Source organism: Furipterus horrens, unplaced genomic scaffold, assembly GCF_987537825.1.
Source record: "Furipterus horrens unplaced genomic scaffold, mFurHor1.1.pri manual_scaffold_3, whole genome shotgun sequence".
NCBI lineage: Eukaryota > Metazoa > Chordata > Mammalia > Chiroptera > Furipteridae > Furipterus > Furipterus horrens.
In genome coordinates, this window is record NW_028327173.1 from 106,606,983 (window position 1) to 106,679,071 (window position 72,089).

The 72,089-nt window shown below is 44.3% G+C and overlaps 1 protein-coding gene and 1 pseudogene across 2 annotated transcripts in view; both read right to left on the minus strand.

Moving 5' to 3' along the window:
• The window catches only part of TBC1D21 (TBC1 domain family member 21), a 13,980-nt gene extending 12,051 nt beyond the window's left edge, over positions 1 to 1,929 (minus strand). For both annotated transcript variants that reach the window (XM_090271805.1, XM_090271804.1), the window contains exon 1: positions 1,870 to 1,929. In XM_090271805.1, coding sequence (XP_090127931.1) covers positions 1,870 to 1,929 — 60 coding nt within the window. The remainder of the gene's footprint in view (positions 1 to 1,869) is intronic.
• A 17,793-nt stretch (positions 1,930 to 19,722) lies between these two features.
• LOC150015689 (acyl-protein thioesterase 1-like) lies at positions 19,723 to 20,292 on the minus strand (annotated as a pseudogene).
• Between the last annotated feature and the right edge of the window lie 51,797 nt (positions 20,293 to 72,089).

A 72,089-nucleotide genomic window follows, 5' to 3' on the forward strand; every position in this document is an offset into this window, starting at 1 on the left:
TAACACCTGTCTGTGCCAGAAATCATAGAATCTGTATCTGGGGTCCTTCAAAATGATGGTCAGCTCCATGGCCTCTCAAATCCACCTTTATTCTCCCACATGCCCCCATTCCTTGTTCCACCAGCCTGTGAACACCCTGCACACATATGGATACAATGGCCTGGTAAGCAGGGAGGGGGAACTATATAGCACACAAGGGATTGGATCTTCTTCAGGAATGTGGTGGCTGCTTTCCTGTCTTCTGGGAAGAGCACCGCTAGGTAGAGCAATTGTGAAAATCTCCCACCCTGATGGTGTGCCTAAGCAGGTTAATACCTCTCCACCAGCAAACTTAGGGAAGCCTTGGCTGTGCTTCACCTGAGAAAGGGGCCTACAGTAGGAACCCGAACTGGTTCAGTTGCTCTCATAGCTTCCCGCTGCCGGGGGCCTTGGCTGCAGGTGTACATCTCCCCACCCTCCTTCTCCTTCTGCATCACTGGGTTAAGGATTTCCACTGATATTTTTAGTAAAATAGGAAATCCACTGGAGGATAAGAAAAACGTCCCATTAAAGCTTTTGATGGCACGTTGCTCTGAATACTCACAGCTATAGAGCCCCCAAGCTATAGTGCTCCAGTTTACACGAGGGACAAGACACATTCCCAACAGTAACTGTGACCCACCATATCAGTGATTCTCACCCAGGAGAAAAGGGGGCCCAAGGACAGCAGCGCATTAAAACTGGGAGCATGGCCATAAGTCACTTGAAAGTTACTTGGGTGATTAGCAACAACCCAGGTGTGGAGGGTGTATCATCAGTATAGCATACTGATTAAAAGAACGGTTTAAAACAGCAGTTCTCAAAGTTAGCTGCACATCAGAATCACCCAGAGGGTTTGTTAAAACACAGGTCCCTAGGCGCTAACCACAGATTTCCTAATTCAGAAGATCTGGGACCCAAGTATCTGCATTTGGTACAGTTTCCCAATTGATGCTGATATTGCTGGTTTGGGCACCATGCTTTGAGAAGCACTGAATTAGAAGGTGGACTCCACTCCATAGCCCACCTGTCTGGGTCTAAATACCAGCTCTGCCACTTAGTAGGTGTGTGACTGCAGGCAAGTTACTTAATCTCTGTGCCTCAACATTTTCATTTATAAAATGAAGATAATAGCTTCATCCATCTTAGAGAATTATGATAAGAATAAGTGACTATAAATAAAAGCTTTAGAATAGTCATTGTACATAAAAACTGCTATATGACAGTTTGTTGTTTTATTATCATATTTCTCTAAATTCAGATAAATGAAGAGATCCAAATCAAGGCCAGGTGATAATCTGTAATAAGGCAATAACATTTAAAATTCAGGGAGAGAGGTGCCTATTTTGGGTTTCTGCTTTTTTATGTATCACTGTCTTAATCACTATGATTAATGAGACTTGAAATTATAATTAGTTACTATAATTTTTAAAAATATACTGTGTGGAAAATTTTTATGACCGAGGCTGATTTAATGAATAAATCTCTTACTAACTAGGCTTGGAACCACCACTAACAAATGCATTACTGCCACCTGGCAGCAGCATACCAAAATTGTTGGCCAAAGCACCAAGGAAAATTAATCAGCATCTTCAAAGACTGAACTTGCAGACCTAAAGCTCATTAGTGAGAATGCCACATATGGGGAAAAGGTAACACTGGCTTAGGGAGAAGGGTGAGAGGGGGCCTGTCTTTCTCAGCCCTATTGTGGGCGCTGATGTTGAGACCTGCCTTGCTCCCCATTCTGGGCCAGCTCACGGTTCCCGTCTTTCTGACCCAGCAGGGGAAAATGGCCTAATACAAACCAGAGGTTGGGGAGGGAGGGACTTGGAGCTGGGGAGGAACACGCACCAGGATGAAGGAGGCCGACAGCCTGGCAGAGAGGCTGTTTTCGGGAGAGAGGGTGGTCATGGTCCCTGCTGGTTGTCTTCAAACCAGCCTCCAGCCGGAGCTTACTTGGAGCTCTCAATGATGCTTAGTTAGCAGGGAAAATGATCTTCCTTTGGGGGATGAGTTGCATTTGCAGGGGAACTTGGCCTCTCCTGACCTCCCACACTTGAGCAGAGCTAGCAGCTGTGTGTCACAAGGCCATTGGAACCCTCATCACAATAGCCTTGGAACAGGGGAGCACTCAGCTTCAAAGATAAGATACAACCAGGAGCCAAGGGGACTAAACCTACCAGTCACTTAGGAAAACTGCAGTAAATACAGGATATTGGGATCAGGACATGCATAACAGTGTGCTGGAGTGGCATGGAGGGCTTCCTGGCAGAGGTGGGCCAGGAAGCCTTTCTCCCTATCTCTGGCTCTCCCTCCTCTGGGCTTGCTTCACTTGTTATCCTGCAAGATCCAGATGTGAACCTTGAGAACACCTAATATTGGAGCTTCAGCTTTCTTTGGTGCCACTTCCAGACATTCAGAATCAGTACATCTGGGCTGGGAACCTATATTTTGAAAATCTCCCTGGGTGATTCCAATTCAGTATTTAAATGGCAACTTTGGGGGTGGGGGTAGAGACCAGTTTCATTTATCTTTATATCAGAGATCTTAAGGGAGTGCCCGAGTGACTGAATAAATGACTTAACTGAATGGAAAAATAAATGAAGTTATCAGATCTCATCTCACTTTTCTCTTTGTATTACAGAGATTTCTATACCTGCCCACCTCTCCTCCTACCCTGAGTTCCTTCAGACCAGGGTCAATGTCTGATTCTTTTGTACTTTCCCCTCCTGGTGCCAACCTGGCCACCTGGCACTTGGTAGGTGCTCGATATTTGTTGAATGAAGCTGTGGAGTTGGCACCTCTTGGCTCCAACATCACCAGTCCTCCATCTTAAGCATCATGTGCATTTCTACTCAGACCCCAGGCGTGAAAGCCATCTGGCTCTAAAGCTGCCTTTGTCATTAGGAGATGATAGTAATTAGACCAACCAAATTGGAATCAGGAACTTGGAGTTGGAATTTGGACTCTGACCTCAAATATGGATGTTTCCCCCTCCTGAGCTATGAGTCTCCCAGCCATGAAACCAGACTCTGGTCAACGTCTGGCCTTCACATTCTTATTAACATAACGAATCAGCGTCCGTATGGAAGTCTCCTTTACTGTTACTATCCTTCTCATGGCACTGCAGGAGGCCTTTTAAACCAAAACGCTGTGTTCTCCTCCTCCATCCATACTCCATCCCAACCCAGCAAAGCATTACAGCCCCTTCCCCTTAATCTGCTGCCCCCAGGTCTTCATGAAGCAGGAGGGGGTGGCTTTGCATAGGGAGGAGGTGTAGTAAGGACAGGACCACCTGCCACAGGGTGCCTTCCTTCTAAGGTCCAAAAGAAGCTTTCAAAATAAATGTCCAGCACAGGAGGTGTAGAGTGGGCATTATTCACCATTTGGGATTATCTATACCTCTGTTTCTTCACATGAACCATGCTGACAACTGAGAATTAACTGCAATTTTTTCCCTAAGAAGCTGAGCATTCGGCAGGGAGCTGGAAAACCATAGTGCCAAATTTGAAAAATGAACATGGTGGACACAGATCATCTACTGAATTTCCTTTCACCTCTGGCTTCTTCTCTGCAAATTTTATTTTTAAAAAGATTTTATTTATTTATTTTTAGAGAGAGGGGAGGGAGAGAAAAAGAGGGAGAGAGAAAATTGATGTGCAAGAGATACACTGGTACATGCCCTCAACTGGGGCCTGGCCTGCAACCCAGGCATGTGCCCTGACTGGGAATCAAACTGGCAACCCTTTAGTTCGCAGGCTGGCACTCAATCCGCTGAGCCACACCAGCCAGGGCTCTCTGAAAATTTTAGATAATAACCCTGCCCCAAGTTAGTGCAGTTTGGTCATGTTACAAAAGCCTCATAGCAACTATGTGGAGGCTTAATATTCAAACAAGACTGCAGACACTGCACTGAAGCAAGAAGGTTTTTAATCCCTTTTCTCCCTTTTCTGATTCTTACAAGGGGTTTACACGTGTCATTCTCATTTTCTCCAGTGTTGAAGTGTCCTTAATGGGTCCTTTTATTTATAAAATTACCCCAATTCTTCAGATTCCCCTGTATTACTTTCCTTTTATACATTTCCCCCTCCCTGGTGGGAGGCCAGAATTCTGCTTTAAATTTCTGTACATGGGAGTTTTTCAGGGCACAAGAATCCCAGTCCAGGTTTAAAAACATTACTCTTGGTATTAGAGTGTGGGCCAAGGTTGGAGAGATCTAGAATTTGCATTGAAGAAGTCTTGGGACGGAGCCAGTCCCCCAGCCTGCCTTTGCTCTGAGGACTCTGGCTGTGCACTGGCAGACAAGTGTGATGGTGAGGCCAGAGGACTGACCTAGAAGGCGCCTGGAGGAGGAGACCCTCTCTTCCTCAGAAGTTCAGTGTTCATGCAGTGAGAAAGCTTGTGGGCTTTGCATGACTGGGTCAGGTTAAAATCCTGATCCTGTCACCCAACAACCATGTGAACTGTGTCTCTCCCGTTGGGAAGAGCATGCATTCTAGATTTATCACCTCATGTGGGAAGGCCTTTCCCTGTTGCAGATTCAATGTGTGCTCCTTTATTTTGCTTAAATATGTGTGCCATATGCCAATGCCACTGTTGTGTCTGCTCTCGGTGGGGGCGAGATGGGGGGAGGCATCCTTTACCTGTAGCATGAGCAGGGTGTGTGCAGACTACCGCCCTGTGTCTGCTGCTGAATGAGACCTCTGGCCGTGCCAGACCGATATCCACTGTTGAAGCTGATTCTGCTCTGTTTCTTGTCTGTGTAGTAAAACGTTGTGCCTGGGTGAGTAGTGTCTTGGTGACAACCTGCAAACCATGCAATGGGTTGATGTTCTGGGACACTGCCCCTGGTGGCAGGCATTGCTATGCCATTTGCTCTCTACCATGCAGTGGGGCTCCTGCCTAGAGGGGTGGTAACTAGTGTCATTTGCTTGATGCCACCTTTTATCTTTCTGAGTCTCAGAATCCTCCTATGTGCACTATTGGGGTTGATAAGGCTTCATGGAACAGAAGGGGGAGTGAGGCAGTGTGCGGACAGAGCCCGGCAGAGGCCTGGAGGACAAGGAGCACCCAATGTGTGGGAGAAACTGTGAACCTCAGCACCACCATGGGTTTACCAGTGCTCAGGCCGTATCCATAAAACTCTCCACGAACTAGACGTGAGTCAAGATTCTGCTGCCTCCATGAGGCTTGTAGTAACGTCAGTGCAAAAGCTCCAAGCTCTGTGAGCCAGTCAGCTTCTGTTTCTCTGCATTTGTCCAGGAACCCAGGACCAGGATCACTACCAAAGCAGGATGAGGCCAGTACTAGAACCCAAGTTCATAGCAGTCCTCTTCATGTGGATGCCACATGTCTCAACTCTGTGTCTCTATAACAGTTATCAGTCAGCCCCGTTCAAAGGACACCTACCCATGGCTGTCTAAGTCCAGGGCACTGTAGTTCTAGGTATAAATCCCATGCGTTGTGATTTTATTTCACTGCCAAGTGCCAACGATCTTCCGTGCTGAAGGGGTACTTTCCTCTTTGGCTCTCATTGTGGGGAGCCAGAACAAGGTTAGATTCAGCGGTAGGTTTTCTGCCTTCACTCCCACAGAGCATGGTATTTCTGACAGTGCTGGAGAAGTCTTCGCATCATGTGTCACCAGCATGAGAAGAGCAGAGACATGGGGCTGAAGATAGCTTTCTTCTGAGCACAAGGTCATTGGAGTTCCCCAGAGCAGTAGCCAGCCCAGCAACACTGGAGTCCCTGGAGCTTGTTGGAGTACCATGGGGTTAGATGCTGCATTTTGGACCATCTCCTATGTCTCAGGGAGCTCTCACTTGCTCCACACTTCCCCTCAGTCAACTAAAGATGACACCGCTTTCACTTCCTGTCTAGCCATGGACACCAGAAAAAACCCAGAGGAGCAATCCTGGGCAGAAGCCTCCAGAGTCAGCAAAAGGGTGGTGCTCAGCCCTCGGCAGCTGAGGCTGAGCCTCCTAGAGCTCTCTCCTACTCTGAAGGGGGCTTGCTCCTGAGGGCTTCTCATCATGGCTCTCCCGACCCCTGCCTCTCAGCCCCGGCTATGTCTTCACTGCTGCCATGCCTACTGCTTACTTGGTCCCCAGAAGCACCTCTTGTCCCCTGACATCCCAGCCACAGCTACTTCTGTAGGGCACTTGCTATATACCTCAGGTGAAGTGCTTTACATATGTCCATGCCAACCTTGCCCCTTGAAGGGGAACAGAAGGTAACAGAAGTTACATTACTTGCTTGGGGTCACCCAGCCAGTAAGTGAAGGAGCCAGGAGCCTCCTATCTCTACTGAGCTTTGCCACCAGCCAGGCCATCTCTGTGTCATGGAGCTGCCTCCGGAGTCCTGCTGGCAGAAATGGGCATCTTTAAAGCCCTCGCTGGCTCTGGGGACTGTGACCTTGCAACCCAGCAGGGGAGGAAGTTGGCTCTAACTCTTTCTCCAGATTTTAAAATAGCTGTTTAGTCCCCAAACAGAACATGTGGTGATGGTCAGAAGAGGGAGAGGGCAAGTGTTACAACCTAGCTGATAAAGACGGGGAAAGAGTGAAATGGAGAGGAGAAAGGACAAGAAATTCCAGCAAACTCCAGGGACTGCTAAGGGAGAGAAATAACATGTTTAATTACATCTCAGAAGGCTATCTGATCCAAAATGAATTTTTAATGAAAAAAGAATGCATTCTCCCTGTTACTTACATCAGGGAAGGAAGGACTGTGTAGCTCTCTCAGCACAGCAAGGGCAGCCCTGAGTGTCCAGGGCCGCCTGTGACCGGTCACCTCAGTTGCTTCCCCTCATCCTCCTCTCCAGGGCATCCACAGAGCAGGTCTCCTATGGAAGCAGCAGAGCAAGCAGTGGGAGCCTTGCATGCCTGGGGCTCCAAGAACATGTCCCCTGGGGAGGACATCATCATTTCCCTCTGCCCAGCTCCTCCTTGCTCCTCACAGGGAGCACTGGATCTTAAATCCAGAGAGTCAGGCTCCTTCTGTGAAATGAAGGCTCGTTTCCAACAAGCCAAACAGATCTTTTCATAAGCGTGGGTTTGGGGGGAAATGAGGCCCATTCTTTCCTCTTTCCAGGATGATCTGTATAAGACATGGGTTCAGATCCCAGTCTTGTTGTGTGAGCCAAATTCCATTTCCTTACCTGTAAAATAGGGTAACAATACCTACTTTGTAGTATTCTTATAAGGTTTAAATAATGTCTAAAGTCCTTAGCGTAGCATTCGGCACAGTTTAAGCTCTTGTCTGTGTTGTTATTTGCTCCAGAGCTCATCCAGGCTAACACTGAACCCACAAGACACTCCTTCTGGATCCCCCAGCCTCAGGCAGCCCCTCTCGCCTGTGGTGGCCTCCTGAGCCAGGTAGTGAGGACCACTGGGACAGCTGAGATCACTGGGGCTGCTGCTGACTCTTGACCTCAGATGGCTGTTTGGTCAAGGGCCCAGCTTGCCCTCCCATGCAGATGAGGCAGCAAAGCCAGAGCCAGCAGGAGGCTCCTTCAGGCAGAGAACAGGTGGCCAAATGCTCAAGAGCCCCCAGCCCCCAGCCCGTGCTGCCTCAGGCACGTGTCTCTCATTCTCCTACACCAAAGTGCCAAAATGATCCGCAACACCCCTCGACTTCAGGTGTACACAAGCAACCCCAAAATGCAGGACTGCATGCTTCAACATTCACTCTTAAAGAGATTCAGATCCACAGAAACACAAAGTGCCCCACCAGCGTGCATACAAACACATAGATAATACATAATACATATCACAGAATATGAACATGTACATGTTTTGCAAAACACAGCACAGATCAATACAGAGCACCTCACTTCTGTGCAAACACATCCACACCCACACATGCCAACACCTGGGTGGGATCCAGAAATGGGCGCCCTGGGCCCCATCGGTCATGGCAACAGTCACAGATGTTCCCTTTCTAGAGACAGCCCTAGGTGAGGAGGCCAAGCAGGGGTGGGAACTTTACCCTGGGGACTTCCTGAGGGCAGAGTGCACGAGGACAGGGCAGAGCAGGGGACCCCAGGTGCCTGGAGCGACGAGGGGAGACGTGGAGCCAGAGTTTGGAGGGTGTGGGATAAAGGAGGAGGCTGAAGATCAGCACTAATACCCTGCAGTTTTGGGGTCAGAGAGAAGGTTCCAAATCTGACCTGACACATGCAAACACCTGGCAGAAGCAGGGCAACCAGAAATATTTCTTTCCCACTGCATCCCTGTTCTTTCCCTTTTTGGAACTAGCCTATCTTCCAGACACTGGGAGAGACTGGGAGTGGTTGTGGAGACAAATTCATGAAGCTTGTCACTGGGATTCTCAAAGGAGGCAGCTGGCTGACGCCTGCAAGCAGTCCTAGTTTACAGTCTGCCTGGAGGAGCAGGACTCCTGCAGCCTCTGCCCTTATCTCTGGGAGCTGCTTGGAGGAACCGGGTATGTACTTCTATGTCTACAACTCTCTTAGTTGGCCAGCTGGGGAGCGGCTGCACCTGCATTCAGGACAGGGGAGACTCCCTGACCCTAACCTGAACACCCACCCTGGTGTGGTAATAAGCATGCAACATCTCCAACAAAGGGTCAGGACATTCCCCCTGCCCCCTACTCCAGACCCTAGTCCTCCCCAACTTGCCCTACACCAGGGCCCTCCTTTCTACCATCCTTGAGCAAGCTGTTGTAGGTACTTGTTGTCCTTCCTGGGCATTGCTCCCAGGCCCAGGATGCTGCTCCTCTAGCAAAGCAGCCCTTTCCGCTAACGGGATTGTGCAGGAAAATGTTAGGCCAAGAGCTCAGAGCCATTCAGGGTTATGGGGGCAATTCTTCTGTGACAGGACCTGAACCTACATTGAACCCTGACACATCACAGGCTTGCTCTTGCTCACAGTTTTAAATTAAGTCCTGAAAAACATTTACAGCAAATCTACTTTATAGATAGAGAAATTAAGCTCCAGAGAGGGGCAGTAACTTGTTCAAGGTCACACAGCAAATCAAAGGCAGACCTGTAACTAGAATGCAGTCTCCTGCCTCCTGGCCCAGTATCTTTAAATCTCAGCACAAGGTGATGTTTCAAAGACAGGCTTTGAAGAAAAGAGAAGTGCCCAGGTGAGGGGGATCCTTATAAAAGTGAGCCCTACTGTCTGGGGCATATGTGTTCTTTTTCCTTCTCCCTCTTGGGGTCTGGCCTAGTGAAGGTCAGAAAGTGGGGGGCTCCACACATCGCCCCATTCTAGGGGAGAGGAAGCGAGGGAGACTGGCAGGTCTCCTGGGAGAGCAGCAGCAGCAGCAGCGGCAGCAGCATGCACACAGGGGCTGACATAAGAAGGAGGATTGATCTCTGCTGCTTCAAAGAGAACAGAGGCTGACCTGTCATGGCTGTTGATCAAAGTCTCTTTTATGTGTCTCACCTGGCCCCTCCTCCGGCCCCACGGTGTCAGAAGTTTCATTCCTTGTCTTGCCGAGGCTTTCCTCCAAGTCTCACTGCATACTAGAGACCGCACCCTTCCCCCACCAGCCAGGGTTCCACCGCAGCTATCAAGAGCCAGTGCTTCCAATTCCCCACCAGCCTCTTCTGCAGGGAGCTCAGTCCAAAGTCTATGGGAACTAATATATCCCTATTATTCAGATGAGAAACAGAGAGTTTAAGTAACTTGTCCAGAGCCACAAGGTAGTTACCCTGGGAAACCCCCATTCTTATGGGCTTACATGGCTTTGTCCTCAGTAAGTCCTGTGTGATAGTGGAGGTGTGCAGAGCTGCCAGTTCACTTAGTATGTGTAGACCTCCCCCCAAAAACTGTGCAATAAATAACCTCTGTGAAAATGGAGGGGTGGGCCCTGCTTCTAAAACATCTCAATTCAGACATCTCGAAAAATCCAAATGTTTAATTTCACCACACAGGTGGGAAAGAATGCAGATTTTTTCTACCCCTCTCCCCAAACCATACTCAACTCAACTATCTGCAAATCTGTGCCTTACATATCAAAATCCTTAAATACTTATCCATTAAATACAGTGCAAATTCCAACTTCCTCAGCCTGGCATTCAAGGCCCTGAAAAACTGAGAGGCCACATGGCCAGTAGTTAAGAGTGTGGACTCCTGGACCAGACTTCCTGCACTAGCATGTCAGCTCCTCAGCCTCCCAGCTCTTTGGCCATGGGCTATTTAGAAGTGGGTTGCTTAATTTCCAGAATTGGCAAATTTTCTAGATGTTTTTGTTATTCATTTCTAGTTTAATTTCACTACAGTCAGAGGATATACTTTGTATGATTTCACTTGTTTTACACTTTTTAAGGTTTTTTTTATGACCCCCATATGGTTTATATTGAATGATCCATGAGCAACTTGAAAAGAATGTGCATGGAATGTTCTATTAAGAGTGTTGTTTAGGTCTTTTATATCCTTGCTGATTTTCTCTCTACTTATCTATCAGTTAATAAGATATGAGTGTTTTAAAGTATACAAGTATAACTGGATTTGTCTATTCACCTTTTAGTTCTATGAGTATTTTTGCTTCATGTATTTTGAAATTTTATTGTTTGGTGCATATACATTTAAGACTGTTATGTTTGCTAGATGAATTGATCTCTTAATCATTATGGAACATTCCACTCTATCCCTGGTAAGTTTTTGTCTCCAGGAGTCACTTTGCTTGATATTAATATAACCTTTCCAGCTTTTTAAAAATTAGTTTTATGGTATATTTCTTACATCCTTTTAATCTATCTATGTCATTATATTTTAAGTCAGTTTCTTATAGACAGAATGTATTTGGATCTTTTAAAATCGAATCTCACTATCTTATAATTGGTATGTTTATTTTTTATTTTATTTTATTTTAAAATATGCTTTAGTGATTATGCTGTTACGGTTGTCCCAATTTCTTTTCCCTTTGTTCCTCTCCACCCAGTGACCCCCTCCCTCCAGTAGTACCCCCCGCTTAGTCTATGCCCATTGGTTGTATATATAGTTCTTCTCAACATCTTCCTGTCTACTTCACTCCCTCCTACTATGCTTCTCAATTCCTGTACCATCTCCCTGCCTTTCCCTCTTCCCCCTCCACACTGACCTCCCCCCAATAAGTTCCCCATAACTATAATTTTCAAGAACTTCAACTAGCATTCCTTATAGAGCTGACAATGAATTATCTTAGTTTTCCTACATATAAAATATATCTTTATTTTGCTCCAAAATATATATTTTCACAACAAAGAGCCTTCTGCATTGGCAGTCTTTTATTTCAGAACTTTAGAGATGCTGTTCCACTGTCTCTGGCCTCCCTGGTTATTGGTAAGAGATCAGCAGTAATTTAATTTATTGTTCCCTATATGTAATGCATTGTTTTCTTCTGGCTGGTTTTTTTAAAAAAATAATGTATTTGTTTATTTATATTTATTTATTTTTTGAGAGAGGGGAAAGGAGAAAGAGAGGGAGAGAAACATCACTGTGTGGTTGCCTCTCACTTGTGCCCCCAACTGGGGACCTGATGTGCAACCTAGTCATGTGCCCTGCCTGGGAATTGAACTAGCGACACTTGACTCACAGGCCGACACTCAATCCACTGAGCCACAGCAGCCAGGGCTCTTTTGGCTGGTTTTTAAAATTAAATTTATTGGGGGACTTCCGGCCAAGATGGAGGCCTTAGACAGACATGCTTCATCTCCCTCCACAGCTAATAAGGAATACAACTACCTCAAAACTAGAGACAACCAGAAATTCCAGTAAATCCATCTGCATGGAAGTCCAACAAACAAAGATATAAAGAAGAAATACTGTACTCATCCAGACAGGTAGGAGGGGTGGAGAGGGTGCCGTGTGGTGGCAGCAGCAGCGGTGGCAGCGGCAGGCTGGTGGAAAGTGCAGTCACACCTTTTAAAAAGTAGGGAGGGACATCTTGGGAGTGCTCCCAGTACCAGAGCAGACCATGCAGTTCAAGGTTCCAGCGCTGTGAAAAATAAAGCCTCATTGCTTCTGACTGTTCAAAGCAGTGGGGGTTGGGGTGGAGGAAGAAACTGCTGGTCTCTCAGCAGAGTCCCCTTGTTTAAAAGGCTCTTATGGTCCTAGAATGTCCGCAGACCCACTTACTCTGGGAATCACAGCCAGAGCAACAACTAGAGAGGTGCCAGTCTCTTACAGAAGTGGGAGAAGTGCCTGGAAAAGGGGCGAGTGTTGAGCAAGCAGCGTTGTTCCCTCTCAGACCTCACCGCCACATACAGCGCCTCAACGTGGTGAAATGGGTCACCTGTACTGACAAGTACCTAGGCTCTGCCCCTTAAAGACATAGCAGGTGTGACAGCTCTATGTAAGACACAGAGGCAAACAAACACAGGAGCCTGTCAAGATAAGGAGACAGAGAACTATGGCCCAAAAAGGGAATGAATTAAGGTTCCAATCGGAGAACTGAGTGATGATGAGACAGCCAACCTAACAGACATAGAGTTCAAAACACTGGTGATAATGATGCTCACAGGCTTGACAGATATGCTTAAGTGTGACAAATGCATAAGGGAAGAAGTGAAGGCTTTGCTCAGTGAAATGAAGAAAAGTTCACACAAAACCAATGGCGAAGGGAAGGAAACAAGGGTTCAAATCAATGATTTGGAACATAAGAAAGAAAAAACAGTCAACCAGTACAAAATGAATAGACAAGAATTGAAAAAAATGAGGAGAGGCTTAGGAACCTCTGGGACAACTTTAAATGTGCCAACATCCAAATCATAAGGGTGCCAGAAGGAGAAGAGGAAGAACAAGAAATTGAAAGCTTATGTGAAAAAAATAATGAAGGAAAACTTCCCAAATTTGGTGAAAGAAATAGACATACAAGTCCAGGAAGCACAGAGAGTCCTAAACAAGCTAGACCCAAAGAGGATCGCACCAAAACACATCATAACTAAAATGTCAAAGTTCAAGATAAAGAGAGAATCTTAAAAGCAGCAAGAGAAAAGCAGAGAGTTACCTACAAAGGGGTGCCTATAAGACTATCAGCTGATTTCTCAAAAGAAACTTTGTAGACAAGAAAGGACTGGCAAGAAGTATTCAATGTGATGAAAAGCAAGGACCTACAACCAAGATTACTCTATCCAGCAAAGCTATCATTTAGAATGGAAAGGCAGATAAAGTGCTTCCCAGACAAGGTAAAGCTAAAGGAGTTCATCATCATCAATCTAGTATAATATGAAACGTTAAAGGGACTTATTTAAGAAAAAGAAGATCAAAACATGAACATTAAAATGACAACAAACTTACAACTATCAAGAACTGAATCTAAAAAATAAAAACAAAATCTGACTAAGGAAACCAGAATAGGGTCAGAATCATAGGTATGGGGATTGTTTTGAGGGTTATCAGCTGGGAAGGGGAAGGGGAGAAATGGGGAAATGGTGCAGAGATTAAGAAGCATAAATGGTTGGTACAAAATAGACAGGGGGAAGTGAAGAGTAATATAGGAAAGGGTGAAGCCAAAGAACTTATATGCATGACCCATGGAAATGAACTAAGGGGGCTGGGATTGCTGGAGAGAAGTGGGTACTGGGTGGAAAGGAGCAAAGGGAAAAAAATTGGGACTACTATAACAACATAATCAATAAAATATACTTAATGATATTAAATTTATTGGGGTGACATTGGTTAATAAGATCATATAGGTTTCAAGCCTACATTTCCACCATGAGACATATCTGTTTATTGCATTGTGTTCCCATCACCCAAAGTCAAATCATCTTCTGTCACCATGTATTTGACCCCCTTTACCAATAACCATCATACTGTTGTCTGCATCTATGAGCTGTAGAAATCATATGGTTCTTAGCTTTTTCCGACTGACTTATTTTGCTCAGCATAGTGTTTTTAAGATTCATACATGTTGTCACATATGGCAGTATTTCATATTTTTTATGACTGAGTAGTATTCCATTGCATATATATACCACATCTTCTTTACCCGCTCTTCTGTTGAAGGAATGCTTGGATTGTCTCCATGCTTTGGCCACCATGAATAATGCTGCAATGAACATAAGGTGTATATATCTTTGTAAATAAATCTTTTCAAGTTTTTTGGGGTAGATAGCTAGCAGAGGGATTGCTGGGTAACTCTATTCTTAATTTTTTGAGAAACTGCCATACTGTTTTCCATAGTGCTATATCAATTTATATTCCCACCAGCAGTGAATGAGGGTTCCTATTTCTCCAAAATCTTTCCAACGTTTTTTATTACCTGTCTTTTTGATAATAGCCATTCTAATGGTGTGAGGTGGTATTTCGTTGTGGTTTTGATTTGCATTTCCCAAATAGCTAGTGAAGTTTAACATCTTTTCATATATCTGTTGGCTGTTTCTATGTCTTCTTGGGAGAGGTGTCTGTTCAGGTCCTTTGCTCATTTTTAATTGAATTATTTGTTTGATGTTGAGTTGTATGAGTTCTTCATATATTTTAGATATTAACCCCTTTTCTGATCTGTAGTTTGCAAATATCTTCTCCCACTTTGCTGGTTGCCTTTTTGTTTTGTTGGTGATTTCTTTTGCTTTGGAGAAGTTTTTTAGTTTTATTAGTCCCATTCATTTATTTTTGCTTTTTCTGCCTTTGCCTTTAGGGTCAAATTGACAAAATCTTCTCTAAGACCAAGGTCCATAAGTTTAGTACCTAAGTTTTCTTCCATGTCACTTATTGTTTCAGGTTTTATATTTAAGTCTTTGATGCATTTTGAATTACTTTTTGTATGTGAGGCAAACTATCGTTTAGTTTCATTCTTTTGCATATGGCTTTCCAATTTTCCCAGCACCATTTATTGAAGAGGCCTTCTTTTCTCCTTTGTGTTTTTGGTAACTTTGTCAAAAATTACTTGCCCAGATACATGTGGTTTTATTTCCAGGTTCTTAACTCTTTTCTATTGGTCTGTGTGTCTGCTTTTTCTGCCAATATCATGCTGTTTTGATTACCATAGCTGTGTAGTATAACTTGAAGTCAGGTACTGTGATACTTCTGACTTTGTTCTTTTTTCTCAGGATGCTTTGGCTATTCAGGGCCTTTCATGGTTCCATATGAATCTGATTATTTCTTTTGTTCTATTTCTTTAAAAAATATCATTGGGATTTTGATGGGGATTGCACTAAATCTGCATATTGCTTTGGGTAATATGGCCATTTTAACTATGTTGAGTCTTCCAATCCATGAACAGAGTATATCTTTCCATTTCATTGTGTCTTTTTAAAAAAAATCTCTCTTTTCTTAAAAAAACTTATTTATTTGTTTGTTTGTTTATTTATAGAGAGAGGGGAAAAGAGAAAGAGAGGGAGAGAAACATCACTGTGTGGTTGCCTCTCACTTGTGCCCCCAACTGGGGACCTGACCTGCAGCCTAGTCATGTGCTCTGACTGGGAATCGAACCAGCGACACTTGGCTCGCAGGTAGACGCTCAATCCACTGAGCCACAGCAGCCGGGGCTAAAAAAAAAATCTCTTTTAATAATACTTTGTAGTTTTCAGTATATAGGTCTGTCACATCCTTTGTTAAGTTTATTCCCTGGTATTTTATTCTTTTTGTTACAGTTGCAAAATAAGTTGTTTTCATTTATTTTTTCTCTGAAGTTCCATTGTTAGTATATAGAAGAGCAGTGAATTTTGTACATTGATTTTGTACATTGATTTTATGTCCTGTAACTTTATTGTATTTGTTGATTGTTTCTAATAGTTTTTTGGTGACATCTTTAGGATTTTCTATATACGGAATCATCTTATCTGTAAAGAGTGACACTTTAACTTCTTCATTCCCAATTTAGATGCCTTTCATTTCTTTCCCTTGCCTGATGGTTCTGGCTAGGACTTCAGCAGTATGTGAATAAAAGTGGTGAGAGTAGACATCTTTGTCTTATTCCTGACCTTAGAGAAAAAGCCTTAAGTTTTTCACCATTGAGTATGATATTGTCTGAGGGTTTGTCATATATGGCCTCTAGTATGTTGAGGTACTTTTCTTCGAAGTCCATTTTATTGAGTGCTTTTCATAAATGTATGTTGTATCTTATCAATTGCCTTTTCTGTATCTATTCATAAGGTCATATGATTTTATTCTTTGTTTTGTTAATGTGGAGGGTTACATTGATCAATTTGTGCATGTTGCACCATGCTTGTGCCCCTGGAATGAACCCCACTTGATTGTGATGTGTTATTATTATTATTTCTTCAGAATTAAATTTTATTTCACATTGATAGAAACCATGGAAAAATTTACATTTTCCCACATTACAGCACACTTCAATGGAATATCTCTTGCCATAAATCATATCTTGCTGATTTGTACAACTGAAACAAGTTTATATTTATCAAGGTAAATCAAAATGACTTACTAAATGATTGTTTAAAAAATTTAAATCCAGACATAAACATATGGCTTCATTATTAACATTCTATATAATCCATTACTAAATTATTTCCACTATCAATTAGCACCCATTTGTAAAGATATATTCCTAACACTGTTTTAGTCATTTGGAATACAGAATAAAAAGTTGACAGTTCAGAAATATGAAGCATATATTTTTTGCTACGTATTAAACTGTGTGGTAACTATACTATATATACTGAGTTCTGATTAGTCTTTATAATTAATAAATTTGTTTTCAAATATTTTTCACCAATAATCTAAAAAATTCAATGATTTAAAATTAAATAATTGCTATTTATATCTTTGCACAAAAAGTAATTTTTTAAAAATCACCTGCTAAATTGAAAATTTCAAATAAGTCCATTGCAGGTAAAAGTAAAATTCTAATGAATTGCTCATTTCCTACAGTAGCTGATTTCAAGCATACATACAAAATATGTAAACTAAAACTCTGTGCTACAAGGAGAATCATCTTAGAGCAAACCATCTTAGAAATTAAAGTTTTAAAGATCAGTCTTAAATATTCCAGAACATACTAGAATATGACCTAATAATTCTTTCAATTACTGGACTGAAGATTCTAATAACTATACAGGTCTAACTTTGGATTAAGGTACAGTTTAAAAAATAAGTAATGTAGGAAGGTTGAAGTGATGTTTGGTTTCTTTATATAAGTATAAATACATTTTAAATACTATCATGTGTGTGAGTCAGAATGTCAAATTACAGCGTATACTGACAGCAGATGTCTATGGCGAGGAGGCAATATTTGGTTTGTTATGAAGGATAAAAAAGAAAGAATATTTTTCTTTTCTAGAGAGGAAAATAGAATATTAAGAAATTGTAACAGGGAAAGAAAAGCCTGGTTCCCAAGATAAAAGAGTCATTAATTGAAGAGAATAATATCACTCTTTATTGACACTTAGAAGCAGTATTGCCAGTATCAGGAATAATGTAATAATGTAACAGAGGGATCAGGCCAAATTGGGGAGAGAAAGCAGGGGACAGGGAGAAAACCCCAAGGTGAACTTGAAGGTTAAAAGTGGCCTACCCTCCCTCTCAAGGGAGTGGCTACTGGAGAAGGGAGCTTGTGCAGAGCATGTGTGACTGGAGACTTTGCTCCCTTGCTAAACATGGAGGCTGGAAGAGGGGCAAAGGCAAACATGGCTGACACTGGCCCTCGTTGGTTGGAAAGCTGAACACTCCCACTGACTTGCGGCATGCATGGCATTCTGGGAGAGGACTTTTTTTAAATGGAGGGCACCAAGAAGCAGAACATCAGTTGGTTCTTTCCCTCCCCCAGTTGGGGGGGGGCATGTCAAGTGTCATGAGCAGGCCTGCCAACGGTGGCCCGTGCGGGCCTGTGAGTGGAGGCTTGGGGGCACAGACTCCAAAAGATGCCTGAAATTAGATAGCAACTGGAGACCAGCTAAGTCACTTATGATTATGAAACTTTTGGGAGGGAAAAGAGGTTCCTGGCGCAACCTTGAACTGAATTGGCAGAGGGTGGCAGAGTGATTTTTCTTTGGGTGTGTTAGAGGGAAGAGGATTTCAGGCAGAAACTTGCCATTATTTCCAAAGACCTTGGTGATAATAGCAGTACAGTGAACATATTTTTTGTTTTGTTATTTTCAATTCTTGAACCTGTGTAGTAGTTGTAATGACAAATATTTAGCTATTTTTGATGTCATACATGATACTCTGACTTTTCCTTTCTCTTTACTTTTGCTACTCAGATATATTAGGCAGAAACTTGCCATTATTTCAAATTATATGATTGTTAAATAAAAGATTTCTTTGTTATCCACCAAACTCTTTCTTTGGAGATTTGCCTGGTAGGCAGAGAGCAGTAGGCACCCCCCTGTAGGTAACTCTCTGCCTCTCTCTTGCTGCCCACAGGACTCTGTCTTTATCTTTCACCTTTGGCATCGCAGTCATGATGCGTCCTGGTGTGGTTCCCTCTGGGTCCAGCTCTCCTGGGACCCTCCGTGCTTCCCGGACCTGTATATCCATCTCCTTTGCAAAATTTTGGGAGTTTTCCTCATTTTTTTCAATTCTTGCTTCCTCATTCTGCACTGGTTGACTGTTTTTTTCTTCCTTATGTTCCAAATCATTGATTTGAACCCGTTTCCTTCCCTTCACCATTGGTTCTGTGTGGATTTTCCTTCGTTTTACTTAGCATAGCCTTCACTTCCTCTCTTATGTGTTTGCCATACTCGAGCATATCTGTCAAGCCTGTGAGCATCTTTATCACCAGGGTTTTGAATTCTGTATCTGTTAGGTTGTCTATCTCCACATCTGTGAGGTTGGCTATCTCCTTGTCGCTTAGTTCTCCCACTGGAACCTTGATCCGTTTCCCCTTTTGGGCCATACTTCTCTGTCTCCTCATTCTGACAGGCTCCTGTGTTTGTTTGCCTCCGCATCCCAGGTAGAGCTGTCTCTCATGTTACGTTGTAAGGGACAGAACCTTAGGGATTCGTCAGTACAGGGCGACCTGTTTCACCACGTTGTGGTGCTGTATGTGGGGGAGGGGTCTGAGAGGGAACAATGCCACCTGCCTAGCACTCGCTCCTCTTCCAAGCACCTCTCCCACCTCTGCACTGGACTGGCACCCCTCTAGCTGCTGTCCTGGTCCTCTCTCCCAGAGTGGGTGAGTCTGTGGGTGTTCTAGGACCGTGGGGGCTCTTTAAACAAGCAGATTCTGCTGAGCGACCAGCAGTTTCTGCTTCCACCCCAGCCCCCACTGGTCTGCACAGTCAGAAGCAATGAGGCTTGATTTTCCCCGATGCTGGGACCCTGAGCTGCAAGGGCCGGTGAGAAGCTGAAACGCTCCCCAGGTGTCCGTCCCTACTTTTTAAAATGTGTGACTGCACTTTCCGCTGACCTGCCGCTGCTGCCGCTGCTGCCGCTGTTGCCGCAACCACACCGCATCCTCTCTGCCCTGGCTCCGCCCCTCCTATCTGTCTGGATAAGTAGTTCTTCTTTATATCTTTGTTTGCTGGACTTCCATGTAGTTTGGTTTTCTGTAACTTCTGGTTATTTCTAGTTTTGAGGTAGTTGTATTTCTTCTTAGTTGTGGAGGGAGACGCAGTGTGTCTGTCTACACTTCCATCTTGGCTGGAACTGCTTCTTCAACTAGTTTAATGCTAGTTATATTCTGGATCATATTATACAAATACATGTATTGAAACTTAAAAGATTATAAATTTCCCATGAGGACATATTATTTAGTCTGTGTCATTGATGTGTGTTTACAAAACATTTTAACACTGCAAACATTACTACAGTAATACTGGTGTGTATGTCTACACAAGGCCCCTTAGTGGTATCAATCAACTGGAGGTAAGAGTTTATTGATGGATTGCTTGATATCCATCCTTTCCTATTGACATGAACTATGCATCATGCCTTCATAGGTTTTGAAGATTACATTGGCTGTATTTACCAATGTTTTTGTCTTTTTGACAGTAAGAGAACCAAACATTAGGGGAATGAAAGGGTCACAATCTCCAAGGCAGTGAAGAATAGAAATATCTCTAGTGAAGCCACTGATAGGACCCTGTGGCAATGAAGGCAACAACTGATACAGTGAAACCTGCCAGTATCTGCTGTGTGGTAAGAACGGTGTATAAAGATAAAGGTCCTCCCTGAGAAAATCCTCCCCAAATAACTCTGTTGAAAGAATGCCATTCTTCAACTCTTGCTCTATCAAAGCTTTTACATTTTCTGTTGCATGTTTAATTCCAGTTCATCCTCCTGTGAATCTAGTGAAAGGTCAATATTATCAAACCAAGAAGTCATAGCCATGTTCGTATTTAATGTTACAGGCGTAACTGGCGCTTGTGGGCAGATATATTTGATATGTGAACTTTTGAGACCTGCAAAGGCTTCTATTCATCCATGCCCTGAATATCCCAACCCATGAAGGAAAATCACTGCAGTGGTGGCCCTCCTGGTTGTGTGCAAGATGCAGGAAGCCAGATAGACATGTTATTGCTGCACATAAACCGGCTCCATGGACAACTTGTGCCTTGGAAGCAGAAAGGGTGCTAGGCCGTGGCCCAAGGGTGTGAGAATGGTGAGTCCGTGGTGCATTTTTTTTTTTTTTTTAATGTACAGGTATTTTGTATTTTCCTCCTGCTGTTTTGAAAATGTTTTTCTTTATCCTCAGTTGTTAGTAAGGTTTTGATTAGGATCTATTTTGGTCAGGTTCTCTTTGAGTTCATTCTTTTGGGAAGGTAACTGAGCTTCTTAAATCTATAAATTTATGTCTTTTAACCAAATTTGTTAGGTTTTCAGTCATGATTTTTTCAAATATTTTTCTGCACCAAACTGTCTTATAAGCCCCTGAAACTATTTTTAAAATATTTTTTCTGCTGTTTAGATTGGATAATTTCTGTTGATTCATTTTCAAGTTCACTCACTTTCTGCTGTCATTTCCATTTTGCTATTGAGCCTGTAAAGTGGATTTTAAAATTTGATTATTAAATGTTTAGTTATAAAATTTCCATTTAATTTTTTAAAGTTTTCTTTCTTTTCCAAAAGTTTCTATCTTTCTATCTTTCCATTTTTAATAGAGCAGTCTTACTTTATGGACTATAATTATAACAGCTGTTTTAGTATCTTTGTGTGATCATTCCATTGTCTGGGTCATCTTGAGGCCAGCATCTGCTAATTGTATTTTCCTTTGTGAGTAGTTGAGATTTTCCTGGTCCTTTGTATGTGGAGTAATTTGGGGCACTTTGAATATTATGTAATCAGTCTTAGTTGTTTCAGACCACAAGTCCTGACTTGCCCTCTGCTTTGGATCAGTTCTACACATTCACAGCTCAAGGGTGAGTCTGGGACTTCAGTGCAGACTTTGGGAAGTTCTTTCTTCAGTTCCCCATGCCCACCCACCCCCACTTTCTGGAGAGGGAAAATGAACAAAATTTCCCCCCCATTTCCCCACAAGGTCCCCCTTTTCTCAGTTTCTCCAGCCAGAAAGAAGGATTTCCTCTCAGACTTTTAGGTCCTGTGCCACCAACAACTGCAGGAGTATAGCTTCATGATTGGGGCTTTACATGCAGCAACCGTGGGGAGTAACAAAAAAAAAATTGAGATTTCTCTCCCCACCCCCCACAGTCCCTGTGCCAGTCCTCTGGCCAGAAAGAGGTTTCTCTTGGAGCTTTTTCAATTTGTGCCCATTGCACAGCTCTAGGGTTCAGGCTCTGTAGAGTCCCACCTGAAAGATATGGAAAGAAAAGCTCCAGGAAATTCACTGCCATGTTGGTCATTCTTGAAGTGTTTTATTTCCTTCCCAAATCCACCTGCATTTATCTATCTTTTTAGAGTCCTTAGTGCTGTCTGTCTGTTTCAGAGTTTTTAATATGCAATCAGTGGGAGAGAGAGTGAAGCGTGTTCACTCCATCTTAGCAGCAACCAGAAGCCTGCAGACATGTCATCTGAGGTTGAAAGATACAGAAGAGTTTGACTAATTTTGTAAAAAGTATTGCAACATTTAAGAGAACCTGGAAGTTGCTATATTTATACATTTAATTTATTAGACTTAAAACAGATTTTCAGGTACACAGTGGAAAGTTTTTGCTTGTTCAGCTAGACATTTAACTTACCCAAGAAAATAAAATATATTAAATGTTAAAATGTAGTGAAATTCTTTAAGCAAATTTAATTAAGTTGTAAATGGCACTGATTGTTTAAGGGAGTTTAGTTTTCTTCAACTTGGGTTAGTTAATCAAATTTTAAATTGATTTTGAAGAAAAAGTGAAGGTCATGTTTTTTATTACATTTATAAATTGAACAATAAGATTGGTATTTAGAACTTAATCCTTAGGAAAAGCTATGTTTTTAAATGTGTGTCCCTACTAAACTGAATATTACTTTAAAATATATAACTATAAGTAGTATTTCTGTACACACGACCTCATCCTACCACACAATACAAATGCTTCATTGATGGGGGGCTCACTTCCTGGGGAGATAGCCACGTCACCCTCAGGCAACTCATACGATCAGAAAGATGTCTTTCTTTCCACCTGACACCTGCAGGTAGTGGAGACTGTACAGGTTTTTGGAAACAGAGTGGCAAGTTACTTTACTTCTCTGAGACTCAGTTTCCTTATCTACAAAGTGGGAATGAAAGAAAACCTACTTCAAAGCTTTGTTTTGATGATGAATAAGAGGGTGTGTGTAAAGTGTATGTGTATGCGGAGCGCTCAGTGCAGAAGGCTGTTGCAGCATGACTGGAAGCAGACAGCAGTAATAGTAGAAATTATTGCTGTTACTGGTTCTCTTATGCTCTGAACCCGTTTCCAGAGGTCCTCAGCACTGGCACAGGGAGAAGCAATGAGAAAGCCAAACTGGAGTGGGGACAGGCAGGGGACCTCACTCTGGTGCTCCCTGCAGGCCACGCTCTGCCCAGCTCGGCCATTCCTGACGGTGCTCACAGGTGTCTGGTGTGGCCAGGTGATGCTGGAAAGATACAGAGCTTAGGCCTCAGAGAAACTTGTTTTCAGACCCCGGCTCTGCCCTTCCTCCATGGTGGTTTGGAAAAGCTTCCCAGACTCTCCCTTACGCACCTGCAGCACGGAGCTGAGGATAATTCGCTCATATGGCGGATCTGCATCCTAAATGAGGCCCCATGCAGTGTCCAGCGCAGCACCTAGCATGGCAGCCTTATCACGGTCATCGCACGCCTCCACAGGACCCATTGTATTTCAAAATGCGTTCTTTTGCCCCAGGTAATCTGGTTGTCTACAGTGACCCAGATTATCTGGTTAGCTTTTCTATACTGACTCAACTGAGGAGCAGGAAGCCCAGGGTCCAGTTCTGGTTAAACTCCTCCTCCCTCAGACTCAGTTTTCTCATCTCTAGATTGGGCGTGACAATCTCCATTCTGTCTCCAGTGGAGCCCACGGTTCAGGTGGCTCGTGCATGTACGTGAGGGGGTTGCCCTGGCAGACCCAGAAGGTCTGTGGATCTTGGAGGATTCTCTGGCCTCATCTCACCCTGATAGGAAGCTGGACACCTTGAGGTTCTGAAGGCTGATGATTGGCCTCTGTTCTGGCCAGGCTTATGGGCAAACCAGGCAGCCACTCACAGGGTTGTGCTCTGGGCCATCCATTCATTAGCCTAGTGCTCCCTCCTTAGGAGCAAAAGCTGCTGTGGCAGGAGCAGAAGGGAACCCCCGGGGGCACCAGTGCCATCCCTCTTCTGCTCGAGCTCTCCTCCAGCCTCCATTGGCCCTGCTTCTGGACACCTGTGCATGGGTGGGTGTCTGTTCCTTAAACCTGGAACAAGTACTAGGACCTGACCTGGAGTTTGGTTGTCCTGCCTCCAGGTTGCGAAACCTCAATCAGCCATTCCCATGCTCACTGCAGCTGCAACTGCATCTTTACAGTCAGTTCAAGCCTCTTTCTTCCTCCAGGAAGCCCTCTTGGATTCCAGGCCACGCCACCCTCTCCCTTCCTGGAGATTCTAAGCTCACAATCTGTCCTACTCTGACCTCTTATTGTTCACCTTGTCAACACCCCAGGTGGGGGCTTCTGAAGGGAAGGCTCAGAGAACTTCCTTCTCTACCTAGCTAATAGCCCTATCCTGACTGCTGGCTGGTTGGGGGAACATGAAATAGGGTATTGAGATGAGAAGCAGAGCCATGTCCAGGCTGTGCTCCTCAAAGCCTAGGCTGCAAAGAGGCCACAAAGGAGGGACATGAGGCCCAAAGCACATTGGAGACCAGTCTGGTCTCGATAATAAATGAAAGCAGCTATGTATAGAGTGCCTCTTAGGTTCAGAAGGTCTTCCCCATCCCTGAGGCCATTTGACAGAATGGGCTTGATTACCTCTTGCTTGCAGAAGAGATAGCCAGGTATTAGATATCCAAAAGAAGAGTTGGATTTTCCAAGGGCAAACATCCAACCAGAACCTCAGGTTCTGACTTCCAGCATCTTAGTCTGTCTCTGACTTTCACTGAAGTAAGGTGGAAGGTGGGATGGGAACAGAGCAGTAAGGGAGCATCTACACACAGCTTTTCCGTGCTTCCTGCAAGCCTTCTCTGCTGGAGACCAAGGCAGCCAGGAAGGAGGCAGAGCAGACAAGCAAAGCTGAAGACTGCATCAGGTCAGCCCCTCATGGCCTGGGATGGACAGTATGTGGAGGCCCTGGGTAGCAGGGTGGATATGAGTGCAGGTCTGGCTTTTCTCCACCCTGCAGTCCCAGCTGGAGCAACACACACCCCATGAACTCCTGTCCCGTGTTCCTTCCTGAAAGTCTGAGGGCACACATGATCCGAGCAACTCTGGAGCTTCCCCAGCTGCAAAATAGCCTAGAGGCGAGGTTGGAGCAAAAGCAACATTGGTTAGAGGATATAATCTGGCTCAGAGGACCTGGCTTCCCTTCCTGCACTGCATCAAGGAAACTGCACTCTCCCAGGTTCACCAGCCTGGCTCCGCCTTCTGAAAGCTCTCATCACTGTTTTCAGAAAGCTGGTGTGGAAAGGTCTTCCCCACTCTGGATAATTTTATACTGGCCCATTTTCCTTCAGTTTCCTCTTCTCACCTGGCTCTAGCAAGGGAAACCCATCCAGTCAGCATTCCTTCCTACTGGTCCAGCAGAAGCTGCCAGGAGAGAAGCTGTGTGTGTGTGCACCTGTGTGCATGTGTGTGCATGCATGTATGTTGTGAATTTCCTGAAGATGGGCCAGGTCTTTCCGATCAAACAGGCAGGGACCCAGCCTTGCCCAGCAGAGCTTCCAGGAGAGATGACTCCCAACACCAAGGCCTCATCAATCCCATGAGCAGCTTTAGGAAGAGGTGGATGCTTGCAGTCAGAAGAAGCCAGACCAGCTCAGCAGCCACAGTTTTCTGAAAGTTTGGCTGGTTTGCCAGCAGGCAGGAAGCTCCGACACAATCAGAGCCAAGGAGGACTGGTGGGAGGAGCAGGCCAGGACTGGCAGCGAGAGACGGGACACACATGGGCAAACTTCACAGATGCTCAGCATTGGAGGTAGTGGGGAGAGAGGTCAAACCCTAATTATACATAGGGAGACGCTGAGGTGGGGAGGGGGACAGGGCTATGCCAAGTGTTGCAGAGCAAGGTAAGGACTGAAAATAGGTCTTTGAATTTTTTCATATAATGTGTCATCTCTCATTATTTCAAAATCAATAGCTGGAAAGTATTCACTTCTACACATTGCCCACTGCCCAGATGCTTCTGGGTACTTGGCCCTGTGCTGAGGCTCTGTGGGGTCTAGGATTACATGAGACCTCCCTCTGTGGCCAGGCAGGACTACTTACCGTACAGGAGATGCCACAGTGCCATAGACTGATAACTACGAAGGAGATAACTAACTACAGGACGACCACAGCGGGTACGTGGGAGGGATGGAGTCGGGGGGATTTTACTTCCTTCCTTTACCTTACCTCCTTCCCAAAAGGTTTACAGTGTCTGTGAGGCTGTGCGTCCACAAAGGTTTCTAGGCTATGATCTATGACCTAATCTTGAAGGGTGAACAGGATTCAAAGAGGACAAGTTGGGCAGGCATTCCAGAGGAGGGAACAGGTTGTACAAAGACCTGGACATGTGTGAGGCCTCACAAAACCTGAAGTGGCTGGAATGGAGTGGCAGTGGGCAGTGCTTGATGCAAAGGTGGACTCTGTTCAGATTGCCTCTTTGCCAGGCCACTGTGTGCACCATTGTGGATAAGCCTACCCCTCCAGAGGCTGATCTCAACCTTAGTCACTGCGTTGTCACAGTAATGCTGTGCAACAAACTCACCCAAATTTAGTGGCTTGAGATAATAAGCATCAAACTTACCATTCTGTGGGTTAGAAATTTAGGCTTGGATCCACTGGGTGACTTTTTAGGTCTCAGCTGGGCTCATGTCTCTGGAGGTGGCCTGGCTACTGGCTGACCTAGGCTGTCCTTGGCCTCGGGCTAAGACAGCTTGGCTCTGCTCCTCAAATCATCCTCCAGCAGGCTAGCTCAGCTGTGTTCTCATGGTTGTGGCAGAGCACGAGGAGCAGGCTCCAATGTGAAAGCTCATTGCAAGCCTCTGCTCAAAGCATGTCTTGTCTGTTGGCATTCAGTGGCCAAAGCAAGTCATATACCTGGCCAGGAGTCAAGGGGCGGGGCAGGTTAGGGAGGGAACTACAGTTACACATAAAGAGCATGCAGAATCAGGAGACCTATGTTCCTATCATTTGACTGTGGGAAACAATTAGGGCTTTGGGTCCTTCAAGTGTTGGGGTTGTGAATGCGATCTTCCACAGTCATTTTCCACACAGCCTTGGCACAAGGGTCCATACCTACGTCCCTTGATAGGCACAGAGCCAGCTGCCAGGACCTAGCTCCAAACCTGTCTTATCAGGGGACCTACCTATTCACTTAGCTCTCAACTCAGTGCAACTGCTTCGTCTTGTGTGGGCTCTGGTAGCTCTGTACATTTGCAATCGTGTGAGTGTGCATGAGAAGCAAATGTGAATGGTGTGTCGTGTGAGAGTGTGTTAGTGTATATGTGGGTATAGATGGGACTGTGTGTGTACATGCATGAGTGTGAGTGTTTCTGTGTGCGTGTCTGTGGATTGTGACCTCAGCCAGATAGTGGGAAGTGGTCAAGGGCTGCCTGGTTCCTCATCAACCCATTGTGCTGGGCTGTGGAGCTCAGAGGTAAGTCAGACACACTGCTGTCCTCCAGCAGACGCTCTCGCCAGCAGTGAGAGGCAGCGTGGCAAGGACCAGAACACAATGAACACAAGGCACAGAGAGAGCACTGGCATAGCCTGGCAGCCAGGAAAGCCTCTTTCCAAAGCAGGTGAAGCTTGAATGGAGTCTAGAAAATGAGTGGAAGAAGAGAAGAGAACTGGTGTATTCAGGCAGGTGAATGCCTAGGGCCAGTGGGAAGGGCAGGGACGTGTTTCAGGAATGCTCATGGCTATGTGTCGCTGAGCCCAGGGCCATACGTCAGGGAGAGTGGGGATGAGCCTGGAGAGGTTGACAGGGGCCCTGTCCCTTGGATCTTGGATGAAGGATTGACACTGAGTTAGAAAGTGGGCTCTGCAGTGGGTTGGGCAAACCAGACATGTGTGACAACAACCCAGGGAGAGATGGGGACGGTCTGAACAGGGTAGAGATGGCGAGAGCAAAGAAGACAGAGTGGATTAGAGAAGGCATTTAAAATCTGCAGGACTGGGTTACCTGTAAGATGTGGCCCCCAAGGCAGAGACATCTTGGGCCCAAGTCTCAGGGGTAAGCAGGGCTGGTGCTGGGAGACTGCTGGTTAGAAGCCAGTGAGACAGGAGCCAGGGCCACTCAGAAGCCAGGGCTGTGGACTCCTGGGCTGGGCCTGGGCTACAGATGGGTGTCAGGGCCCTGACTCCACACCCCTGAGGTCCCAGTGCCAGGGCAGGGCTCTCTTCCCTCCCCAGTGGCCTGGCCCAGCCCCTCTTCCTACCTGCTTCTTCTTCATCTGGCACATCCTCACATGACAGTGCTGTTTGATAAAGAGCAGAGGGATCTTGAAAAAAACACCAAAGAAAGGAGGCATCAAAGCGCCTTCCTAGACCTGCACTCTCCCCCATAGTTCCAAAGCTTGCTCCAGACAATCTGCCCATGTCACAGGCTTGAGGGACCTGACTGATCACCAGGGAGGCACGGAGTCTCACGTCCCTGCCCCGGGGAGCTTCAAAGACAGCCTTGCCACAAACCTGTTTCCCACCAGGAGTAGAAGTCTCAGTCCCTCCTGCCACCAGGAAGTCTTTGGTGTCTTTGCCTCTGAGCTGCTGGCTGATGTTGGCTCATGAGGCATGCCCTCCTCCTCCAAAGCGTCCTCTTGCCCCTGGGTCCCTTTTGAGGACTGTCATGAGCTGCATCTACTGTGGCCCAGAGCAAGGGTTTCTCTGTTCTGCCAAGGGTGTAGGTCCTTGCCAGGCCCAGGCCCAGCTCAGCATGCTGGCGACCTGGCCTGTCTCTCATGAAGAGCCAGGAGAGAGCAGCTGCCAAGGGCAGTGAGGCCCTCTGGACCTCAGACTCAGAATTGTCTGGGGAAGAAAGAGCTGTGCTCTGTGCAAGTTTTTTCTTTTTTATCTACAGGCAGAAGCTGGGGTTCTGAACAAACTCTGGCTGCAGAATCAGGAGACCTGGGTTCCTGTCATTTGACTGTGGGAAACAATTAGGGCTCCAGGTCCTTCAACTCTTGAATGGGGTCAGTAAGCCTCAAAAGACTGATCTATGAATCCAATAAGGTAATACAGCTGAAAAATGTTTAATAGTGCCTGAAACATACGTGTTAATTTTTTAAAAATTATTAATTCAGTAGTGTACCTAAGTTACCATGTAGCCCCTAGTCCTAGTACACAGGGAGGCCCCAGAAGGGAAGATCCTTGAGGGGAAGGAAGGTCTGAGAGGGGAAAGACCTTGGAGAGTTCACAGGCAGGTCCTATTAAACACCCTATTCCACACCCTGTGACAAAGAACACAGGTCAGGTTATATACAGTCAGCAGGTTCCGGGGTGGGAGAGATCAGTACCCAGAGCCCAGACAGTCTGCCAGGCAGTGGTGTAAGCTGGGTGACCAGGAAGGAGGGAAATAAGTTGGATTGAGCAAGATGTAAATATTTGGAAGACTGAGAGAATGGGAATAAGGACCGTCATAATCCCAGCGTGGTGCTGGCTGTGGGCCATCCATTCACAAGGCCCTCTCCTCTGGAGGGAGAAAAGACTTTAGCCTATGAATCCTGCATCTCTTGATTGACAAGAGGCATGTCCTACTGGCCTGACGCAGGGAGACCAAACCATCCTAACTCTACATGTGCCAGGCCGGGTTTCCTGGGCTCAGGATGGTGAGGCAGCATGGTCTTGGGCCTCTTGGGCATCCTGAAGCCTTTGCTGCCACAAAACCTTTTGGAAAAATCCCCTTTTTTTGTTTTTGTTTTTTGTTTTTGCAGCTGGAAATGGAAGCTTAGGGGAAGAGGGAAGAAGTCTCCAACCTCTAATGGCAGTACTGGGAACCTGGGGGCATAGAAACTGCGTGTTAAATGGGGTGTCTGGAATGTGATTCTCTCCTTGACTCCAGAAGCAAGCCCTGGAGTTCCTGGGCAAGAGGAGCTGGGAAGGTCAAGACGAGAGGAGCGGGGAGAACTGGAGAAAGGCAGGTACACCTAAAGCTTCAGAAGGTAGGGGCCTGCATTGGCTTCTTCTCAGGGCACAACCAAGGGGCCAGGGCCAGTGGTGGTGAGAGTGATTGTAAAATTGGTTTGATAAGAGAGATCCAGAGTGAGATATAGGGTGACAGAGAGACAGAGGAGCCAAGAGATGGAAAGACTTGCACACTCAGGGAGAAAACCCTAGAGATAATGGAAATGGGGAAGCAAGAGAGAAGAGAAAATAAAACAGCAAAAATGGCGGTGAGAGAAAGAAGACTGTGTCTTCGCCAAGGCCCAAAATAGCAGTTGCTGTTGGTGCTGGCAGCCTGCCCTGAGATGGCCCCTTAATTGGGGCTGAATTCAGCATTTTCTGAGCCCAGTGTGGGTGTCACTGAGGACGGCATGTGCTGGGCCAAGGTTGTCAGAAGAGACCCAGCTGGAGCTGGAATGTGTACCGGGTGCGTGGCTTCCTGCCCCAGGTTCCCACACCCCTTCCAGCTCCAGCCCTGCACACCCAGCCCAATCCAGCCCAGCCCAGACCCTGGCTGCTGCTCTGAGGAGGCGGTGCCCACTCCGGAGAGCTCAGGGCCTCTCCTGCTACTTGGGGATTGGGCTGAAGGAGCAGGAAGGTGGTCGAGGGGAGTCCGTGATAATTGTATTTGGGGAAGAGACAGTGCTGGTACAGGCTGACTTGTCTGCTTGTTACAGAACCCCTGGGCTGCTCCAATTGAAAACAAACCCACGTGCTCTTTAGTTAGGGGCCCGATTGCCCGCCGCCAAAATTATAACTCTCAATACCAGAGTTTGGTGAAAAGAAAAAGAATTGTTTATTTAACAGTTATATAGATTTAGTTACTTGCGGATTTCTGTTGTTAAGTCTTATGCTCTTTAAAATACCCACAAACACATATCCTTGCCTCCCCGACTTCCAAACCAGGCTAGTTTTAGGAAAGTCAGAGAAACTGTTTCCCTACTTTCCAAACACAGTTCAGCTTTACCAGCAGCTGCCAATCATTCAATCTGATTGGGGAGGTCCTTTCTGTGCTGTGGTGCCCTCCAGCTCTCAATGCAGGACTGCCTGGATTCTCAGCCTCCTTGCAAACTGTCTTCTTCCTGCAAACTGCACGGATCTCCTTTCCTTCTCAAAACCGCATGGCGAGAGCCTCTTAATGCAGCCTGGAGACCCCTTCTCCAAGCCACATGGAGGGAGGCCCCTTCACCAAGCCATGTGGAGGGAGCACACGAGAGAGCGAGAGAGCGAGAGCCCGAGAGCTAGAGTGAGAGCCCGAGTCAGAGCGCCAGAGCGAGAGCGCGAGAGTCCCAGAGTGAGAGCACGAGAGAGAGCCAGAGAGAGTCTGAGCGCGAGAGTCCGAGAGAGTCTGAGCTAAAATGTCTGCAGCTGCTTATATATCCCTGACTGCGTCATCTGATGCAGTGGACGTTGCAAACAGTTCTGACCATTCACAGAACTTTACGTAGGCTCTGTGTGCTTTTTCCATACCGTCCCCTGGTTCAAGACTCCTCCCATCTGCCTGAGGCTTTGGATGCATTAAAGCCATTTGCATAAGAAAGACAGTAGTCACCAGCCTCAGGCATGTGGAAGCATTTGAAAAGTTGCTTACTTCTCCCCATCCCCCAGCAGCAAACTCTGGGGATTTTTGGACTCCCCTGTTTCTGTAACATGCTCAGTCTTCTCTTCCAGCTGTGTGTCCCAAGCAGCCATAATTTGAGGTTTCACCCTCTCTCCAATCCATTCCCCTATTGCTTAGGAAGAAGGGCTGGGCCTGTGTCTTAAGGGAGCATAGCCTCTGTTCCAGGCATGTGTAAGGGGATGTCTGGCTGGGTCCCCTTCCTGCTCAGGATAAAATGAAATCACTGCTATTCCTTGTGCCATGAGAAATTTTTGTTAGTTGTCAAGAATTTTTTAACAGCATGAAATCAAGACTAGCATACATGGAAAACTGAGTTAAATGACTACCACCTCACCTTCCCGCTCCAACACATGAAAATATTTTATAGACTTATACCATGTCTGTGCCCGTAATGCTCAATACTGGGACAATTTAAAAAGAGTAATAGGTAATTAGTTGAAAAGTGCCCCCAGACCCAAAAGAAGAGAAGGGAATTGATATTTGTTGAGCATATATTTACATGCTAGGCATTGTGCTAAATTGTTGGGGTCCCCCTGCAAAGTATGGAGACTTGGAGCCCTGCACAGGCCAGGCAGAGGAAACGAAGCCTGTAAGACCTGACTGGAAAACCAGGAAAGCTGGGTGCAGACGTGCCTCAATGCCAGTGGGCCCCGGTGGGAATCGAGCCATGAGAAAATGCCTTATGTCCTTTGAAGCTTGCCCTGTTCTTTTACCTCACTTGATCACTTTATCGTAACAGCAGCAGAGGTTTTAACTTTAACTCAAAATGAACTCACCCTCCCTATTTTATGGCCATCTGAAGTCTTTGTGTCCAACACGCCCTAACCCGAGGGAGATTTCAACTGTTCCTTCAATTGTTATCCCTGAACAACATCTGTTTTCTGTAATCTGCACTGTTTAACATTGGTTGATGAGCCTTACATGCATGCTATATGCCCTTAAGCTTACTGCACTCAATAAAAGACCTTGGAGGAAGGCAATGGAGACATTTGTCTCTCAGACATTTGCCGGCCTTCTCTCCCGTAGCACAAACTGCCTGGGAAGTCTTCATTTAATCTGTGACACCAGGGGATCTCTGTGGGTCAGGGGTCTCCAACACTAAATATTTTTTCTTATGTGACATTATTTACTCCTAGAACAGACCTGTAGTGTTTTTATTATCATTTCTGCTTCCAGATACACTAACAACAACTAAAGGGATTAGGTAACTTGCCCAAGATCACCACGCTGGTTAGTGAAGGAGCTGGGGCTCAAACCCTGATCTGCTTGCCTTCAAAATCCATCTTTCTATTCCAGCAGACCCAGGGAACATTAGGAAAGGCTTGCTTCTATAGAAGCAAGGCTGAGGACTATCACAGAAAGTAAATAGTCTTTTTTTGAAAGCCAAACACTGTGTTTATTACTATTAAAAACTTTAAAATAATTGTTACAGAACCCCTGGGCTGCTCCAGTTGAAAACAAACCCACGGGCTCTTTAGTTAGGGGCCCGATTGCCCGCCGCCAAAATTATAACTCTCAATACCAGAGTTTGGTGAAAAGAAAAAGAATTGTTTATTTAACAGTTATATAGATTTAGTTATTTGCAGATTTCTGTTGTTAAGTCTTATGCTCTTTAAAATACCCACAAACACATATCCTTGCCTCCCCCCCTTCCAAACCAGGCTAGTTTTAGGGAAGTCAGAGAAACCGTTTCCCTACTTTCCCAACACAGTTCAGCTTTACCAGCAGCTGCCAATCATTCAATCTGATTGGGGAGGTCCTTTCTGTGCTGTGGTGCCCTCCAGCTCTCAATGCAGGATCGCCTGGATTCTCAGCCTCCTTGCAAACTGCCTTCTTCCTGCAAACCGCGCAGATCTCCTCTCCTCCTCAAAACCGCATGGCGAGAGCCTCTTAAAGCAGCCTGGAGACCCCTTCTCCAAGCCACATGGAGAAGGCCCCTTCACCAAGCCACGTGGAGGGAGCACACGAGAGAGCGAGAGAGCGAGAGCGAGAGCGAGCGTGCCAGAGAGAGAGTCAGAGCGCCAGAGCCAGAGCGCGAGTGAGAGCCCGAGTCAGAGAGCGAGAGTCTCAGAGTGCCAGTGAGAGCCAGAGCCCGAACGAGAGCTTGAGAGCGTCTCAGAGAGTCTGAGTCAGTCTGAGAGAGTCAGAGCGCCAGAGCGAGAGAGCCCGAGAGCTAGAGTGAGAGCCCGAGTCAGAGCGCCAGAGAGAGTCTGAGAGAGTCCCAGCGCGAGAGTCCGAGAGAGTCTGAGTCAGAGAGCGAGAGTGTCAGAGAGCATGAGTGAGAGTCAGAGCGCCAGAGCCAGAGTGCCAGTGAGAGCCAGAGCCCGAACGAGAGCTTGAGAGACCCCGCTAAAATGTCTGCAGCTGCTTATATATCCCTGACTGCGTCATCTGACGCAGTGGGCGTTGCAAACAGTTCTGACCATTCACAGAACCTTACGTAGGCTCTGTGTGCTTTCCATACCATCCCCTGGTTCAAGACTCCTCCCATCTGCCTGAGGCTTTGGATGCATTAAAACCATTTGCATAAGAAAGACAGTAGCCACCAGCCTCAGGCATGTGGAAGCATTTGAAAAGCTGCTTACTTCTCCCCATCCCCCAGCAGCAAACTCTGGGGATTTTTGGACTCCCCTGTTTCTGTAACAGTTTCCCCCCTTTCAGACTAAGACCCTTTATAATCTTATAAAGGACAATGGGCCCTTTCTGTCCAAGCCATTAGGACAGAAAAGAAACCGGTTTTAAAGTGAAGCCTGCAGACCACCCCATACTTCACCAACTCAGCCACTTAGTTCAGCCAAACCGTTGAGTCTCAGGAGGTGGCAATGCAGATGGGCTTCTTAAGTGAGGCCTATATGTATAGATAATTACTCAGGTAGAGATCATAGGCTTATGCCCTATGAAAACAGAAAGAACATGCATGTTAAATCGCACAACACAATTGACAAACCAGTCTTCAAATCTGAGAGACTGTCTTATTGTTAAGACATCCAGTTGCAAGGCACTTGACATTCTTCTTGCCTGTAAATAAAGCATCCTTTATAATGTCACAGACTTGGTTTAACTTTCAAATGAAAAACAAACTTTATAGACAGTTAGCTGCACTGAGCATTGCAATTTTCCTTAAGTCATGATTTTTCTCCTTAAGATTACCCTCCTTGCCAGTAAAGGGACTGCATTAAGTCCAGTTTTAATTTAGCCTGTTCATTTGCATAAACACAACAAGAGCAGTGGTTGATCACATATGATCTTTAAGTCTACTATGCTGGAACTTACACAAGGAACCTTCATGTTGACTTTTAGTTTGCCCATTAGGGCACAGAAGCTGAGCCACACACCTGCCATTCAGCCTTGCCTGCAAACACCTGCTTTCCCAAGTCCTTTGGGTTTTCCATTGTGCCTTAAGGTTCTTTCTAGCCATCTTTCAGGAAAGCAACCTTCATTCCTTCCCTGGAAAGACTGCCATGAACCGCACAACCAACCAAGGTGTCAGGCCTTTTTCCTTCTGGGCTTTCCTTAGCTTCAAAAGTCAAGTTCAGTTCTTCAGGGCTTTCTGGTAACAACCAGAGCCTAAGCATGCCTCCTTCAGGCATGTCATTCCAGTCAAAGTCTTGGTTAACAATACCTTTATTAACAACTGGTCTTTTTAGTTTTATGCAAAGAAACCAAATGTCATTTCTTACTCCTTTAAATTGCCAAATTCTGGAGGGATCAGGTAAGGAGAAAAATACACAGTGTGAAGGAAAATCCTTGTCCTTCTAATATTCCCAAAATTGCATTTCCATGCCTTATACTTTCTTTTGTTCACTTTCCTACATGTGAAGTTTTTTTAACTTTCTCTGGGAAACCTCAATTTTCCTTTCAGATTATATGACCAGTACCAATACAGAGAATTCCAGACACTTCCTAGGTCTCAGAGAATTCTAGACCTTACATAGGTCTCCAGTGGCTAATGCCAAACCAATACAGGGAATTCCAAATGACCTTTCATAGGTCCCCAATGGCTAAATGCCAATCCCAACACAGGGAATTCCAAATAACCTTTTATAGGTCCCAAGGCTAAATGCCAACACAGGGAATTCCAAATGACCTTGCCTAGGTCCCCAATGGCTAAATGCCAACACAGGGAATTCCAAATGACCTTTCATAGGTCCCAAGGCTAAATGCCAATACAGAGGTACAGTAACCATACAATTAGACCACAAGTAGTTGAGGTTTCCCTTTTCCCAGGTTTAAAAACTTTCACAACATTTCTATATATTTACCCATTCAGATTTAACCATAACCCATTTCCAATTCTTTTCCACACTGTAAAGGACTCTACCCAAACTCAGTATTTAGCAGCTAAAATTTCCTAGATTTGCAAGCACATGCCTAAAGCAAAAGAAACACTTTTAATCTGTGTTTCAGTTCACTGTCCTTTTTTTCGAAAGAGTAATTTCAAATCTTCTTCTGGAGTGCAGGTCCAACTTTCCCTTTCGGTGTCAGTCACAGCAGCAGGGTCTGTGTCCTCCTCAGGCGGTGCTCGTTTTACCCGTGTGTGGTGTATCCAGGGCTTGATTCCTACCAGCTTCAGCGAAGAATGTGTTGTTAGCAAAACATCATAGGGACCAGTCCATTGTTCAGCCAGCTGCTGTTCAGGACCTTGCGTCTTCCAGGTCTTCAGTAAGACTCTGTCCCCAGGTCCGAATGGGTGCAAGGGTTCTCATTTCTACTTCCCTTCTTACGATTTGGACACTCATTTTTCCAGTGGCCCTTCTTTCTGCAATAGGCACACTGGTCCTTGCTCAATGGCTCTTTCCTCCTCTCTTTAGGGTCCTGTTTCTTCCTCTGGCCTCTCCAGCCTGTTTTAAAGAACATCAGGTCCTGTCTTCTCTTTTCTACTCCCCTTGCATGATAAACTTTAAATGCTATGTCCACTAACTGAGAGGGGCTCATTCCTAATACCCCATCTATACGCTGGAGTTTCCGTCTAATATCTGGGGCACTCTGCCCAATAAATGTCATGTTCACCATTCTTATGTTCTCTTGTGCCTGTGGATCAACATCAGTGTACTTTCTATAGGCTTGATAGATCCTCTCTAAGAACTCAGAAGGATCCTCATCTGGTTTTTGCTGAATAGTCTGTACCATAGTCAGGCTTTTTGGCTTGGGTACCCCTTTTCTAAGTCCTTCCAATATACACTTCGTTCCTGTAGTGTTTCAAAGGAACTAGGCCTCCACCATTTGGGTCCCAGTTAGGCTCTGTCCAAGGAATTGCCACAGTTGGGTCAGGGGTCCCATGGGGATCCTCTCCATGGAGACGCTGAGCCTCTTCATTAGCCTTACTTGTAACCAGTCGCCTCTCATCCCCAGTTAGAAGAATATTTAGGAGAGCCTGTACATCTGCCCAGTTTGGGTTATGAGTGGCAAAAATGGAGGCAACAAGCTCTGCCATTTTCTGAGGATCTTCCCTATATGAGGGGTTAGAATTTTTCCAATTTAGCAAATCTGAAGTGGAAAACGGAGTATGGGCCCAATAGTAGCCAGAGGGCTGGCCTTGCTGATTTATTCCACCTATTGGGTACTGCCGTAGAGGGAATTGGCTTGCTCCGAATTGGGAGGCCCCCTGACTATACTGAGTTCCTTGGCGGGTTCTGGCGGGGGAGACCCTCTCCTCCTCCTGTAAGGGTGGAGTCATTGACTTTGTAGTCACTTCAGAGGCTGGCTCCAAAAAGGGTGGCGCGAGAGAAGTCCCTTGAGTTTGCAAAAGGGTGGGCACCACGGAAGCCACTTCCATCTCTGGAGGTGGCATGGTGGAAGCAACCTCGACCTGCAGAGGGTGCTGTGTCGTTGCCACTGGCGTTGCAGGAGCTGCGGCCGCCTGCAGAGGGCGCTGCGCCACAGGAACCGCCACCTCGGAAGCCTGGGCCTCCTGCAGAGGAGGTGGAGCCACTGCTGCGGAAGCTATGGCCTCCTGAACCGCCCCCACCTGTGCCTGGCTTGGTACCAAATTAGGGCCTTTGTCTCCCGGATTTAGAGAATTAAAGAGGGCTACGTCCTCATTTTCCCTTTCTTCCGGCGTTTGACTCTCAGGAAAAGGCTTTGAGACCTCTTTTTTCCTCTGCACCATTATTTGGGCCTCCATTTCTGCTAAGGTCTTATTATGCAACTCTACAAATGCATTTAGATAATAAACATCTTCCCAATTTCCTGATTGCAGGCAGTACCTTTTCAATTGCTTAATGACATGATAATTCAGGGTACCATTCACAGGCCACCTTTTCTTACCACCCAGAACATACTCAGGCCAAACAGTGTTACAATAATAAATTAATATTTTTCTAGTCATAGGATAACAACAGTATTTATCCCAATTTTCCAAAATTCTTCCCAGCGGGCTGCCATCAGGGACTTGCCCAGAACTGCTCTTATTAACCCAGACATACATGCTAATGGCTATAACCAAAACAATCCCAAGGACTAGAAAACATATATACCACTCCGGCATCCATAATTCTATTACTTCCAGGAATTCTCCTAACCGGACAAACAAATCTAGTATCCACGATGACATTATTTCAGAAATGAGTTTTAGCAAACAATCTTACTTCTCTAATCTCTTCTCAGTTCTATTTTCTTTTCACCACACTGGCGTGCTAGGCGGTCGGCGCCCTCAGAAGGTGTCTCCCAAGGGGGTCGACCTGCCACGGGCAATTATTAATGTCCCACCTGGGGTGCCAAATTGTTACAGAACCCCTGGGCTGCTCCAGTTGAAAACAAACCCACGGGCTCTTTAGTTAGGGGCCCGATTGCCCGCCGCCAAAATTATAACTCTCAATACCAGAGTTTGGTGAAAAGAAAAAGAATTGTTTATTTAACAGTTATATAGATTTAGTTATTTGCAGATTTCTGTTGTTAAGTCTTATGCTCTTTAAAATACCCACAAACACATATCCTTGCCTCCCCCCCTTCCAAACCAGGCTAGTTTTAGGGAAGTCAGAGAAACCGTTTCCCTACTTTCCCAACACAGTTCAGCTTTACCAGCAGCTGCCAATCATTCAATCTGATTGGGGAGGTCCTTTCTGTGCTGTGGTGCCCTCCAGCTCTCAATGCAGGATCGCCTGGATTCTCAGCCTCCTTGCAAACTGCCTTCTTCCTGCAAACCGCGCAGATCTCCTCTCCTCCTCAAAACCGCATGGCGAGAGCCTCTTAAAGCAGCCTGGAGACCCCTTCTCCAAGCCACATGGAGAAGGCCCCTTCACCAAGCCACGTGGAGGGAGCACACGAGAGAGCGAGAGAGCGAGAGCGAGAGCGAGCGTGCCAGAGAGAGAGTCAGAGCGCCAGAGCCAGAGCGCGAGTGAGAGCCCGAGTCAGAGAGCGAGAGTCTCAGAGTGCCAGTGAGAGCCAGAGCCCGAACGAGAGCTTGAGAGCGTCTCAGAGAGTCTGAGTCAGTCTGAGAGAGTCAGAGCGCCAGAGCGAGAGAGCCCGAGAGCTAGAGTGAGAGCCCGAGTCAGAGCGCCAGAGAGAGTCTGAGAGAGTCCCAGCGCGAGAGTCCGAGAGAGTCTGAGTCAGAGAGCGAGAGTGTCAGAGAGCATGAGTGAGAGTCAGAGCGCCAGAGCCAGAGTGCCAGTGAGAGCCAGAGCCCGAACGAGAGCTTGAGAGACCCCGCTAAAATGTCTGCAGCTGCTTATATATCCCTGACTGCGTCATCTGACGCAGTGGGCGTTGCAAACAGTTCTGACCATTCACAGAACCTTACGTAGGCTCTGTGTGCTTTCCATACCATCCCCTGGTTCAAGACTCCTCCCATCTGCCTGAGGCTTTGGATGCATTAAAACCATTTGCATAAGAAAGACAGTAGCCACCAGCCTCAGGCATGTGGAAGCATTTGAAAAGCTGCTTACTTCTCCCCATCCCCCAGCAGCAAACTCTGGGGATTTTTGGACTCCCCTGTTTCTGTAACAGTTTCCCCCCTTTCAGACTAAGACCCTTTATAATCTTATAAAGGACAATGGGCCCTTTCTGTCCAAGCCATTAGGACAGAAAAGAAACCGGTTTTAAAGTGAAGCCTGCAGACCACCCCATACTTCACCAACTCAGCCACTTAGTTCAGCCAAACCGTTGAGTCTCAGGAGGTGGCAATGCAGATGGGCTTCTTAAGTGAGGCCTATATGTATAGATAATTACTCAGGTAGAGATCATAGGCTTATGCCCTATGAAAACAGAAAGAACATGCATGTTAAATCGCACAACACAATTGACAAACCAGTCTTCAAATCTGAGAGACTGTCTTATTGTTAAGACATCCAGTTGCAAGGCACTTGACATTCTTCTTGCCTGTAAATAAAGCATCCTTTATAATGTCACAGACTTGGTTTAACTTTCAAATGAAAAACAAACTTTATAGACAGTTAGCTGCACTGAGCATTGCAATTTTCCTTAAGTCATGATTTTTCTCCTTAAGATTACCCTCCTTGCCAGTAAAGGGACTGCATTAAGTCCAGTTTTAATTTAGCCTGTTCATTTGCATAAACACAACAAGAGCAGTGGTTGATCACATATGATCTTTAAGTCTACTATGCTGGAACTTACACAAGGAACCTTCATGTTGACTTTTAGTTTGCCCATTAGGGCACAGAAGCTGAGCCACACACCTGCCATTCAGCCTTGCCTGCAAACACCTGCTTTCCCAAGTCCTTTGGGTTTTCCATTGTGCCTTAAGGTTCTTTCTAGCCATCTTTCAGGAAAGCAACCTTCATTCCTTCCCTGGAAAGACTGCCATGAACCGCACAACCAACCAAGGTGTCAGGCCTTTTTCCTTCTGGGCTTTCCTTAGCTTCAAAAGTCAAGTTCAGTTCTTCAGGGCTTTCTGGTAACAACCAGAGCCTAAGCATGCCTCCTTCAGGCATGTCATTCCAGTCAAAGTCTTGGTTAACAATACCTTTATTAACAACTGGTCTTTTTAGTTTTATGCAAAGAAACCAAATGTCATTTCTTACTCCTTTAAATTGCCAAATTCTGGAGGGATCAGGTAAGGAGAAAAATACACAGTGTGAAGGAAAATCCTTGTCCTTCTAATATTCCCAAAATTGCATTTCCATGCCTTATACTTTCTTTTGTTCACTTTCCTACATGTGAAGTTTTTTTAACTTTCTCTGGGAAACCTCAATTTTCCTTTCAGATTATATGACCAGTACCAATACAGAGAATTCCAGACACTTCCTAGGTCTCAGAGAATTCTAGACCTTACATAGGTCTCCAGTGGCTAATGCCAAACCAATACAGGGAATTCCAAATGACCTTTCATAGGTCCCCAATGGCTAAATGCCAATCCCAACACAGGGAATTCCAAATAACCTTTTATAGGTCCCAAGGCTAAATGCCAACACAGGGAATTCCAAATGACCTTGCCTAGGTCCCCAATGGCTAAATGCCAACACAGGGAATTCCAAATGACCTTTCATAGGTCCCAAGGCTAAATGCCAATACAGAGGTACAGTAACCATACAATTAGACCACAAGTAGTTGAGGTTTCCCTTTTCCCAGGTTTAAAAACTTTCACAACATTTCTATATATTTACCCATTCAGATTTAACCATAACCCATTTCCAATTCTTTTCCACACTGTAAAGGACTCTACCCAAACTCAGTATTTAGCAGCTAAAATTTCCTAGATTTGCAAGCACATGCCTAAAGCAAAAGAAACACTTTTAATCTGTGTTTCAGTTCACTGTCCTTTTTTTCGAAAGAGTAATTTCAAATCTTCTTCTGGAGTGCAGGTCCAACTTTCCCTTTCGGTGTCAGTCACAGCAGCAGGGTCTGTGTCCTCCTCAGGCGGTGCTCGTTTTACCCGTGTGTGGTGTATCCAGGGCTTGATTCCTACCAGCTTCAGCGAAGAATGTGTTGTTAGCAAAACATCATAGGGACCAGTCCATTGTTCAGCCAGCTGCTGTTCAGGACCTTGCGTCTTCCAGGTCTTCAGTAAGACTCTGTCCCCAGGTCCGAATGGGTGCAAGGGTTCTCATTTCTACTTCCCTTCTTACGATTTGGACACTCATTTTTCCAGTGGCCCTTCTTTCTGCAATAGGCACACTGGTCCTTGCTCAATGGCTCTTTCCTCCTCTCTTTAGGGTCCTGTTTCTTCCTCTGGCCTCTCCAGCCTGTTTTAAAGAACATCAGGTCCTGTCTTCTCTTTTCTACTCCCCTTGCATGATAAACTTTAAATGCTATGTCCACTAACTGAGAGGGGCTCATTCCTAATACCCCATCTATACGCTGGAGTTTCCGTCTAATATCTGGGGCACTCTGCCCAATAAATGTCATGTTCACCATTCTTATGTTCTCTTGTGCCTGTGGATCAACATCAGTGTACTTTCTATAGGCTTGATAGATCCTCTCTAAGAACTCAGAAGGATCCTCATCTGGTTTTTGCTGAATAGTCTGTACCATAGTCAGGCTTTTTGGCTTGGGTACCCCTTTTCTAAGTCCTTCCAATATACACTTCGTTCCTGTAGTGTTTCAAAGGAACTAGGCCTCCACCATTTGGGTCCCAGTTAGGCTCTGTCCAAGGAATTGCCACAGTTGGGTCAGGGGTCCCATGGGGATCCTCTCCATGGAGACGCTGAGCCTCTTCATTAGCCTTACTTGTAACCAGTCGCCTCTCATCCCCAGTTAGAAGAATATTTAGGAGAGCCTGTACATCTGCCCAGTTTGGGTTATGAGTGGCAAAAATGGAGGCAACAAGCTCTGCCATTTTCTGAGGATCTTCCCTATATGAGGGGTTAGAATTTTTCCAATTTAGCAAATCTGAAGTGGAAAACGGAGTATGGGCCCAATAGTAGCCAGAGGGCTGGCCTTGCTGATTTATTCCACCTATTGGGTACTGCCGTAGAGGGAATTGGCTTGCTCCGAATTGGGAGGCCCCCTGACTATACTGAGTTCCTTGGCGGGTTCTGGCGGGGGAGACCCTCTCCTCCTCCTGTAAGGGTGGAGTCATTGACTTTGTAGTCACTTCAGAGGCTGGCTCCAAAAAGGGTGGCGCGAGAGAAGTCCCTTGAGTTTGCAAAAGGGTGGGCACCACGGAAGCCACTTCCATCTCTGGAGGTGGCATGGTGGAAGCAACCTCGACCTGCAGAGGGTGCTGTGTCGTTGCCACTGGCGTTGCAGGAGCTGCGGCCGCCTGCAGAGGGCGCTGCGCCACAGGAACCGCCACCTCGGAAGCCTGGGCCTCCTGCAGAGGAGGTGGAGCCACTGCTGCGGAAGCTATGGCCTCCTGAACCGCCCCCACCTGTGCCTGGCTTGGTACCAAATTAGGGCCTTTGTCTCCCGGATTTAGAGAATTAAAGAGGGCTACGTCCTCATTTTCCCTTTCTTCCGGCGTTTGACTCTCAGGAAAAGGCTTTGAGACCTCTTTTTTCCTCTGCACCATTATTTGGGCCTCCATTTCTGCTAAGGTCTTATTATGCAACTCTACAAATGCATTTAGATAATAAACATCTTCCCAATTTCCTGATTGCAGGCAGTACCTTTTCAATTGCTTAATGACATGATAATTCAGGGTACCATTCACAGGCCACCTTTTCTTACCACCCAGAACATACTCAGGCCAAACAGTGTTACAATAATAAATTAATATTTTTCTAGTCATAGGATAACAACAGTATTTATCCCAATTTTCCAAAATTCTTCCCAGCGGGCTGCCATCAGGGACTTGCCCAGAACTGCTCTTATTAACCCAGACATACATGCTAATGGCTATAACCAAAACAATCCCAAGGACTAGAAAACATATATACCACTCCGGCATCCATAATTCTATTACTTCCAGGAATTCTCCTAACCGGACAAACAAATCTAGTATCCACGATGACATTATTTCAGAAATGAGTTTTAGCAAACAATCTTACTTCTCTAATCTCTTCTCAGTTCTATTTTCTTTTCACCACACTGGCGTGCTAGGCGGTCGGCGCCCTCAGAAGGTGTCTCCCAAGGGGGTCGACCTGCCACGGGCAATTATTAATGTCCCACCTGGGGTGCCAAATTGTTACAGAACCCCTGGGCTGCTCCAGTTGAAAACAAACCCACGGGCTCTTTAGTTAGGGGCCCGATTGCCCGCCGCCAAAATTATAACTCTCAATACCAGAGTTTGGTGAAAAGAAAAAGAATTGTTTATTTAACAGTTATATAGATTTAGTTATTTGCAGATTTCTGTTGTTAAGTCTTATGCTCTTTAAAATACCCACAAACACATATCCTTGCCTCCCCCCCTTCCAAACCAGGCTAGTTTTAGGGAAGTCAGAGAAACCGTTTCCCTACTTTCCCAACACAGTTCAGCTTTACCAGCAGCTGCCAATCATTCAATCTGATTGGGGAGGTCCTTTCTGTGCTGTGGTGCCCTCCAGCTCTCAATGCAGGATCGCCTGGATTCTCAGCCTCCTTGCAAACTGCCTTCTTCCTGCAAACCGCGCAGATCTCCTCTCCTCCTCAAAACCGCATGGCGAGAGCCTCTTAAAGCAGCCTGGAGACCCCTTCTCCAAGCCACATGGAGAAGGCCCCTTCACCAAGCCACGTGGAGGGAGCACACGAGAGAGCGAGAGAGCGAGAGCGAGAGCGAGCGTGCCAGAGAGAGAGTCAGAGCGCCAGAGCCAGAGCGCGAGTGAGAGCCCGAGTCAGAGAGCGAGAGTCTCAGAGTGCCAGTGAGAGCCAGAGCCCGAACGAGAGCTTGAGAGCGTCTCAGAGAGTCTGAGTCAGTCTGAGAGAGTCAGAGCGCCAGAGCGAGAGAGCCCGAGAGCTAGAGTGAGAGCCCGAGTCAGAGCGCCAGAGAGAGTCTGAGAGAGTCCCAGCGCGAGAGTCCGAGAGAGTCTGAGTCAGAGAGCGAGAGTGTCAGAGAGCATGAGTGAGAGTCAGAGCGCCAGAGCCAGAGTGCCAGTGAGAGCCAGAGCCCGAACGAGAGCTTGAGAGACCCCGCTAAAATGTCTGCAGCTGCTTATATATCCCTGACTGCGTCATCTGACGCAGTGGGCGTTGCAAACAGTTCTGACCATTCACAGAACCTTACGTAGGCTCTGTGTGCTTTCCATACCATCCCCTGGTTCAAGACTCCTCCCATCTGCCTGAGGCTTTGGATGCATTAAAACCATTTGCATAAGAAAGACAGTAGCCACCAGCCTCAGGCATGTGGAAGCATTTGAAAAGCTGCTTACTTCTCCCCATCCCCCAGCAGCAAACTCTGGGGATTTTTGGACTCCCCTGTTTCTGTAACATAATGACCATGACATTTAAATTATTGTTTTAAAAAATGCTGAGAGAGGGAAGAAGATGGCAGCAGAGTAGGTAGCAGTGTTGTCTGCTTGCTCCTATCGTGGAAGGACTTGGAGTACAAACATGGAGAGGAGTTAGTGAGTGTGGATTTCAGATAGGGTGAGCGAGGAAGGGAGTGTGGGAGCGGCATGAAAGAGGGCAGAAAGCTCAGCCTGAGCTCTCCAAGCAGAGTCACTGGGCCTCGCAGCCCAGCACCTCTGCCACACCGCACCCGAAAGGGGCAGCTGCAGATTGGCTCATTAGCCAGGATCTGCTTAGAAACTTCCCCCTGCCATAGGCGCCCTTGTTACAGAACCCCTGGGCTGCTCCAGTTGAAAACAAACCCACGGGCTCTTTAGTTAGGGGCCCGATTGCCCGCCGCCAAAATTATAACTCTCAATACCAGAGTTTGGTGAAAAGAAAAAGAATTGTTTATTTAACAGTTATATAGATTTAGTTACTTGCGGATTTCTGTTGTTAAGTATTATGCTCTTTAAAATACCCACAAACACATATCCTTGCCTCCCCGACTTCCAAACCAGGCTAGTTTTAGGAAAGTCAGAGAAACTGTTTCCCTACTTTCCAAACACAGTTCAGCTTTACCAGCAGCTGCCAATCATTCAATCCTGATTGGAGAGGTCCTTTCTGTGCTGTGGTGCCCTCCAGCTCTCAATGCAGAACCGCCTGGATTCTCAGCCTCCTTGCAAACTGCCTTCTTCCTGCAAACCGCACAGATCTCCTCTCCTCCTCAAAACCGCATGGCGAGAGCCTCTTAAAGCAGCCTGGAGACCCCTTCTCCAAGCCACATGGAGAAGGCCCCTTCACCAAGCCACGTGGAGGGAGCGAGAGAGCGAGACCCTGAGAGTGAGAGCCCGGGAGTGCGAGAGAGAGAGAGCGCCAGAGCGCGAGCGCGAGTGAGAGCCCGAGTCAGAGAGCGAGAGAGTCCCAGAGTGAGAGCACAAGCGAGAGCCAGAGAGAGAGTCTCAGCTAAAATGTCTGCAGCTGCTTATATATCCCTGACTGCGTCATCTGATGCAGTGGGCGTTGCAAACAGTTCTGACCATTCACAGGTCCTTACGTAGGCTCTGTGTGCTTTCTCCATACTGTCCCCTGGTTCAAGACTCCTCCCATCTGCCTGAGCCTTTGGATGCATTAAAGCCATTTGCATAAGAAAGACACTAGCCACCAGCCTCAGGCATGTGGAGGCATTCCAAAAGCTGCTTCCTTCTCCCCATCCCCCAGCTGCAAGCTCTGGGGATTTTTGGACTCCCTTGTTTCTGTAACACCCTGACCAACAAAGTCTGGAGGGAGTCAGCGAGAAGGTTTGGTTGAAAAAGCCAGAAGCGTGGGAAGACAGTGAACAGCCCTGACTGTGAGAAACTGTATGAACTGAGTCTAGGTGGGGACTCCCTGAGCTGGCAACCCTGGGCTGGCAACCCTGCACCCCTGGTGCTCACACCATGATTCCACCGAACAAAAAAGCAGAACTGAACCATGGAGAGGGGCCCATACAGGAAAGCTGTGGTGGAAACTCAGACTTGGTAGGGACCCCAGACAGACAAGCAGTATGCACAGATGCACAATAAGGCTCTGCCAGGCAGTGATGCAGGCTGGTGTTGCAGCTTGGAGGCAACACAGAGACTTTTTTGGAGGAAGAACGAAGACAGGACACAAGGCTGGGCAGGGACTAGGGGCATGCGCACTGACTCGCCAGCAAAACAGTGTTGCTAGACAAGCCTGAGGAGAGCTGGAGGGTGCCGCAGGACAAGTGGGGGGAATTCAACTCAGTGCAGCTCACAGCAGAGGGCTGCAGCAGGCCCATGAGTGAGAGAATAGCAGCCCCAGAATCCAGCTGGATCTCCTCACAGCCAACCAGCCAGAAAAGAAGATTTGAAACCCATGGAATTTTGACCAGGAGTGGATCCATAAAAAAAGGACAGTGTCCAAAGGTTGTACTGGAGAAAAAAAACTTTCTTTAATCTGTATCCTACCTTCTCTTCCTCCTGTTCTTCTTCTTTAATTTTATTTTTGTTTTTATGTTTTGTTTATCCTCCCTCTTGCACTAAATATATAGCATATAACTGTTATATAAACCTAATAGTATACACTTCCACTTTCTAACTTCATTCTGCATTCTTTTCTCCCTTTTTCAACATACAATGTAAATACTACTTAGTGTCTCACATAGCCTTGACCCTACTTGCTACTACTATTATTCTACCATATTCCCTCCCAAAAATCATCTCTCCATCAGTTAAAGCAACTCTTATCAGTTTTTCATATAGTATAATAGTCTTAACCTCTTTACATCTATATCAATACTGGCTCATTTTCTACTGATAGTGTGATTGTGGGTGGGGAATATTTTTGAGGGTGTTGGTTTCTTGCCTGGGTTGTGTGTTTATGTTTTAACGGCATCTCCACAAAAGAACTCAAGACAAGGTGGGCAGAGTGACTCTCAATCAACTAGCCAGAGGGAAGGTTCCACTAAAGAGTAACTGAAATACAACCAGACAGGTTAAACAAATGACATAAAGGGCATCTCAAGAGCATCAAGCTCAGAAGATCAAAGAGACTGCACCACTGAATCCCCCAGGTCTCTTATACAGAATCTCATACCAAGAAAGTGGGAAATCAAAGCAGACAAATCCAAGAAACAAAAACAAACAAGAAGCATACAACATGGAGCGACACAGGAACAACCTCCCAATGAAAGGAAAAGAGGAATCCCCAGAGGGAGAGAGAGAGATGAAACAGAGGCAAGCAAACTATCACACACGGAATTCAAAAGAAAGGTTATAAGGGAGTTCAATGAACTTGACAAACTTCGAGAAAACTACAACAAACTCCAGGGGAATTACAAAGAACTCCAGGAAAACTACAAAGAACTTCAGGGAAGCTACAAGGAACTTATGGAGAACTACACCAGCATAAAAAAGTACATCGAAACTATCAGTAAGAACCAGGAAGAAATGAAGAATACAATTTCTGAACTGAAGAACACAGTAGAATCAATAAAAAGTGGGCTAAATGAAGCAGGGGATTGGATCAGTGAGTTAGAGGACAATGTAGAAAAAAATTCCCAGACAATATAACAAAATGAAAAAATATTTTAAAAGAATGAAGAGGCTTTAAGAGAACTGCAGGACAACAAGAGACTAAACAGCATTAGAATCATAGGGATACAAGAAGGAGAAGAGGAAGAGCAAGGGATAGAAAACCTGATAGAAAAAGTAATGACAGAAAATTTTCCTAACCTGATGAGAGAAAAGGTCATGTAAATCCAGGAAAGCACAGAGGGTCCCAGTGAAGATGAACCCAAAAAGGCCCACTCCAAGGCACATCATAATTAAAATGGCAACATTTAAAGACAAAGAGAGAATCCTAAAAGCAGCAAGAGAGAAACAGCTAGTATCATGCAAGGGAGCTCCAATAAGGCTATCATCAGATTTCTCTACAGAAACACTATAAGTCAGAAGGGAATGGCAAAAAATATTTCAAGCAATGAAAAACAAAGGCCTACAACCAAGACTGCTCTACCCAGCAAGGCTCTCCTTCAAAATAGAAGGTGAAATAAGAAGTTTCCCAGACAAAGGAAGACTAAAAGAATACATCTCCATCAACCGGCACTGTAAGACATGCTAAAGGGAGTGCTTTAAGAAAAAGAAGAGAAAGAGAGAGGGAGAGGAACTCAGGTACAAAGGGAAATGAATAAATGCCTGTCAATAATAACCTTAAATGTAAATGGATTAAATACTCCAATCAGAAGACATAGGGTAGTAGAATGGATACAAAAAAATGATCCACATATATGCTGTCTACAAGAGACACACCTCAAAACAAAAGATTTACACATACTGAAATTGAAGGGATGGAAAAAAGTATTCCAGGCAAATGGACATGAAAAAAAAGCTGGGGTAGCAATACTTATATCAGACAAAACAGATTTCACAGCAAAGGCCATAAAAAAGAGACAAAGAAGGGCATTTTATAATACTTAAGGGAACAATCCATCAAGAAGATATAACCCTTCTACACATATATGCACCCAATATAGGAGCACCCAAATATATAAGGAAAATACTAGAACACTACAAGAAGGACATCAAGAGCAACACATTCATAGTAGGGGACTTTAACACCCCATTATCAACAATAGACAGAGCTTCAAAGCAAAGTAACACCAAGGATATTGAGGCATTGAACAACACACTAGGTCAAATGGACTTAATTGATATGTATAGAAATTTTCACCCCAAAGAAGCAAAATATACATTTTTTTTCAAATGCACATGGGACATTTTCAAAGATAGACCACATGGTAGGACACAAAACAAGCCTCAACAAACTCAAGAAAATTGAAATTATATCAAGCATCATCTCAGACCACAATGCCTTGAAACTAGAAATCAACCTCAAGGAAAAAACTCAAAGACATTCAAACTCATGGAGAATGAATAACATGATATTAAATAATAAATGGGTTAACAATGACATCAAGGAAGAAATCAAGAAGTTTTTGGAAACAAATGATAATGAACACACAACAACCCAAAACCTATGGGACACAGCAAAAGCAGTCCTGAGAGGGAAGTTCATAGCAGTACAAGCATACCTGAAAAGGACAGAAGAATTTCAAACCCTACAGCTACAAGAAGTAGAACAACAACAATAAACAAAGCCCAGGGTGAATAGAAGAAAGGAAATCATCAAGATCAGAGCAGAATTAAATGACATAGAGACTACACAAACAATTCAAAAGACCAACAAAAGTAGGAGGTGGTTCTTTAAACAAAATCGAAGAGCCTTTAGCCAGGCTCATCGAGAAAAAAAGAGAGAAGACCCAAATAAACAAAATCAGAAATGAAAGAGGAGAAATCACGACTGATATAAAAAAAAAATACAAAGGATTGTAAGAAATTACTACAAATAACTGTACGTCAAGAAACATGACAACCTAGATGAAATGGACAAATTTCTAGAAACACATAATCTTCCAAAACTGAAAGAAGAAGTAGAAAGCCTGAACAGACTGATGACAAAAAGTGAAATTGAAACAATAATAAAAAAACTCCCAGCAAAAAAAGCCCTGGACAGATGGCTTCACAGGTGAATTTTACAAAACATTTAGGGAAGAACTAACACCTACCCTTCTCAAACTATTCCAAAAGATCCAAGAAGAGGGAAAACCCCCAAACACTTTCTATGAGCCCTAATTCCAAAACCAGGTCAAGACACAACAAAGAAAGAAAACTACAGGCCAATATCATTGATGAACGTAAATGCTAAAATCCTCAACAAAATATCAGCAAACAGGATCCAGCAATACATTAAAAAGATCATACACCACGATCAAGTGGGATTCATCCCAGGGATGCAAGGATGATTTAATATTCTCAAATCAATAAATGTAATACACCACATAAACAAAATGAAAGACAAAAACCACATGATCATATCAATAGATGCTTAAAAAGCATTTGATAAAAGCACAACAGCCATTTATGATGAAAATTCTCAGCAAAATGGTAATAGAGGGAGCATACCTCAACGTAATAAAAGCTATATATGAGAAACCTGAAGCCAACATCATAGTCAAAGGGCAAAAACTGAAAGCATTCCCCCTGAAATCAGAAATAAGACAATGATGTCCACTCTCTCCACTCCTATTCAACATAGTGTTGGAGGTTCTAGCCACAGCAATCAGACAAGAAAAAGAAAGAAAAGGCATTCAAGTTGGAAAAGAGGAAGTAAAACTGTCATTATTTCCAGATGACATGAGAGTGTACATAAAAAACCCTATAGACTCCACTAATAAATTACTCAACATAATAAGTGAACTTGGCAAAATAGCAGGGTACAAAGTCAATATTCAGAAATTGAAGGCATTTCTGTACACCAACAATAGAATATCAGAGCTAGAAACTAAAAGAAAAATAAAAATAAAAATAAAAATCCTATTTACTACAGCAACAAGAAAAATAAAGTACCTAGGAATAAACTTAACCAAAGAGAGAAAAGACCTGTATTTGGAAAACTACATATCTCATACATCAGAGAAGGAAAACTCTGACTCCAAAAAACCTCCGCTGCCTTGCGGCATACCTCTTCAGGGGAAAGGCTAAGGGAGTAAACCCCGACAGAAAATCCGGAGCCGGAGTCCCTAAGGCGGTTTGACGTTGTAGTCAACACCGGCAACTCCTGCGGCGCACCTGAACCCAAGCTGTATTGACTCCGTCTTTCCCTTGGATCCTTCAGCTGCGAAGAGAGGGGGGGGTCTGCTGCATGGGCAACAGCAGACCCTCCATATTACCCTGCCCAGGCTCTGTAGCTTCAGCGTCATCGCAAGATGTCGATTCAACACGGGAGGAGACAGATACTACCATGTCACTCCCGAGTCAGACTGCATAGCCATTCTCGGCGGTGCAGATAGACTCTTAAGAAGCTACACCATCGTCTCTCGAGATGGACGGCTGCCGACGACGACATATCTCTGAAGAAAGAAATCAAGGAAGATACAAATAAATGGAAGCAAATACCATGTTCATGGATGGGAAGAATGAACATCATTAAAATGTCCATACTACCCAAAGCAATTTATAAACTCAACAAAATCCCTATTAAAATACCAGTGATGTGTTTCACAGACCTAGGACAAATACTTCAAAAATTTATATGGAACCAAAAAAGAGCCCGAATGGCCACAGCAATCTTGAGACAGAAGAACACAGTAGGAGGAATCACAATACCTGACATCAGACTATACTACAAAGCCACTGTGATCAAGACAGGCTGGTACTGGCATAAGAACAGACATATAGATCAATGGAACAGACTAGAGAGCCCAGAAATAAACCCAGGTCTATGTGGTCAACTAATATTCGACAAAGGGGGAAGGAGCATAAAATGGAGTGAAAAGAGCCTCTTCAACAAATGGTGCTGGGAGAACTGGACAGAGATGTGCAAAAAGATGAAACTAGACCACCAACTTACAGCATACACCAGAATAAACTCAAGGTGGATCAAAGACTTAAATGTAAGCTGTGACACCATAAAAGTCCTAGAGGAAAACATAGGCAGGAAAATTTCAGATATCTCACATAGCAATATTTTCACTAATATACCTCCAAAGGCAAGGGAAAAAAAAGGAAAGAATAAACAAATAGGACTACATCAAACTAAAGAGTTTCTGCTCAGCAAAAGAAAACGTCAGCAAGATGAAAAGGGAACCAATCATATGGGAAAATATATTTGCTAATGATACATTGGACAAGGATTGATCTCTAAAATATATAAAGAACTTACACATCTCAGCACCAAGAAGACAAACAGCCTAATTAAAAAATGGGCAAATGACCTGAACAAACTCTTCTCCAAGGAGGATACACAGAGGGTCCATAGACAATGAAAGAATGCTCAACATCACTAGCCATCAGAGAGATGCAAATAAAAAAACCACAATGAGATACAACTTTACACCAGTCAGAATGGCCATTATCAACAAATCGACAAACAACAAGTGCTGCCCAGGATGTGGAGGAATGGGAACCCTAGTGCACTGTTGGTGGGAATGCAGACTGGTGCAGCCACCATAAAAAACAGTATGGAATTTCCTCAAAAAACTAAAAATGGAACTGCCTTTTGAACCAGCAATTCCATTGAAAGGATTATATCTGAAGAATCCTGAAACACCAATTCAAAAGAACCTATGAACATCTATGTTCATAGCAGCGCTGTTTACAATAGCCAAGTGCTGGAAACAGCTGAAGTGCCCATCTATAGATGAGTGGATTAAAAAACTGTGTACGTTTACACAATGAAATACTATGTAGCAGAAAGAAAGAAGGAACTCCTACCATTTGCGACAACATGTATGGAACTAGGGAGAATTATGCTCAGTGAAATAAGCCAGGCAATGAAAGAAAAATACCATATGATAGCACCTAATACAGGAGACTAATGAACAACACAAACATGAACAAAATTGAACAAGGAACAGAAAAACAGTTATCAGGGGAGAAGAGGTAAATAGGGGAAGGGTCTAGTAAAGGAACTAGTATAAATCACACATGGACATAGACAATGGGGGGGGGGAATGACTGTGGGAGAACGAGTGGGCTGGGTGAAGGGGAGAAATGGGGGGGAAATGGGACAACTCTAATAGAAAAACAATAAAATTAAAAAATACTGAAAGAGGTGTGGCTGACTTTGTGTATGTGTGTTTGTGTGTGTATATTTATGTGTGTGTGGGTATACATGCTTATTATATGAAATAAGAAAGTATAGTCTTTTAGGAGGCTTGGGGGAAAGTGCTTTGTAGGACAGCTCAACTCTGCCTTGGTGTGCGTAGGCTCATGTAGTCAGATGGTGGGCAGTGGAGTCAGCAGGATGCCTAATACAATTGGGCCAAGGCGTTAGAGCTATCACAGGTCATTGCTCACCTGAAGTAGACTCTGAGATGATTGGCATGCAGGAATTTCTTGGGAGTGATCTCTGGGACAATGATTGTGGGGGAGGGAATGGAGCAGGACTAAGCAGAGGGATGAACTGGGCTGACATACAGTCTCAACAAAGCTTCAGCTGATTCCGCAGCAGCTCTGCAACCAGGAGAGCCAGTGTTGTCTTGAGTTGGGGTGAGGGAGCTGGGGGTTTGTACTCAGTCATTGATCTGTCACTGAGTATTGACTGCCCAGGGAAGAGGGTGTATCTTTGGATAAGGATGCTGAGGCAATTCCCAGAGAGAGTGGATGGATGAGAGCTGTCAGACAGCTGCCCCCCACAATCTGGGCGAGTAAGTCCTGTGGGGGCCATTTGGGTATACAACACAGCACCCATGACAAGGTTTTTCAATGGTGTGCATGGGAGAGGTCACTGGGGAAGGCCACCTCCAGGGTAGGCAGAGAGGTCCAGGTATAATACGACCATGGATGAGATTTCTTAGGGGCAATGGCTTTACAGATTATGGGAGAAAAGAAAGGAAGCTAGGCTGAGGAGTTCTGAAAGGAAACTGGAAGTTTGAATATGCCCCCTCCGCTCTCTGTGCCAGACAGAAAAGGTGCCCAGGATGGAGTCCTGGGAGAAAAATCAAAGCTGAGTCATCCCCTGGCTAACATGCCCTCCATAAAACACTGAGGTCTCTGTGTGGAGCTACACCGAGTGGGAAAAAAAGACGGAGACCATGCAAGAGGGGTGTAAAGGACAAGTTGGTCCTGTCTCAAGGTATTCACGTTCTGGCTGGGGGTGCAGCTTCATATGTGGGAGCAGGCAAAGAGCAGTGCACGGTGTGCTCCCAGCTGTCTTGGATGTTTCTGCCAGCTCTCTGGTAAATTAATTCAGAGAAGAGATCCAGCAATGTGAGAAAGTAAAGGAGAGATCCCCAGAATGGAAGAGACTTAGGATGAGTTTTGAATGCTGGAGAGGAGACAAGCATGCAGGATCTGAACTCATGAAATGTCCTCTCATTTCCCTGTCCTGTGACCTTGGGAGAAGGGGGGAGTCAGTTCCCATTCAGGGTTGGTCTATCTCCAGATTAAGAGGTGACTCACAGAAACACCCAGTCCTTTCTCTTGCCTTTTTTTCCTATTCGTTATGTAAACTTTTAAAAAATTGTTGTTATTCTATTACAGTTGTCCCAATTTTTCCCGTGTTCCCCTCTGCCTAGCTTATCCCCCACTCCCACAGTCAATCCCCACACCATTGTCCATGTCCATGGGTCATTCATACATGTTCTTTGGCTGATCCATTCCCCTTCTTTCCACCATTAGCCCCACCACAACCCCTCTTACAGCAGTCAGTCTGTTCCATGTTTCCATCCCTCTGGTTCTGTTTTGCTCATTAGTTTATTTCATTCATTAGATTCCTCTTATAAGTGAGATCATTAGGTATTTGTCTTTCTCCAACTGACTTATTTCTCTAAGCATAATACTCTCCAGTTCCATCCATGCTGTCACAAAAGATAGAAATTCCTTACTTCTTTCTACCGCATAGTATTCCATTGTGTAAATGTACCACAGTTTTTTTAATCCACTCATCTGCTGATGGGCACTTAGACTGTTTCCAGCACTTGGCTACTGTAAATAACACTGCTATGAACACAGGGGTGCATAAGTTCTTTTGAATTGGTGTATTCTTACTAATTCTTAGGGTCTATTCCCAGCACTGGAATCCCTGGGTCAAAGGGCAGTTCTATTTTTAATCTTTTGAGAAAATTTCATACTGTTTTCCACAGTGGTGATATAGAAAGATCTAATCAGATCACTGGGGAGGAGTAACGAGCAGCCATAGGAGGAGATTGCCCAAGGCAGTGCTAAACAGCCTAGGACAGGACTGACTGAGAAGCTGAATGCCTCCAGAGCACATGGAATTAGGGGCCAGAAGATTTTAAATAAAAGAAGGGCTCTTAGACTCTTTGGGTCTCAGGCGGGCTGGCTCTCTGGCTCTTCTTCCTCAAGGACATGTGGATGATCATGCTGCATGCCTATGTTTCCCAATGGATGGGGTGCAGCCTAGGATTGAGCTGGCCTGGCAGAGGGTGGCAGGATTATTCCTCTTTGAGTGTTCTAGAGGAGATAAGCTGTGAGGCAGAAGCCTGCCATTCTCCAAAAATTGTGTAGCTTTTGTATCTTCTGTTGTTTTAGTTTGTAAACTAACCATTAGGAATAAGATAATTAAAAACAGGGGAAAAAATGCTAGGAGAACTGAGGTGTTAAAGAGTTTAGCCTTAATCGATAGGCTTAAGTGACTAATGCATGTAGAAAGCTGTTATTCCAAAATTGTGAAGCTTTTGAATAAAGACTCCTTTCCTTTATCACCAAACCTTTGCCTCTGGAATTTTCCCTAGAGGGTGGAGCAGGAAGCAGGACCCACTTGCTGTTAGGTAACAATGTTGAGCATTTTTTATATATCTATAGGCCAACTGTATGTCCTCCTTGGAGAAATGTCTATACCCATTTTTTAAAAGTATTTTATTTCTTTATTTTTAAAGAGAGGATAAAGGAGTGAGAAAGAGAGGGAGAGAAACATCAACGTGTGGTTGCCTCCTATGCGCCCACAACTGGGGACCTGGCCCACAACCCAGGCATGTGCCCTGACCAAGAATCCAACGAGCAACTCTTTGGTTCGCAGGCTGACACTCAATCCACTGAGCCACGCCAGCCAGGGCTATACACATTTTTTAATTGCCCATTTTTTAATTGGATTTTTTTCTTCCTAGTGTTGAGTTACATGAGTTTTTTATATATTTTGGAGATTAGACCCTTGTCTGAGGTATCATTGGCAAATATGTTCTCCCATACAGTAGGTTCCCTTTTTATTTGGACGATGGTTTCTTTAGCCGTGCAGAAGCTTTTTAATTTGATGTAGTTCCACTTGTTTACTTTTTCCTTTATTTTCCTTGACCTAGAAGATATATCAGTAAAAATATTGCAACTTCCAGCTAAGATGAAGGCCTAGACAGACATGCTGCATCTCCCTCCACAAGTAAGAAGGACTACAACTACCTCAAAACTAGAGACAACCAGAAGTTCCAGAAAATCAAGCTGCATGGAAGTGCAACAGACAAAGATATAAAGAAGAAATACTCATCCAGACAGGTAGGAGGGGTGGATCTGGGGCAGAGAGGACATGGTGTGGTGGTGGCAGCAGTGGCAGCAGCGGCGGCAGTGGCAGCAGGCCAATGGAAAATGCAGTCACACGTTTCAAAAGTGGTGAGGGACACTTGGGGAGCATTCCTAGCCCCAGACCAGACCACACAGCTACAGTTCCAGCTCCTGGGAAAATAAAGCCTCATTGCTTCTGACTGTGCAAACCAGTGGGGGTTGGAGTGGAGGAAGAAACTGCTGGTCTCTCAGCAGAGTCCCCTTGTTTAAAGGGCCCCCACAGTCCTAGAACGTCTGCAGACCCACGCACCCTGGGAATGATGGCCAGGGCAATAGCTAGAGAAGTGCCAGTCCCATTCAGAAATGAGAGAAGTGCCTGGAAAAGGGGCCAGTGCTGATCAAGCAGCATTGTTCCCTCTCAGACCTTCGCCCACATACAGCACTACAATGTGGTGAAACGGGTCACCCGTACTGGCAAATATCTAGACTCATACCCTTAAAATGTAACAGGTACAACAGCTCTACCAAAGACAAAGAGGCAAACAAACACAGGAGCCTGTCAAGATAAGAAGACAGAGAAGTATGGCCCAAAAGAGAGAACAGATCAAGGTTCCAGTGGGAGAACTAAGTGATGAGGAGATAGCCAACCTAATAGATGTAGAGTTCAAAACACTGGTGATAAGGATGCTCACAGTCTTGACAGATGTGCTTAAGTATGGCAAATGCATAAAGGAAGAAGTGAAGTCTATGCTAAATGAAACAACAACAAAAAAAATCCACACAAAACCAATGGCAAAAGGAAGAAAACCTGGGTTCAAATCAATGATTTGAAACCTAAGGAAGGAAAAAAACAGTCAAGAAGTACAAAATGAAATGACAAGAATTGAAAAAAATGAGGAGAGGCTTAGGAACCTCTGGGACAACTTTAAATGTGCCAACACCCGAACCATAGGGGTGCCAGAAAGAGAAGAGGAAGAGCAAGAAATAGAAAACTTACGTAACAAAATAATGAAGGAAAACTTCCCAAATTTGGTGAAGGAAATAGACATACAAGTCCAGGAAGCACAGAGAGTCCCAAAAAAGCTAGACCCAAAGAGGACCACACCAAGATACATCATAATTAAAATGCCAAAGTTCAAGATAAAGAGAGAATCTTATATGCAGCAAGAGAAAAGCAGAGAGTTACCTACAAAGGGGTGCCTATAAGACTATCAGCTGATTTCTCAAAAGTAACTTTGCAGGCAAGAAGGGACTGGCAAGAAGTATTCAATGTGATGAAAAGCAAGGACCTACAACCAAGACTACTCTATCCATCAAAGCTATCATTTAGAATGGAAGGGCAGATAAAGTGCTTCTCAGACAAGGTAGAGTTAAAGGAGTTCATCATCACCAAGCATTATTATATGAAACGTTAAAGGGACTTATTTAAGAAAAAGAAGATCAAAACTATGAACATAAAAATGACAACAAACTCATAACAATCAACAACTGAATCTAAAAAATAAAAACAAAATCTCACTAAGGAAACCAGAATAGGAATAGAATCATAGGTATGGGAATCATTTGGAGGAAAACAGTATTCAATGTGAAGGGGGATACTGGGTGGAAGGGAGCAAAAGGAGAAAAAATGGGGACTACTGTAACAACATAATAAAATATAGTTAAAAATATATTGCTATATATGATATCTGAAATTATACTGCCTACGTTTTCCACCAGGACTTCTATGGTATTACAACTTATATTTAAGTCTTTTATCCATTCTGAGTTTATTCTGGTATATGATATAAGTTGGTGGCCTAGTTTCATTTTTTTGCATGTCCCTGTCCAGTTCTTCCAATACCATTAAAGAGATTATTTTAGGCAGGACTTCCGGCCAAGATGGAGGCGTAGACACATGCTGCATCTCCCTACACAACTAAGAAGGAATACAACTACCTCAAAACTAGAGACAACCAGAAGTTCCAGATAATCGAGCTGCATGTAAGTCCAGTAAACAGAGATATAAAGAAGAAATACTCATCCAGACAGGTAGGAGGTTGGAGCCAAGGCAGAGAGGATGTGGTATGGTAGTGGCAGCAGTGGCGGTAGTGGCAGGCCAGCAGAAAGCACAGTCACACTTTAAAAAGTCAGGAGGGACACCTAGGAAGCATTCCCAGCTCCTCATGGTCCCAGCAACGGGGAAAATCAAGCCTCATTGCTTCTGACTGTGCGGACAAGTGGGGGTTGGGGTGGAGGCAGAAACTGCTGGTCTCTCATCAGAGTCTGCTTGTTTAAAGGGCGCCCATGGTCCTAGAACATTCACAGACCCACCCACTCTGGGAACAACAGCTAGGGCAGCACCTAGAGGGGCTCCAGTCCGGTGTGGAAGTGGGAGAGGTGCTTGGAAAAGAGGCAAGTGCTAGGCAGGCCGCATTGTTCTGTCTTCGACCCCTCCCCCACATACAGCGCCACAACGTGGTGAAACAGGTCTCCCTGTACTGACTAAAGCTCCGCCCCTTACAATGTAACAGGAGAGACAGCTCTACCTGGGATGCAGAGGCAAACAAATACAGGAGCCTGTCAGAATGAGGAGACAGAGAAGTATGGCCCAAAAGGGGAAACGGATCAAGATTCCAGTGGGAGAACTAAGCGATGAGGAGATAACCAACCTAACAGATAGGAGATAGACAACCTAACAGGTGCAGAATTCAAAACACTGGTGATAAAGATGCTCACAGGCTTGACAGATTATGATTGCAAATGCGTAAGGGAAGAAGTGAAGGCTATGCTAATTGAAACTAAGGAAAATCCACACAAGACCAATGGTGAAGGGAAGGAAACCGGGGTTCAAATCAATGATTTGGAACATAAGGAAGAAAAAAAGAGTCAACCAGTGCAGAATGAGGAAGGAAGAATTGAAAAAAAATGAGAAAAACTCCCCAAATTTTGCAAAGGAGATGGACATACAGGTCCGGGAAGCACGGAGGGTCCTGGGCGAGCTGGACCCAGAGGGAACCACACCAGGATGCATCATGACTGAGATGCCAAAGGTGTAAGATGAATACAGAGTCCTGGGGGCAGCAAGAGAGAGGCAGAGAGTTGCCTACAGGGGCCTGCCTATAGGACTATCAGCTGATTCCTCAGAGGATACTTTGCAGGCAGGAAGGGACTGGCAAGCAGTATTCAATGTGAAGAAAAGCAAGGACCTACAATCAAGACTACTCTATCCAACAAAGCTATAATTTGGAATGGAAGGGCAAATGAAGTGCTTCCCAGACAAGGTGAAGCTAAAGGAGTTCATTCTCACCAAGCCATTATTATATGAAATGTCAAAGGGACTTACTTAAGAAAAAGAAAATGAAAACTATGAACACCAAAATGACAACAGACTCACAATTATCAACAACTGAATCTAAAAAATAAGAACAAAATTCAACTAAGCAAACCGGAATAGGAACAGAATCATAGGTATGCGGATCATTTGGAGGGTTATCAGCTGGGAGGGGGGAGAAATGGGGAAATGGTACAGGGACTAAGAAGCATAATCTGTTGGTACAAAATAGGCAGGGGGATGTTAAGAATAATATAGGAAAGGGTGAAGCCAAAGAACTTATATGTATGCCCCAAGGACGTGAACTAAGGGGGGTGGGATTGCTGGAGGGAAGGGGGATGCTGGGCGGAAGAGAGCAAAGGGAGAAAAAATGGGGACTACTGTAACAACCTAATCAATAAAATATACTTTTAAAAAAAGAGATTATTTTACTCCATTGTATGCTCCTTTCCCTGTTGTCAAATACAGTAAGTATTCCCTCACTTATCGCGGGTATTATGTTCTTGACCCCCTCCCCATCCCCGCGATAGGTGAAAATCCGCGAAGTAGAAACCTTACATTTATTTTAGTATTTATATACATTTTAAAGTTTTATAAACCCTTCCCCCACACTTATAAACCATTCCCAGTCCGTTATTAACCTTTCCCACTCCCTTATTAACCTTTCCCACACTTTTATAAACACTACTTATGTTCTTAAACATATTCTACACTCTTAAACCTACGTAACTTTAACAACATACGTATACAGTACCGCAAAATCTTGGGATATAGTGAAAAAAATCCGCGATAAATAATTAAATATAGTATTAAAAAAAATCCCATGATACAGTGAGGCCATGATAAGTGAACCACGGTATAGAGAGGAACTAATGTATTAACGTTATTTCTGGGCTGTCTATTCTGTTCCATTGATCTATGTGTTTGTTCTTATGCCAGTACCAGACTGTTTTTATTACAGTGGCCTTGCAGCATAGTTTTATATGAGATATTATGATCCCTCCTACTTTGTTTTTTTTTCTCAGGATTGCTGAGGCTATTTGAGGTCATTTCTGGTCCCATACAAATTTTTGGAATATTTTTTCTAGATCTGTCAAATATGCCATTGAAATAGTCATTGCATTGAATCTATAGATTGCTTTGAGTAGTATGGACATTTTAGTGATGTTAGTTCTTACAATCCATGAACATGGTATATGCTCCCACTTATTTGTATCTTCCTCAATTTCTTTCTTCAGAGATATGTAGTTTTCCAAGTACAGGTCTTTTACTTCCTTGGTTACATTTATTTCTAGGTACTTTATTTTTCTTATTGCTATCGTAAATGGATTTTTCCCCCCTAGTTTCTCTTTCTGATAGTTCATTGTTGATGTACAAACATGCCTTCAATTTCTGAATATTATCTTTGTATCACTTTCTTTTGCCAAATTCACTTATTAGGCCAAGGAGTTTTTTAGTGGAGACATGATGGCACACTATCATATTGTCTGTAAATAATAACAGTTTTACTTCCTCCTTTTCAATTTGGATGCCTTTTATTTATTTTACTTGTTAGATCACTGTGGCTAGAACTTCTAGTGTTATGTTGAATAAGAATAGTGAAAGTGGACACCCTTGTCTTGTTCCTGATCTTAAAGGAAAAGCTTAGCTTTTAGTTTTTGCCTGTTGAGTATGATGTTGACAGTAGGTTTATTGTATGTGGCCTTTATTATGTTGAGGTATGCTTCCTCTATTCCCACTATGCTGAGTGTTTTTATCATAAATGAATGATGAACTTTATCAAATTCTTTTTTAGCATCTATTGATATGATCATGTGATTTTTGTTTTTCATTTTATTTATGAGGTGTATTACATTTATTGATTTGTGAATACTGTACCATCCATGAATCTCTGGGATAAATCCCCCTTGATCATGGTGTTTGATCTTTTTAAAGTATTGCTGGATCCGATTTGCCAATATTTTGTTGAGGATTTTAGCATCTATGTTCATCAGCGATATTGGTCTGTAGTTTTCTTTCTTTGTTGAGTCTTGATCTGGTTTTAGAATTAGGATAATACAGGCCTCATAGAAAGAGTTTGGGAGTCTTTCCTCTTCTTGGATTTTTTGGAATAGTTTGAGAAGGATAGGAGTTAGTTCTTCCCTAAATGTTTGGTAAAACTCACCTGTGAAACCATCTGATCTAGGGCTTTTGTGTGCTGGGAGTAATTTGGTTACAGCTTCTATTTCACTAGTTGTTATTGGTCTATTCAGGCTTTCTGCTTCTTTCTGATTCAGTTTTGGAAGATTGTATGTTTCTAGAAAATTATCCATTTCATCCAAGTTGTCCAATTTTTTGGCATATAGTTATTCATAGTAATGTCTTACAATCTTGTATATTTCTGTAGTATTCGTTGTTACTTCTCTTTTGTTTCTGATTTTATTTATATGGGCCCTTTCTCTTTTTTTCTTGACAAGACTGGTTAAAGGTTTGTCAATTTTGTTTATCTTTTCAAAGAACCAGTCCTGGATTCAATGATCTTTTGACTTTCTTTTTAAGTCTCTATGTCACTTAATTCTTCTCTGATCTTGATTATTTTCTTCCTTCTACTAGCTCTGAGCTTTGTTTATTGTTGATCTTCTTGTTCTTGTAGATGTAGGGTTAGGTTGTTTATTTGAGATTCTTCTATCCTTTTAATGTAGGCCTGTATTTCTATGAACTTCCCTCTTAGGACTGCCTTTGCTGTGTCCCATGGGTTTTGGGTTCTTGTGTGTTTATTTTCATTTGCTTCCAGATACTTTTTGATTTCTTTCTTGATCTCATTGTTAACCCATTCATTATTTAATAACATGTTATTCATCTCTATGTATTTGAGTCTTTTCCTTGAGGTTGATTTCTAGTTTCAAGCTATTATGATCCAAGAAGATGCTTGATATGCTTTCAATTTTCTTGAATTTGTTATGCTTTGTTTTGTGTCCTACCATGTGATCTATCTCTGAAAATGATTCATGTGCATTTGAAAATAATGTATATTTTGCATCTTTAGGATGAAATGCCCCTTAAATATCAATTAAATCCATTTGATCTAGAGTGTCATTCAATACCAAAATATTCTTGTTGATTTTTTTGTTTTGTTTTTGTTTCGGCCAGTCTCTCCATTTTTGGCAGTGGGGTGTTAAAATCCCCTAAGATAACTGTATTGCTGTAGATCTCTTTCTTAAAGTCCTCCAAGATTTTCCTTATATATCTAGCTAGATACTCTTATGTCAGATGCATATATGTTTGCAAGGGTTATATTCTCTTGTTGAATTACTCCCTTAAGTATTAGGTAGTGACATTTTTTGTCTCTTGTTATGGCCTTTGTTTTGAAATCTATTTTGTCTGATATTTTCTGTCCATTAGCTTAGAATATTTTTTTCATCCTTTCAGTTTCAGCCTGTGTAGATCTTTTGTTTTGAGATGAATATCTTGTAGGCAGCCTATATGCAGGTCATGTTTTCTTATCCATTCAGCTACCCTATATCTTTTGATTGGAGCATTTAATCCACATATATTTAAGATTATTATTGATAGGTATTTATTAATTGTTATTTTTCACTTTGTACCTGTGTTCCTCTCTCTCTCTCTTTTGCTTCATCATCTTCTGCACACAATCTCCTTAGTATCTCTTGCAATGATGGTTTGGTGGAGATGTACTCTTTTAGCCTTTATTTGGTCTTGGAAATTCCTTATTTCACCTTCCATTTAAATGAGAGCCTTGTTGGGTTGAGTAGTCTTGGTTGCAGGTCTTTGCTTTTCATTACTTGGAATATTTTGTGCCGTTCCCTCTGGCTTGTAGTGTTTCTGTTGAGAAATCAACTGATAGCCTTATCAGAGCTCCCTTGTTTGATACTAGCTGTTTCTCTCTTGCTGCCTTTAAGATTCTCTCTTTGTCTTTAAATTTGTCATTTTAATTGTGATGTGTCTTGGACAGACCCTCTTTGGGTTCATCTTGATTGGGCTCTATGAGCCTCCTGAACTTGCATGACCTTTTCCTTCATCAAATTAGGGAAGTTTCTGTCATTTTTTTTCCAACAGGTTTTCTCTACCTTGCTTCTTTTCTTCTCCTTCTGGTATCTCAATTTTGCGAATATTGTTATGTTTTATGTTGTCCTGCAGCTCTCTTAAAACTATCTTCATTCTTTTTCAATCTTTTTTTGTTTTGTTGCCCTATTGGGTGTTTTTTTCTACCTTGTCTTACAGCTTACTGATTCAATCCTCTCCTTCATCTAGTCTGCTTTTAATTCCTTCTAGTGTATTCTTCATTTCACACATTGTATTCTGTACTTCCTCCTGGTTCTTATTTATAGTTTATATGTCTTTTTTCATGTTGATGTAATTCCCACTAAGTTCCTTGTAGCTTCTATAAAGTTTCTTGTAGTTCTCACTTTGAACTCTATGTCTGATAGATTGCTTGCCTCAATTTCATTTATTATTCTTTCTGGGGATTCCTATTTTGTTTTCAATTGAGGGTTGTTTCTTTGTCTCCGCATTATAGGTTACTCTTTTTATTTTTGTTTTTTGTGTATATTAGATGTATTTGCTTTGGCTCCCTGTCTTCATTGGCTGGCCCTCTAAGGTATGAGACCTGTGGACTCACCAGTGCAGTCTCCTTGATTTCCTGAGCTGTATGCTTTAGGGGTGCCCTTTATGCAGTTTATGTGGCTCTCTTGTTGTAATTGTGTTTTGGTTGTTGTTGGCTCATTCATTGCTGGGTTCTCCTCTCCAGTGGACTGACTGAGAGTCTCAGCCCACATCACATCTTGTATGCAGTTGTACAGTGGCTACCAGAAGAAAACAGAGCAACCCAGCAAACAAAACTCACCCCAGCAAAAATACCCCCCAACCACAACTGCAATATCAACAACAAATGAGCAAAGATTAATAAAAGTGGAAAGTAAATAATAATATTATAAGAAATAAAAAAATAATATGAGGTGAAAATATCAATTTGAGATGGTAGAGGAAGAAGAAATAATAAAAGTAGAAACTAGAAACAAGGTGAAGAAAGAGAGAGAATAAAATTAACAATGTAAATAAAAAAGGGAGGGAATAAGAAAAAACAGAGTAAGAAAGAGAAGAGTATAATATGAGGTTTGAAATTTTAAAAGTGAAAAAATAGGAAGGAAAATGAAGAAAAACAACCACTGCAGCAATATCCACAATAAATGAGCAAAGGTTAGTAAAGATGGGAAAAGAATAAGAACATGATAAGAAAGAAAAAAAGAAAAAATATTATGAGATGTCTAAAGGAAAGAAAAATGATTTTGAGAGGGTAGAGGGAGGAGAAATAATATGTGTAAGGATTATAAACTAGGTTAAGAAAAGGACAGAAAAAAATTTAAAAAGAAAATAAGAAAGGGAAGGAGGAAGGCAAAATCGAGTAGGATGAGGGAACAGTAAAATATAATATTTAAAATAAAATTAGTGAATATCTAGGAATAAAATTGAAGAAATGCAACAACAACCACACTATCAAAAACAAATGAGCAAAGAATAATAAAGGTGGAAAGAGTATTAGGATATTATAAGAAAAGGAAAAAGAATGTGAGATGACTAATGGAAAGAAAATGGTTTTGAGAGAATGAAGGGAGGAGAAATAGTAAAAGTGAGAAATAGAAACAAGGCATAGAAAGGAAAAAGTTTTAAAACAAAAACAAGAAAGGGAAGAGGGCAAAATGGGGCAAAAAAAATGAAGAGTGAAATACGAGATTTGAAATAAAACTAAAATAAAAAATAGTGATGTAATAGGAAAAAAATTTTAAAAAAATAACACAAATAATGAGATAGAATAAGGTGGAATTCATCTCTGCAGAGTCTAGTGTTCGCTTACTGTTTTCTCCTTCTGGATCTGTCTCTGATAATGTCAGACGGTGTCCTGATGTCCCAGTCTAGTTTGAGGCAGCCTGTTAGAGGCTACAAGTGATCCACAACCTATGACTGTCTCCTTCAGGCCTGGCTGGTCCTTTCTCTTCTGTGCTGCTGGCTTTTTATCAGCACAAGACCCAGGGGTGGTTCATCTAATATCACACAACAGCACATGTACCACCTTCACTTGCCTCTAGAGGGGGCTTGTGGTATGATAGGGAGGGTAGGATCCCTAGTTCTCTCCAGGGAGGTTCTGTTCAGTCTTAAGGGAAGATGGTAGGTGTGTTCCCCTGCCCTCTCTCCAGTTGTCTTGGTCTGTCCCAGATTATTTCCAATAATGTATTGTTTCAGATGAATTAGCTGTTCGTTTCATGTGAGGAGCCAATCTGTGTAAAAAACTTCTGCTCTTTCCTGCTTGGTGCTGATGGCAGCTCTGTATAAGAGCTGAGCCTGGGCAGGGCCCTGAATACCCTTTGCTACACCAATTTCTAATCTCTCTGTTTTGCTATTTTCACTGGAATAGGGCCCGAGTAGGAGCCAATATAGAGTTTGATACCTAGCCTCTGATTAAAGTTCATGAAGGGTTTTTTTTGGAGATTCTCTCTTTCCCCTGTGGATATGCGCCTGGCAGGGGGTTCTTGAACCTGGCCTTAGTGTTCTTCGGAATTTGCAATCCTGCAGGTGGGGGTTGGGCATGCTTTCCTCTTCCCAGAGCTTTGTACTCAGTGGTGTGAAGAGACTTGCCTGGCTGCAAAGAACCTCAGGCGCTCAGCTCTTGCCTGTCTAGCTCCTAGCCCACGGCTCTCACTGGAGGCTCAGACCCGAACTCTTCATTCTGTGTGCAGCACCCCACTTGACAGCCCTGCTGGGTGGCGCCCTGCAATCCCCTCACTGTGCAGCATTCTACTCATCCTTACCAGCTTAATTCTGTGGGTATGAACAGCACTTTCAATCTGGTTTCTTTGCTGGGAGGACAGCTGCATGTGTGCACGGGGTGCCTGCCCAGCCATGCTTCTGCTCCCCTTTAAAAAAGTCTCTATGTGGTACGCACACTGCAGTGCCAAGTCACTGCCTGGTTCTCCGTGTACTGCACCTCCCCCCAAAGCAAAAGTCTCTCTCAGTTAGGGTTGGCTGCAGCCTGCCAATGCCTCCAACAGTTTTAGGAGATAGAATTTCTCTCCGGAACTATCCCAGTTGGCGCTGCAGCAATGGTTGTGCTGTTTGCTGTGTGTGTGCAGCCTGAGACTCCCAGGCTCCATATATCCTCCCAAGTCTCTCTGGATTAGGGTTGGGGGTTCCCTCTGCTGGACCCCCCCACCCCCAGTCTTGGAGGGGAGGGAGCTACTAAGCTGCATTTTCTGTCTGGTCTCTCCTCTGCTGCAGGCACCTTGCACAAGGTAGTTCCCCTTCAACTTATAAAATCTCTTACTGGATGGTGCAAAGCATCCTCTGTACCCCTTGGCTTAAAAATTTTATAACAGCTGAGATTCCATTGATTGTTCAGGTTACTTGTCAGAAGGTCAGCTGAAAATCCATGTTGGGGGCATGAGCAAGTGGGCTCAGCTTCCACCTACTTGGCTGCTAGAAAGAGGAAGGAAGGAGAACTGACAATTACCACCCCCAAAACTGTGACTCTCAACTCCTTATCCCTCTCTTGCCTTATAAACCCTCTTTGCCATCCCAGTAACCTGGATCTATTGGTGGTGCTGAGTTTCAGGGGCTTGTCCATGTCTCACCTTGGGAGGACAGGTCTGCAGTGTTTCAGTTTCTCTTCTGCAAGAAAGTCACAAGATGAGCCTCTTTACAGAGAGCTGGTGCACAGGGGTGGCAGCCAACAGCAGGAGTGCCCATTTGCAGGAAGAAACAGGATTTTGATCTCAGGAAGCTCATGTTAGGGTGGACAGACAAAACTGTGACCCCAGGAGCAGGGAGATGCAGCAAGGTGAGCTGAAGGGTTCAGAGCATGGAGAGCTAGGGGGTCACAGAGTCCTTCCTGGGAGAAAGCACCTGGAAAGAATTGCATCCCACTGTGGAAACAGGCCAGTGCCCTATCAGTCAGGCCATGGGCTCTTTTTGGGTTGGGGGCCTGTGAGAGCCCATGAGGATCCCATATCAATCTTCCCCACTGGCAGACACTTGCTGTTTCCATTGCACAACCCCTCACGTAGCAGAGCCCTCCAGACCCCCACAACCCTTGGTCAAGCTTGATGCTTCCATTCCCAGGGCCAAATGCCCTTTCCAGGTCCACAAGTTGTTCCCACATTCACTGCTAAAGACAGGCCTCCAGAGGGAACCTGGATCCCATCTCACTCTTCCTCTCCCTCCCTCAAAGACTCTCCCTGTGTCCCCAGTGGCCTTGATGAGACATGACAAGCTAGTCTACTCATGTCATCCAAACTCCAATCTTGCCCTTAGGTGTCAACATTTTTTCCTAAAATGTTTAATGGTTTGAATACTCAGGCTGAGCTTAAAATGAAATTCAATCTTTGGACTGAGTTAGGGCTTAGTTAGAGGAGTTAGAGGAGGTTGTCCCAAACAGTGACACAGACGTGGTCTTTCTCTTTGGTTTTGGAAAGCAGGAAAAGCCATACTGTTCTAGCCACTTGGCTTTACTTTACATCTTTGTCTTGCTCCTTTCTCCCTTAGGACCTAGCCCTGAGCTGAGTGCTATGGAGGAGGAGGAAGAGGTAAAGTCCCACTTCCAAGGAGCTGCAGGCTCAGGAGGCCAGAACAGCTTCACAAACACATTAGTTTCCAATGGCCATAATAAATTACCGCACATTTGGTGGCTTAAAATAATACATATTTATTTTCTTACAGTTTTTGAGGTAAGTCTAGCACAGGTCTTACAGTGTTTGCAGACTGTGCTCCTTCTGGAGGCTCCAAAGGAGAATTAGTTCCCTTGCCCTTTTCAGTTTCTAGAGGCCACTTGTATTCCTTGGCTCATGGCCCCTTTTTCCATCTTCAAAGCCAGTGTCAACCTATGGTCATCAGTGCTAATTCAATGCCAATAGGAACCCCCAGTTTGAGGTGTGGTGAAGGAAACTTTATTCAGTGCAAAACAGTTCAATTGTGATACAATTAGCGGTGAAAACAGCATGGCCGTGACTCAGCCCTGGTGCCAGGCCCTTCTCTGGCTAGACAGTTCTGCTCTGCTCCATGAGTGTGGGCTTTGCACTGTGCTGATCTGCTCCTCTCTGCTCTGTTCTGTTCTGTGCCACTCTGCTCTGGACTGCACTGGTCTGCTCCGCTCTGTTTTGGTGAGACAGCTTAGCTGGGGAAACAGCCTTCATTAGAAAGGAAACATGTGCTCCTAGAACCATAGGTGAGTTGGTTTATATAGACAGAAGTTCCCATCCCTGGTCCCTGACTGGTCTGTCCTCATGCAAATTAAGACTCCAAATCCTTGCAGTTTGTTTGGTCCAAAAGGCACTATCCTGATTGGCCAGAATAGAGCTGCTCTGGTTGGTCAGAGCAGTTAGCTCTGACTGGATTGGGAAAAACTCAATCTTCTTGCTTGAAATAGGATCCCAGGAACTCCTTTATAAGTTCTGACTCAGATGGCAGAAACATAGTTAAGGCAGGCAGTTCAGTACGGAGGCAAGCAATTCAGTGCAGGCTTCTCCTTGAAGTGCAGTTTGTTGAAAGGCCCTGTGTAGAAATGGCTGCTAGGCTGTGTTTGTTTGTTTGTGCCCAGTTAGCCACCAGGAGCCCTTTTTAATAGGTATCTTCTTTCTCAGGGTCCACACCAGCAACACTGTGTTTTTCTCATCTATCACTCTGACATGACTCATCTGCCACCTGCTTCCACTTTTAAGGACCATTGTGATTACATTGTACCAACCTGGATAATCCAGATTATCTCCCTATTTTATGTTCAGATGATTAGCAACCTTAATTCCATCTGCAACTTCAATTCCCTTTTGCCATATAACGTAAAATATTCACAAGTTCTGGGAATTAGGATATGACATCTTTGGGGGGCCTGGCGGGAATTATTCTGTTTACCACACCAAGTAGAAAAGACTATAGTATACCCAGATTCTACCAGTGGGACCCAGGCTGCCATTGGCAATTGGAGACCTGGGTTCTCATTCTGGTTTGACCCTTGACTGGTGTGTGGCCTTAGATAGGTCCCTTCCCTCTTGGGTCTCAGCATTTCCTTCTATATTTAAAGGGGGAGGGGTGGAACTAGATGATGGTTCTATTAGTGTAGAGCTGGGCTTTGAAACATAGATACCCAGCAATAATTCAGTGGCTTTAAAAAAGGCAACTTGATATATTAAACCAAGATGAAAAGCCCAGGTATACAGAGGCTCTGCTCCATGTGGTCATTCAGGGATTGAGGTTTTTTCTTTGTTGTACCTTGGGGCCTTGCCACTCAAAGTGTGGTTCCTGGACCAACAGTATCAGCACCACTTTGGAGCTTTTTAGAAATGCAAATCCTTAGTTCCCATTTTTAGAGTTATTGAGTCAGAAACTTGGAGTGGCACCCAGCAATCTATGATCCAACAATCAATCTAGATATTCTGATGCACACTAAAGATTAAGAGCCACTACTCTGGAGTATTATCTGCTTAGTTGCATATCCTAGAGACAGCATCAGGGAACACACTGCTTACTGCCCCTCCCACTCCATCAATGCCATCAGTGCCAACATTTATTGAGTCTTCAACATGTTCCAATACCTGAGTTGTATGCTTAATGAGAAAGTGACACTAGTTGCTGAAGATTCAAGAAATGCCAACTCTTTAGGTAAGAAAAGGGGGAAACAACTGCTCATCTTTCCCTCCCTCCTATCACATTGTTCCAGGAGCTTCTTAGGGTAAAGGTGAGAGGCCTCTTTCTTTATACTGGACATAGTCTAGGAACAGAGTCTCTGCCTGCCCTTGGAATTAGAAGCCCCAGGAGTGGGGTGTGTCTCCTGCTCTCTCTCCTCAGCCACACTGAGCCCTCTCTGCCATTCAGATTTTCTGGTGGTGTCACAAGCACACTGGACATTTACTCTCAGACGGCCCATGTTATCTCACCTCTCTGGCCCATACTGGCTACAGAAACTGTCCTGAGCTGAGCTTGGTGCCAGGCCATGACTTCTGCAGAAGAACTGTGAAGAGCGTGGCTGCATTTTCTTTGGCTGTTCGGGAGATGCTGCTGGTTGTGCAGCTCAATGTATCTTAAGTAATGGCTCCCATGATAAATTCCACTTAGAATTTAATGCCAGGGGCATGTTTATGTCTCCTGAAATCTGGCCCTTTGTTTTGGAAGGAGAACTCTATATCCTTTTTGGTTCCACTTTGGTCTTGACCTGCCAGGAACCTCGGAGCTAAATTTAATGATTGATTTCAACAACCTCCATGTTTTCAGTGTAGAATGTAGTTCTTGCTTCCTTTCCCACTCACCAGAGCTGCTCAAAGAGAGAGCTATAGAGGTCTTGTCGTCGTCGTCGTCGTCGGCAGCCGTCCGTCTCGAGAGACGATGGTGTAGCTTCTTAAGAGTCTATCTGCACCGCCGAGAATGGCTGTGCAGTCCGACTCGGGAGTGACACGGTATCTGTCTCCTCCCGTGTTGAATCGACATCTTGCGATGACGCTGGAGTGTCCTCTCCAGTGAAGCTGAAGCTACAGAGCCTGGGCAGGGTGATATGGAGGGTCTGCTGTTGCCCATGCAGCAGACCCCCCCTCTCTTTGCAGCTGAAGGGTCCAAGGGAAAGACGGAGTCGATACAGCTTGGCTTCAGGTGCGCCGCAGGAGTTGCCGGTGTTGACTACAACGTCAAACCGCCTTAGGGACTCCGGCTCCGGATTTTCTGTCGGGGTTTACTCCCTTAGCCTTTCCCCTGAAGAGGTATGCCGCAAGGCAGCGGAGGTTTTTTGGAGTCAGAGTTTTCCTTCTCTGATGTGCCCTGACTGGAAGATCGAACCAGCGACACTTAGCTATAGAGGTCTAGACCAGAGACAACTTGCTAAAGTGCAGCTTGCTGGTCTAATCTCAGACCTACCTGGTCAGAATCCTGATAGGGGTAGGTAGGGTCTTATGCATCCCAAGTCAATTCTTATGCAAATTGAATACTTACACTCACTGCTATGAGTCATCTTGATCTTTTATCTCAGACATCCTCTGCGGAAGGTATGCTTTCTTATAAACCACCTCAAAATCTATTCAGGTGTAGGAGGATTTTGAATAATAAATAAAGACTGCAGTGGAATACTATGTAGCTGTGAAAATAAATGAGTGAACTTATTAAGAAAAAAAAAATCTCCAAGATATTTCATGAGGTGAAAAATAAAAGAACAAAATGATAAGTATAGGGTACCAACCTTTGTGAAAAGTAGGGGGAAATGGGAATACATATTTGGCTTTGCTTAGACATAAAGATACTCTGGAAGACTTCATAAGAAATTAATAGCAGTTTGGAGGGGCGGGGGAGTGGTAGAAACTGTTTGGATCTTAGATGGGAATAAAAGAAAACCTTTCACTATATATCATTAATAGTTTTTCATTTGGAACCATGTCAAGATATGTGAGCTTCAAAAAACTTAAAATATATATCTTTCTGATCAAAAGACACTGCTATATCAGAATCATGTTCCTGTGTTATTAAGACAGGTGTTTGGAGACACAGAGATTCCTCTGAGTGAATGTTCACCTCACACTGCATCCCAGGTCAGCCTCCTTTGAAAGGGCCCCTGGAGTGCATTGCTTTGGAAAGAACCAACTTTACTGTAAGAGAGTGGAAAGTGAACTGAAGAAATCAGAGTGAAATGCTTCCCAGCTTCTAGGAACATCTGATGTTCAATGCCTAGGGTCAGGAATGTTTCTCCATCATTAATCC